We start from the raw sequence: 60532 nt of genomic DNA on the forward strand, positions 1-60532 counted from the left end.
CTTAACACGAAAAGTAAACCGTATACCTAGATATAGTAGGAGAGTAAAGATCTATAGATCTCACAATCATGCCCTACAAATCACTAATAAATAAATATTTAGAACATTATACATGTTGTATATATGTTGTTTTTTTTTTAAACATTCTATCTCTTAAATCACTACATGAGTTATACGAACGAAACCAGACCAAATCACTAAGCAGCCAAGACACGTGTTTCGTCCCTATTTGGACTTCTCAACAAGGACGAAACACGTGTCTTGGGCTGCTTAGTGAGTTTGGTCTGGTATTTCGTTGTATAACTCATGTAGTGACTTTAAAGGATAAAAAAAAAAAAAAAAAAACATATAGGTATACATATTGTTACACTCCTACAAAGTTCATAAAAAACTTTCAACATTATAATTATTTAAGTATCTACTCAGATTCTCTTATCTACCTAATCTTAGGTATAGTGTGCTATGTGTGTAGCTGCCAATTCTACCAATTATGTGAGATTGCCAAATAATCGACCTTTTTTTTATTATATTTATTTACATTTTTTCTCTCTCAACCCTAAATAAATAAATAAATTTATAAATAATAATTAAACAAGAACACTTTAATTTAAACAACATGCACCCTCACTTGTAGTTCTAGAAAAAAGTGTAGTGTGTGGTGCGACTCATTTTTACATTGCCTACAGGACACTTGGAAAAGAAATCGGTGAAACTTTAAATTGGGGACGGGGTCTAAGTTGGGGTAGTAATAATGGACCATAGGGGTAACCATAGGGGTGGCCTTTTTGATGACAAATCGTAACATTAAATTAAAAGCGTAGGAACTAAAACTAAGACTAATACCCTGTCACCAATATAATGTACTATTCCTTAACCGAAAAGTAACCTATACCTAGATATAGTAGAGAGTAAAGATCTATAGATCCACAATCATGCCTACAAAATCACTAATAAATAAAATATTTAGACATTATAATTTGTATATATCTCGTGCGGTAGACCCAAGGAGTCGTATGGGAAACGCAAGGGGTTCTGCGGAAGTCATGATCGTATGGATCATCAAGAACATCAAGACAACCATGGGTTCAGATGTGAAGATCTTTGCTCAAAGTAAGTACATATTGTTGAAGGGAATGTCACAAAAGGTCTAACCAGGTCGCAGTGACCAAGGGCGTTTATTAAAGCAGATGGCCTTACTTATAATAATACCAAAGTACATATTGTTAATAGGTACGGATTACAGTCCATTCACACTGCAAGAAACGAATTTTTCTTCGTCACGAATATAATTCTGTGGCGTATACAAATGAAATAGTGTGTTCACATTGCCAACGAAGAAAAATTGTCGTGCGGTAGACCCAAGGAGTCGTATGGGAAACGCAAGGGGTTGTGCGGAAGTCATGATCGTATGGATCATCAAGAACATCAAGACAACCATGGGTTCAGATGTGAAGATCTTTGCTCAAAGTAAGTACATATTGTTGAAGGGAATGTCACAAAAGGTCTAACCAGGTCGCAGTGACCAAGGGCGTTTATTAAAGCAGATGGCCTTACTTATAATAATAATACCAAAGTACATATTGTTAATAGGTACGGATTACAGTCCATTCACACTACAAGAAACGAATTTTTCTTCGTCACGAATATAATTCTGTGGCGTATACAAATGAAATAGTGTGTTCACATTGCCAACGAAGAAAAATTCGTGCAGTGTTAACAAGGTCAGTGAATTTTTCATCCAAAACTGTAGCTTTAAAACAGCGCCACCATGGTTTTCTAACATCATCTCTTCTAGAGTCTTTTGGTCTACCTTGACTTTTATAGCTACCTTTATGCCTATAATATACACGAGACCTTGTTTAGACTGCGGGGGTAAAGAGAATTTTAGTCTCATTCGAGTAGGATAAACAAGGTATATTCTAATTCTGTTCCTTCACAGATGTGCCCAAGAACTGAACTGTGACGACACCGGCGACCTTCATCACTCTTCCTCGCACAGTTCCCAAGGTCACCACCAGAGCTCCTCTCACTCCGGCTGCTCGCGGAAGACTGGCAGCGTGTGCGACTCGAAACCGAAAGGATCGCACTCGAGTCTTTCCGGCCATCATCGGGGATGCTCGGGGTCACGGCATAGACTTAGCGCATGCCCATCGGACATTTCTATCGATGAGAACTGCCCGATTCACGGCAAGCTGTCCCGGTCGCATCACGGAGAGGACTCTCCTTCTTCTGCCGGGAGCGAGTGTAAGGCCACCGCCTGTCAGCAGAAACCCCAGGTACATCATCAGCAAATTACCACAAGTTTTAGGCGAAAACCACGGCGACCATAAACCATGGACCCTCGCCGAGACCATCGACCATCGCAGAAAAAATACTCAGCTAATTTGATTTTCTGCGAGGGTCGGTACTATGGTCAAGGCTCCGATGAGGCCGCTTCTATTCATTAGCATGGTTTGTTTATTTTCTTTTGGGTTTGTACTTACTAGGTTACGGTCGATGATCTAAAGATTCTAAAGGGATTTTTCAGACCTATGAGAGCAATATAAACAAGCACTATGATCATTATTTTTTCTCAGCATACCATATTATCATATCATACATATTAAGTCAATCGTTCTCAGAAAGAAGGGGCCACGTTAGTTTAGTAGCAAAGATAGCATAGGCCCCTCTTCCTAGGAACAATTCAAGTATTGATCGCTGACAAATCAAAAATATCTTTTCATTCCCAGGTCCGCTTTTCCGACTGCGACACAACGGGACCAGACGGTCTAGCCGAAGAAGAGGCCACGTTAGTTTAGTAGCAAAGATAGCATAGGCCCCTCTTCCTAGGAACAATTCCAGTATTGATCGCTGACAAATCAAAAATATCTTTTCATTCCCAGGTCCGCTTTTCCGACTGCGACACAACGGGACCAGACGGTCTAGCCGCGCGTGAGCGGTCGCCTAGTGAGTCCCGGTCTCATTCGCGGCACCGCACCGAACCCCCAGCCCGGTCCCGAAGTGGCCAACCCGGGCGAGATGTAGGGAAAACGCCCAGTGGCAAGGATTTCCCGCAGAAGGGCCAGACCTCGTGTGAACCCCAGGTAAGAAATTAATTCAACTTGTGGGTACGTACATATGTCTTTAGGAAACCCCAGGTAAGAAATTGATTCTATTTGAAGCTTGGAAGGTAGCGCGTCTGCCTTGTAAGCGCTAGGCCGCGGGTTGGGAAAACGCCCAGTGCCAAGGATTGCCCGCAGAAGGGCCAGACCCCGTGCGAACCCCAGGTAAGAAATTAATTCTACTTGTGGGCATAGTTTGTAAAAGATAATCGAGAAAAATTAGCACAATAGCACCAAAACAAAGGATAAATATAGCAAAAAAGGATAAACAAGTTAGATGGATATTGACTATCTTTTAAAAAGAGAATCGAGGTAACAATAACAGATTTGATGAAGTTGGATAGTAATAGAACAAATGTACCTAATAAGTACTTAATAGGTACCTATAGGTCATAAATCAAACGTCGAGAAAAAATAGCACAATAGCACCAAAACAAAGGATAAATATAGCAAAAAAAGGATAAACAAGTTAGATGGATATTGACTATCTTTTAAAAAGAGAATCGAGATAGCAATAACAGATTTGATGAAGTTGGATAGTAATAGAACAAATGTACCTAATAAGTACTTAATAGGTACCTATAGGTCATAAATCAAACGTCAGCTAAAGAATCATCAACAAACCATAAAAAAAAAAAAAAAAAAAAAAAAAAAAAAAAAAATTTAAAATTTAGTAAACAATCATCAACAAACCATATAAAAAAAAATCAATTTAAAATTTAGCATTCATTAGGTCTGAATCAATATTCTGAAGCGACATCGACATTTGTGTGAACATAAACATCCTTTTTTCACGTTACCTAGGTACATTTTATTGCAAACTTTACACTAAACGCTTCTTCTTTTCCTCCGCCTTTTCAGAAGGGGTCTGGGTTTTTCGTCAACCCTCAATCAGCCCTTGGGTGATCGCTTTTGGGTTGACATTAGGTTTTGGCTACACATTTTACGAGTTCTTTGTCATTCCTTTAGCAAGGGAAATTCAGGCGGGTATACTCCCTGTTCAAAGTCCCCCAGCCAGGCAGTATAAACGAGGTATATTCTATTCTATCCCTCCCCAGATCACCCTTTCTGTGCACCGGTCCAAATCCCACTCTTCCCGGCGCTCATCCAAACCGCGCGCTAAAGTCCCCCAGCCAGGCAGTATATTCTATTCTATCCCTCCCCAGATCACCCTTTCTGTGCACCGGTCCAAATCCCACTCTTCCCGGCGCTCATCCAAACCGCGCGCCACCGACTCACCCGCATGTTCCGCGCGCAACTTCAACGAAAGCAAAATGAAGTTCGACCTTGTCTTTGAAAACATCTGCGAGAATTTGAGCGACGAAATGTACCGTATCCAGAAGGACGAGTGCATCACTTGCTGTGTGCCTTCGTATATTACCAAGGGGAAATCCAAAATGGGAGGTCGACAGAGCAAGTGTGATGTATCTGCGAGAATTTGAGCGACGAAATGTACCGTATACAGAAGGACGAGTGCATCACTTGCTGTGTGCCTTCGTATATTACCAAGGGGAAATCCAAAATGGGAGGTCGACAGAGCAAGTGTGATGTAGCAGCTGGTTGTTGAGCTTGTTAAGCAGCTGGTTGTTGAGCTTGTTCAGCAGCTGGTTGTTGAGCTGGTTCAGCAGATGGCTGAACTGTCCCAGCAGCTGGTCGTTGAGCTGGTTCAGTAGCTGGTTGGATGTTCTTCTTCTTCTTACTTCTTCTTCGTTTGCTTCTTCTTCTTCCTCCTCCTCCTCTTCTTCTTCTTCCAATTGCCTATAAGTAGGTATTGTAAACTGTTTGTTTAATGTTTTCAAGTTATCTGGTACCTTATATTTGAAGGTAGAGAGCGTTTCATAAATACTTTGCGTAAAAATTGTACTGCCAAGCTCACAACATGATTTTCTTGAATTTTTGGACAAGAAATTCACCCCAGACAAAAAGAACTTGATCACTACACCACCGATATACCTACTTTGATAGAAGGAACTGTAACAACGGAGGTCTTATCATCCCGAAATCGAAGAAAGAATTAAGGAGGGCAGGAAAAAGCCAGCCGTTCCGAGTAGGATAAAGTTCGCCCCGTACGTGAATCGAACCAGCGACAAAGAGCTTACAAATCTAACGAGGCTCGAATAATAAATAGGTACCTTTAAAATTCAACTTCAATTCATTGCCTGCAAATGTTACCTTTCTTTCGTGTTGTTCGCTTTTTTTCGGCCTCAGCACGTGATAACAATGAAATTTTATCTGCTTGAAAATCTGCTCTATTTTTGGCCCAATGCAGACCGCGGGACAAAGGGATTTTTTAAGCGCACAAAGTTCTATATTTGATACCCGTAAAATTCTATACTTACCTACCCTATCCCCAAGTTATACACCGTACATATACAATATACCTACGTATGATTATGTGATATTCTATTCCCAAAGTTCTATATTTGACATTCGTGTAACCATGCGAGCTAATTGCATTGTTCGCCTCACATTCTAATCAATTTCCAAAAAAGGCTTTTTCGAAAAACTCAAAAATAGGGCAGTGGTGGTTTTATGAAAGGGTCGACGAGTTTAATACCTATTAATAATAGGGTATGACCCCCAGCCCAGAATGTACCTTGGTAGGTACATACTATGTATATTGTAATTTAGGAAATTAGATGAAAATATTTGTTACATAGATATTAATAGGGCATAAATTTGTGCTTGAAAGTTAGTGGAATCTTTATAGGTAGGTATACGAGATCCAGTTGTGTCCGACAGTGGTATAGGTTCACTGTTTTCTATTATTCCATTTTCAGGAGCAACAACATAAAGTTATGACTGGAACAAATATTGCTTAGGCCAGCCACTCACTATCAAAAAAAAAAACTTATCGTAAAGTACTTATTGAGTAAGTTGAGGTGCATGAGTTGCTAAAACTTGATATCTTGTGCATCGTTTCCACCACTAGGCAATATCTATAGATTCTATGGTGTACCTATAGAGAATTCCAGCTTGGGTGTAGAGAAGTGTTTGACTGCTGAGTCATGAGACTCATGAGCATTGAGCAGTATTGATTGGCATCACATTTGTGATATCCATTGGTATCAAATACAATACCTCTCTCTAGTTTTCTCTTCTAGTAGATAGAGATACTTTGATACTCACCTATTCAAGCTACCATCATAATAATCTCACAGTGATATTGTCTGTTGCTGGTACTTATTATGGTCATATCCGTGCACTGTACATTAGGTAAAGGCTTACAACCTTAAAGAGATAAGGTGCGTTTTCGGAATAGTTGGTATTCTCCTATCCTGGCCTCCTTCGATTTCGGGACGATAAGACCTGCGTTGTAACAGTTCCCTCTATAAAACCTCAGAAGACCTGACGTTAGGTATACCTGATCAGGTCTGCCTGATAGTGTGTGCTCATCAGGTGTCAGGTCGACCTGATAGTGAGTGGCTGGCCAGAAAATCGCCATATGTCTGATGGCAAGTAGGTTTAATAGGCATATTTCGCCCATTTTTGAAAAGCGCAAAATATGATATATTTATTTTATTCACCCATCAATCCATCCTTAGGAGCAGCAACATTCTTGACTCATGACTGGAACAAATTTAAAATTTCTTATGAACCTTAAGTATCCCTTTTTTCAAATAGGCGTTCCGTGAGGAAAATAATCACCCTTATGTCTAATGCACGTGGGCGGACGATATAATAATCAAGGCTCGTCATAGAATTTTCCTAGAACCCAACATTCAGGTGCCTGTGGTACTTCTAGCAGTTCTAGCTAATGTTTTTCCTGAAGATGAAAAGCTTCTCTGAGCAGTCTGAGCTAGTATTTCCCTGAACCTTTCTAAAGTCTTCAAAATACACACCTGAAGTTTCATTAGGTATCTTGAAGAAATACAAAATACCTACTTACTCACCTGGTAATCAGGAGGGCGTGGGTTCAATCCCAGCCGAAGTGGAATAGAATAGAATTTTATTCTCATAAAAAAAGTACTTAGTAGTCTACTGCAGGGGTAAAGAGACCCTTCAGCCTTCAATCATATTCCTGACCAAAATTTACAATGGTAGTTAAGTACTGAGTTTATCCCCGACTTTGTTACAGGTAGGTACCTACTACCTACTTTGCTTTCGTCAGTACAATTTCAGTTTTCGAGTAGGTACTTAGGTACTTTTGTATGAAGTGTATTGTAGATATAAGTATCTAAAGTTTTACATTTAAATTATTGAACTTACTCTTACCCGAAGTGTACCATTGAACCTCAAAACCACTGACATCATCTGTGAGATCAACAACCAACTCCACGAAGCATTCAACATTCGGTTCCCTCTACCTCGAATGGCAATTACAGCGTTGCCATATGTTACCCCGGTTATGTAGGCCACGTTGCCAGAGCGTCATTTCGTGTAGAATGTTGCAACCTGCTGCTAAAAATAAAAATCCTGAAGACATAGGTACACATCTCTCACATGACTTGCTCGGAATTTTATGGAGATTCCCCAAAAATATGATAGAGAGAACTGAAACACTGATGGTGGATTTCACCAACCTTCTTTTCAGCCCCTAACTACCAGTTAACTTAACAACCTTGTTGGGCCTATACAAATCAAATGGAATTTAACAGGCCGTTAGCTTAACAGGCCTTCTACGGACTGAAAAATTATAGGTGAAACTCCATATCAAGACCTCATCGTCTCGAAATTGAAGAGCGAGAAGGACAGTATGGGAGAAAGATAGGCGTTCCGAGAACAAACTGTATCTGTTCAGAATAAAGTTCCCGGGCGAGGATCAACAACCACCCATGGGAATCGAACCAGCAAACTATCGCTAAGAAGGCAGGCGCGGTACCTTCCGAGCTAACTGGGCTTTCTTCGGAGTAAATTTGAGGGTTGTAATGCGAAGTGATGCCTTCTTCCCGAAGTTGTTGACTCTCTTTTCTTGTACCTAAAAGCTCTCAACCTGTTCAACCTTATACGTCTATAACTTAGCGGTATCCGCGCGAACGACCTACTGCCCGTAGTGTAAACTACTAAAGCGCCTAAAAAGGAAAAAAAAGTTGTTGTTGTTGTTGTTGTTGTAGCGGCTTTAGCTTTCGCCGAATGGCGATAGCAGAATAAAGAAAAGATGTCTTTTTGTATCTGCTATACACCGGGGTGATGGTCTCTAGCTCTAGCCATGTTAAATTGGCTGGCTCGTCCTGAACCGCAGTCAACCATCGTGAGGACTTGTGCTTGGTCTTTAAAGCAGAGTAAAAGCACATGCTAAATAGTTACGCCACTCTGTGATATTTAGGCACCTTAAGACGCCCAAGGAACGTAACGCAACACTAATTCTTTAAAAAAAAAAGTGATAAAGGGAACAACTAGTGTTGGGTCGTGGGTAAATACCCACTGGGTGGGTAAATAAAAATTGGGTATTTACCCGGGTATTTATCCACCCCCAGGGTGGGTAAATACCCGGGTATTTTCAAAAAAAGAAGAAAAATAAACAAATAACATTGTCCCTTGATTTTTTTTTTTTTTAATTTCCCAAGCACAATTCGACTGAGGCGCTTCTTGAAAGTACACGGGTATTTATAAAAATTGGGTATTTACCCGGGTAAATACCCAGGATATTTACCCCAAAAATAAGTACCCGGGTATTTACCCATCACTAGGAACAACAGAGGATAAATCCTGAAATATGTAGAAGAGAGCAGGGCAGGATAGTAGAAAGCCAACCGTTCCGAGAAGCCGAGAACGAACCATATTTGTTTAGGACAAAGTTCGCCCCGGACGGGAATCGAACCTCCGACCTATCGTCACAACCTAACTAGGCTGGTGTAGTTATTAATTTTCCATACCAAATATATAAGTAGGTATGGACTATGGAACTTGTACCTTTAAATATTTCAGTATAAACTCCTTTTGGACAGATAAACTCTGCTAGATAAAAAAAGGTTTGGTAGAACGCAAAATAAATATTGACCGAGAAATAATTTGGAAGTGTTCTTTCTTGACTCGAATTCAGAACAAAAGAACCAAGATATCGAAGAATCACGAATCAAAACCTCTGTTGCAAGAAGACCTTGACTCAAGAAGTTGGGCACCTTAAGACAACCAAGAAACTCTGGCGTAGCTCAATAGGAAGAATTGAAGGAGCGTAAATCACATGCTAAATGTTGTTGTTGTAGCGGCTTTAGCTTTCGCCGAATGGCGATAGCAGAATAAAGAAAACATATCTTTTTGTATCTGCTATACACCGGGGTGATGGTCTCTAGCTCTAGCCATGTTAAATTGGCTGGCTCGTCCTGAACCGGGCACCTTAAGACAACCAAGAAACTTTGGCGTAGCTCAATAGGAAGAATTGAAGGAGCGTAAATCACATGCTAAATGTTGTTGTTGTTGTAGCGGCTTTAGCTTTCGCCGAATGGCGATAGCAGAACAAAGAAAACATATCTTTTTGTATCTGCTATACACCGGGGTGATGGTCTCTAGCTCTAGCCATGTTAAATTGGCTGGCTCGTCCTGAACCGCAGTCAACCATCGTGAGGACTTGTGCTTGGTCTTTAAAGCAGAGTAAAAGCACATGCTAAATAGTTACGCCACTCTGTGATATTTAGGCACCTTAAGACGCCCAAGGAACGTAACGCAACACTAATTCTTTAAAAAAAAAAGTGATAAAGGGAACAACTAGTGTTGGGTCGTGGGTAAATACCCACTGGGTGGGTAAATAAAAATTGGGTATTTACCCGGGTATTTATCCACCCCCAGGGTGGGTAAATACCCGGGTATTTACAAAAAAAGAAGAAAAATAAACAAATAACATTGTCACTTGATTTTTTTTTTTTTTAATTTCCCAAGCACAATTCGACTGAGGCGCTTCTTGAAAGTACACGGGTATTTATAAAAATTGGGTATTTACCCGGGTAAATACCCAGGATATTTACCCCAAAAATAAGTACCCGGGTATTTACCCATCACTAGGAACAACAGAGGATAAATCCTGAAATATGTAGAAGAAAGGAGGGCAGGATAGTAGAAAGCCAACCGTTCCGAGAAGCCGAGAACGAACCATATTTGTTTAGGACAAAGTTCGCCCCGGACGGGAATCGGCAGAGTAAAAGCACATGCTAAATAGTTACGCCACTCTGTGATATTTAGGCACCTTAAGACGCCCAAGGAACGTAACGCAAAGAAAAAAAAAAGTGATAGAGGGAACTATAACAACAGAGGATAAATCCTGAAATATGTAGAAGAGAGCAGGGCAGGATAGTAGAAAGCCAACCGTTCCGAGAAGCCGAGAACGAACCATATTTGTTTAGGACAAAGTTCGCCCCGGACGGGAATCGAACCTCCGACCTATCGTCACAACCTAACTAGGCTGGTGTAGTTATTAATTTTCCATACCAAATACATAAGTAGGTATGGAACTTGTACCTTTAAATATTTCAGTATAAACTCCTTTTAGACAGATAAACTCTGCTAGATAAAAAATAATAGAAAGTAAAAAGTTTGGTAGGTAGAACGCAAAATAAATATTGACCGAGAAATAATTTGGAAGTGTTCTTCCTTGACTCGAATTCAGAACAAAAGAACCAAGATATCGAAGAATCACGAATCAAAACCTCTGTTGCAAGAAGACCTTGACTCAAGAAGTACTTGGTAGATTCAATCCTAACTACTTACCTCTCTAGAAGTTGTTCAGAATAGTTCACATCTAGATTTTAGAGTTCTAGATCTAATATTCAGTTTTATTTCCCCTGGATTACCTTCACACTTCACACCTTCACCAATAAAGTGAAATAACCAAATAATTATCTAGGTAAGTAAGTACCAGCCTAAAGCCTAGTTAGCTTGGTTGGTAGCGCGGCTGTCTTGTAAGCGCTAGGCCGATTCCCGCCCGTGGCGCATTTTATCCTGAACGGATAAGATTCGGTCTCGGAACGGCTGGCTTTCTCCTATCCTGTCTTCCTTCTTTCTTCGCTTTCGGAACGATAAGACCTTAGCAGTTACAGTTCCCTCTATCAAACCTAAAAAAAAAACTGGTACTTCTAGCTAATGTTTTCCCTGAAGATGAAAAGCTTCTCTGAGCAGTCTGAGCTAGTATTTCCCTGAAGGCCCTGAACCTTTCTAAAGTCTTCAAAATACACACCTGAAGTTTCATTAGGGCTCTCGACGCCCTACATGGCTTTATTTCTTCAAGATACCTACTTACGTACTCACCTGGTAATCAGGAGAGCGTGGGTTCAATCCCAGCCGAAGTGGAATAGAATAGAATTTTATTCTCATAAAAAAGTAGTAGTCTACTGCAGGGGTAAAGAGACCCTTCACTCCCTTCAGCCTTCAATTCTATTCCTCACCACAATAATGGTAGTTACTGAGTTTATCCCCGACTTTGTTACCTACTTTGCTTTCGTCAGTACAATTTCAGATTTCGAGTAGGTACTTTTGTATGAAGTGTATTGTAGATATAAGTATCTAAAGTTTTATATTTAAATTATTGAACTTACTCTTACCCGAAGTGTACCATTGAACCTCAAAACCACTGACATCATCAGTGAGATCAACAACCAACTCCACGAAGCATTCAACATTCGGTTCCCTCTACCTCGAATGGCAATTACAGGGTTGCCATATGTTACCCCGGTTATGTAGGCCACGTTGCCAGAGCGTCATTTCGTGTAGAATGTTGCAACCTGCTGCTAAAAATAAAAAATACCAAAGTACATATTGTTAATAGGTACGGATTACAGTCCATTCACACTACAAGAAACGAATTTTTCTTCGTCACGAATATAATTCTGTGGCGTATACAAATGAAATAGTGTGTTCACATTGCCAACGAAGAAAAATTCGTGCAGTGTTAACAAGGTCAGTGAATTTTTCATCCAAAACTGTAGCTTTAAAACAGCGCCACCATGGTTTTCTAACATCATCTCTTCTAGAGTCTTTTGGTCTACCTTGACTTTTATAGCTACCTTTATGCCTATAATATACACGAGACCTTGTTTAGACTGCGGGGGTAAAGAGAATTTTAGTCTCATTCGAGTAGGATAAACAAGGTATATTCTAATTCTGTTCCTTCACAGATGTGCCCAAGAACTGAACTGTGACGACACCGGCGACCTTCATCACTCTTCCTCGCACAGTTCCCAAGGTCACCACCAGAGCTCCTCTCACTCCGGCTGCTCGCGGAAGACTGGCAGCGTGTGCGACTCGAAACCGAAAGGATCGCACTCGAGTCTTTCCGGCCATCATCGGGGATGCTCGGGGTCACGGCATAGACTTAGCGCATGCCCATCGGACATTTCTATCGATGAGAACTGCCCGATTCACGGCAAGCTGTCCCGGTCGCATCACGGAGAGGACTCTCCTTCTTCTGCCGGGAGCGAGTGTAAGGCCACCGCCTGTCAGCAGAAACCCCAGGTACATCATCAGCAAATTACCACAAGTTTTAGGCGAAAACCACGGCGACCATAGACCATGGACCCTCGCCGAGACCATCGACCATCGCAGAAAAAATACTCAGCTAATTTGATTTTCTGCAAGGGTAGGTACTATGGTCAAGGCTCCGATGAGGCCGCTTCTATTCATTAGCATGGTTTGTTTATTTTCTTTTGGGTTTGTACTTACTAGGTTACCCAAGGTCAGTGAGTTTTTCATTCAAAACTGTAGCTTTAAAACAGCGCCACCATGGTTTTCTAACATCATCTCTTCTAGAGTCTTTTGGTCTACCTTGGCTTTTATAGCTATGTACCTTTATGCCTATAATATACACGAGACCTTGTTTAGACTGCGGGGGTAAAGAGAATTTAGTCTCATTCGAGCAGGATAAACAAGGTATATTCTAATTCTGTTCCTTCACAGATGTGCCCAAGAACTGAACTGTGACGACACCGGCGACCTTCACCACTCTCATATGATAGATGAAACGATCTAACAGTTCTCTCATTGTCTAGTGAAAAATGGGTATTGATGTCAAACGGAACACTGTAATTTGGGCACACCTTTAGAGAGGAAGGGAAGCTGATCTCCCGTAGGTCCCATGTAGGATCCGCCTCTGATTTTCATTTCCTACAATAATCATATCAATTTTGTTCCATCTCAAGATTTTCCCCCTAGGTCTATCAGACATGAAAAAATACTAAAATCTCAATTTTTTTAGCGCAATTCTGTCCGGGAACGGAAAATGTTAAGTCGGGATTCGAACCGCAATTGTCTAAAAAATGTCTTGATAACCCCAGTAGCTTGCTAGATTCCGAAAGGTGGTACTCGGTTAGTATGACCGAAAATGTCCTACGCTCTACCCATCGCCATCAACAGGGGCCAAGAATTTAAACCATCCTCAACACAAATCCGTGAAATTTTCGGCCACTCTCAATTCAAACTCTCAGTTCACTCTCAAGCACAAAATTCACAACACACAGAAAAATTTCACCGCTCTCTTCAACAGAACACAAGAACAATCACAGCATTTAAGTTTTTTTCCCCAAACAGAACACAAAAGAACTTCCTAACAGAGCACCCAACACCAACAATACAACTACATCCATAACATCCCAAATCACACGTTCACCCGTCAAAAAGCTTACGAAGACAGATCAAGTACCGAGTCTCAGATAGTCTGTCCATCCTACAAAACCGCAGAAGTGAAAACTCAAGAAGAAGACCTCAGCTATTCGTTCGATAAGGTAGCCAAAACCTTCTACCCTGTCAAGATCCCCCTGTCGGGTTAAACCCGCCCCTTTGGAGGAGCACCAACCATCTTGCGCGCAGCTCCTGCTTTCCCTATCGGTCCCAAACAGAACACAAAAGAAGTTCCTAACAGAACACCCAACAACACAACTACATCCATAACATCCCAAATCACACGTTCACCCGTCAAAAAGCTACGAAGACAGATCAAGTACCGAGTCTCAGATAGTCTGTCCATCCTACAAAACCGCAGAAGAGAAAACTCAAGAAGAAGACCTCTGCTATTCGTTCGATAGGGTAGCCAAAACCTTCAACCCTGTCAAGATCCCCCTGTCGGGTTAAACCCGCCCCTTTGGAGGAGCACCAACCATCTTGCGCGCAGCTCCTGCTTTCCCTATCGGGTTTGTTAACCCGCTCTGCTCCAAATTTGTTCTCCGCCCTCACAAGACCTTTCACAATGTCGCACTACAACAGCGAGGAAGATATGTGCCACTGCGACGAACACCATACTCTCTCATATGAGCGCGGAAGGGGCTGTGGGAAGCACCGCAGTGATTCGTGCCACTCGGGGTCAAGCCACCACAGCGACAAGTGCAGCGGCGGAAGACACCACAGCAAAAAACGCCATTCAAGCCACGACAGCGGAAAATGCCATTCAAGTCGCGATAAGTGCGGAGGCGGTTCAAGTCACCACAGCGCAAATTTCGGATCCCACGATAAGTGTGGAGGCAGCTCGAGTCATGACAAGTGTGGCGGCTCTAAACACCACGGGAAAAGTGACGCATGCGACAAATACTCCACGGACCGTTCCTCCCGACACGACAAGTGTCACGACCGTCAATGTGACGATAAGCACGACCGGTGTAACGAGTGCGGGAAACGCGAGAGCAAATGCGATTGCGAAGCGGAAGTGTGCGACCAATGCGGGAAAACGAAAAACGGCAAAAAAGACAAGTGTGGCAAAGCGGACAAGGGACACGACAAACACGGATGCGGCAAACACCACCGCAAACACGGCTCGCACCACGGCGAATGTGACGCATGCGGCAAACCCAAACACAAGTGCAAGTGCGATGAAGGTCACGACAGGTGCCATCGGTGCGGCAAATCCCACGACAAATCCGGTAAATCGCACGATAAATGCGGTAAATCGCACGATAAATGCGGTAAATCCCACGACAGTTGCGGTTCGCACGACAAATCCGGCGGCGGATCGCATGACAAGTGTGACGCGTGCGGCAAACGCGAGGACAAATGTCAGTGCGATTCCGAACACAGTGGATCGCACGGGAAATTGTCGCACGACAAATGTGGACACGACAAGAAGCACGGAAAATGTGACCGCTGCGGTAAAACGCATAAGGGGGGCAAACACAAGGCGTGCGACGTGTGCGGACAGAGGAAGAACAAATGTGAATGCGACGGCCAGGCGGATCACCACAAGGACTCGTGCGGTAAGTGTGATGGGAATACCGATGATTCGTGCTGCCAGGGGAGCGCTGACGTGTGTAAGAAACAATGTGGACCCATGTGAGAAAATACAAGAAAGCCTAAACCATGTATGAAATCCTGTCCAGGGTAAGAAAACAAGAGATCTTGAGCCATGTCAGAAATCCTGTTAAATAAAATACAAGAAATAAACTTGTGAAATAAACTGACCCTTACAAGAAATAAAGTAAATAAAATACCTTGCAAAATACTGACGTGTTTTTCCCAGAGGTTTCATCCAGGGAACTGTAACTGCTAAGGTTAATTTCCAGAAAGTGAAGAGAGAAAGAAATTAAGAATAACCCAACCTAGGTGGGAATCGAACCCATGACCTAGCACTTACAAGGCAGATGCGCTACCAACCAAGCTTGGAAATCCTACAAATTGAGATTACTGTACTGCAAGAAATGTGCCAGGTACCTGAGGTACTTCTTTTTTTTTTTAATGCATAAAGATATACTCATACACAAGACCTTGTTTAGACTGCAAGAGTAAAGATACTTTTCAGTCTCAGTCCAGCAGGATAAACAAGATAAGGATAGGTAGGTACGAGTATTTTAACTCTCCTTATTTTTTTTTATTATTATTATTATTATTATTATTTTTAATGCATAAAGATATACTCATACACAAGAACTTGTTTAGACTGCAAGAGTAAAGATACTTTTCAGTCTCAGTCCAGCAGGATAAACAAGATAAGGATAGGTAGGTACGAGTATTTTAAGTATACTCACCCAGCCAGCCTTGGATAGGTTTCGCCTCCTCAATCATAATCAGCACACTGTAGATCAGAAGAAAAGAGTGACCCGAGATGTCAAACCCTGACCATCGGGCTCCGGCCTCCAAACATTTGGACCGCCTCGAGAACCTTGGCTCTGTACATCGCCCGTAAATGCTTTCAATGTACTGGAACATGTTCGTCCAGAACATCCAGAAAAATGTGGCCACACCTGAAAATGACAAAATATAAATAGATAAAAAAGAATTATAAAAAAAAAAAATAGTTGTACAACCATATTTAATTATTAACACTTTACAGATAGGTAAAATGTTTTTATAAAATTCTTGGGATGAAGAGAGTACACTCCCAGTAGTCAGACTATTGTCACTAAAAACTGACCATCAAAAATTAGACCCGATTTCCCGATTACATTACTTTCCTTCCTATAGGATAAGAAAAGTAAAAAACTATCAATTTTTGTTCTTACCCAGCCTCAGCAGGTGGAATGCCACTTGTTTTCTGTCACTGCAGCAGTAGGTATAGCTTGTCATGACAACAAACGGTATGGTACAGATCAATGTCCATCCCCAACCTGGAAAGCAATAAGAAACAGGTAGGTATTGAATCAAAAGTAGAACACAATTTTCAAGATAGGTAAGTAGGTACTTACAAATTTTACTTCGCACTTACACTTACCCTGGCACTGTTTGTCTTTCAGATAAGGTTTCATGATAAAAAAAAAAAAACTTGTCCATTAGGTACTTAAGTCTCTGATAACAAAGGAGTCTACACCTTAATTAACAAAATTCTTGTTCTCAAGTCAGACTGAAGTCAATTTTGGCCAGATGTTTAGAATTTTATTGATGTTTCAATGAAACTTTAGAGCCAGTATTTTTTATTAGTAAAATATGGGTGTGAGAGACAGTACTGTCTTCCCATACGTATGGGAATCAGTAAATGGAAGTATTAAGTTGGTACTCACCTAATTTGACAAAATACTGATTCAAAAAGTGACTAGATTGTGAAAAGTATGACTTTGGATACGGCAAGACATCACCAATGATGGAGACAGCAAACAGTATTCCGAGATAGGTTGCTATCCGATATTTGATCTCAAGCATCAGATATTTATTCCCCAGACCAAGCACTACACGAATCAACTCATCAACAAGTGTCTCTTTAGCTGGTGTTGGTTTTGTTCCTTTGGTCTTTGACTGTTCAAAGTTACCCGAGCTGAAGTTCTGGTGCTTGATGCTGTCTCGTCTGATGGGATTTCTACGTCCGGCCATCATTGACATGGGTACAAGTTAACACTAGAGAATAAAATCACTACACATGAACCTCTATCTCTGGGCATAAAACGCTGCAATGGTTTATTGTTTTGAGCAAAATGATCCAGGACTCTGGTCTAGATCTTGTTCTACACTCCAGACACTAGGAAAACAGGAAATCCTCTATGTAGAACAGAGTTCAAAGTTGGTAAATATTTCTGAAGTTTAGCAAAACCACAACTGCCCTGAATTTACATTGAGCTCCGTTATCTAATCTGAAACTTCCAACTTATCTTGATGAAGAAATAACTTTCAGATTGCCTAATTTTCCGACAAAAAGTGAAAATTTAACATGAAAATTACAAAAATTCAACTTTTCCCACTACAGTCATTTTCAAAATAGCTGGGCATTCCACGAACAAAAAGAGGGAAGGGAAAGCGAGGGACAAGAGAGAAAACCTTTTTCTCTCTCCCTCCCTCTCTCTTCCTTTTCCACGGGGGGGGGCGAATGTAGGGGAAATTTCATCCTGAAAAAAATATCTCCCACCGATCAATACGCAACTTCCCCTCGATTTTTTCCCTCAGGTAAAAAGTCCCACGAGAGAAGAGAAAAAAATCCCTTTGATATTTTGCACGAAACGTTCGTTTCTTTACATTTCCCTGGCACTTTCTTCATATGGTGTAGGTATTATGATTAATCTCGATCTCTCTCGTCCTTTATTATTTATTCTTTCTCTCTGTCTCTCCCTTTCTCCTTTTGTTTATCTTTTTCTCGTACTTTCTCTTTTTTCTCTCCCTCTCTCTCTTTCTACTCTGAATAATTCTCAGATACCTACTTTGGATGTAAAGTCTTTTCATCCCCTAAACTCCCTAAAGATAACTTGCTGACTTGTGAAATGACAGGATAGAATAGAATATACTCCATTTATCCTTCTAGAACTGAGATATTTATACTTTATACTTTGTTTATCCTTCTAGGACTGAGATAGGGAAAAGAGGGACTTGAACAAAGCTAATGCCTCAGGCAAACAATAAAAGGGAAGACGAAAAGGAATATGAAGAGGATAGGTATATCTTTTGTTCTTTTCAAAGGATTTTTCAAGGTGTCTTTAAAGTCACTGTATAACAACTACTCTAAGGTGAAATGTGACCAAGTCATACCTACTACCTATTAATAAACTATGGAAAACACAACAACAACATGTTAATAGTACCCATTTCCATATTCGCCAATCGAAAATCGACGGACGAATTGGAGTTCTATGGGCTCTCAAAAATTACCGTGATAATAATCACGGAATAAAAACTCGGGTAAAATTGTGGTTGATCAGGGGTTACTTACAAAAGTATGGTAAAAATCTAGAAAAGTGAGAAGTTTTATATGAATAGATATTGACATTAAACTTGGTAAACTTGGAGTATGTTTTTTACTTTTTTTTTTTTTAATTAAATTGTTATTTTTATTATTATTATTATTATTATTTTATTTTGTTATTATTTTTTAAAGAGTCTGAAACTTCCAACTTATCTTGATAAAGAAATAACTTTCAGATTGCCTAATTTTCCGACAAAAAGTGAAAATTTAACATGAAAATTACAAAAATTCAACTTTTCCCACTACAGAAAATATGCAAAAAATGACATGCGTCAATGCAGGTCATTAGGTCAAAAATCACCCAATCAGAGCTCGACTTTTTGATGGGAAAAAGTTCTAATCACTTTTGTCCTGCTAGGTATTTTTATTTTATTTATTCGGATTTTTTTTTTACTTTAAATTAAAATAAAAAATCCTTCAGAAAATTAATCTTTTATTAAATCAAATTAATACGACTAGATTAATGGAATCTATTTTTTCAAAGCATATAGCAGCATAATTTATGAAAACTAAAAACTTTTATTAATCCCGTGCGCATTAAATTTTTCCTGCCAAACAGCTGAGCTGAGGCGCGTTAAAATCTTATCAGCTGATTGGCCGGACAAATCGATTTGAGAAACAGTGCCGCTTTCTAGCAGATTTTTTGAAAATCATCAATGTTCGTTACAAAGTCGTTGATTACAAAAAAATTCGAGCATTTTCAGCATTTTTGATTTTTACTTTTTCTTTGTCAAGGCAGGGCCGGATTAGCCCCCCGCGGGGCCCGGGGCAGTTTCAAAGGCGCGGGGCCCCCAGTTTGGGCTGATCGAACTTAAAATTTTCAGCGCCGCAGGCGAAATTTTTCAAAAAGTAGGTAGATACCTATGTGCCTCATGCTTTGTCACAAGTAGGGTTTCCAGACGTCCGGGTTTTCCCGGACATGTCCGGGTTTTTACATGTTTGTCCGGCGTCCGGGGGGATTTTTGAAAATTTGGGAAATGTCCGGGTTTTTGATGATAAGACTCCAATAATATTAAAAAGCGTTTTTAATTCTTCTGAGAAAAGATTTGAAAAAAAAAAGATCAATTCGTCATGTGTATTTTACATGACTAGATTGTCTTTACATTATGGACATTCATGTCTTTACATTATGGACATTCAACAAAACCAGTAAACATGTTTGCTTTCATCGGAATGTGAAGAAGAACGATCGTGTGTAACTTAAGTAAGACAAATGCAGTGTTCTCTGCACCCTGGGCACTGGTGCAAACTATACATTTTGAAATTTGGGAAATGTCCGGGTTTTCGATGGAATGTCCGGGTTTTTGGAACCAAATGTCCTACTTTTTAAAAATTTGATCTGGAACCCTAGTCACAAGTTAATTTTTCACGTACCTAATTCGTAGATATTTTCTTATCCTAATTTTCGCTGAACGCTAAAGTGAGCAAAATAAAATAGAGTGCCGCAGGCGAAATTTTTGAAAATTTTGCTAGATATTTTCTTATCCTAATTTTAGCTGAACGCTAAAGTGAGCAAAATAAATTAGAGCACCGCAGGCGAAATTTTTGAAAATTTTGGTCCACAATCTTGAGAAATCCAGGCTCACCAAAAGTAAATTTTTCAGCGCCGCAGGCGATTTTTTTTTTCCCTGTGTCAAGGTCGCGTTCTTGGACCAAGGTCGTAGATGGAAATGTTTGTAATGATTGTGATCCCTATGCTCTAGGTATGTACCTACTCATTTACCTACCTAGTGCCTATTTATAGAAATTCTTTTGCAGGTTTCTCTTTCTTAAAAGCAATTTTTTTTTTTCTTAGGTTTGCTAGAAGGAGCTGTAACTGCCAAGGTCTTATCGTCCGAAATCGAAAGGAGAAGGAACACAGGATAGGAGAAAGCCAGCCGCTCTGAGAACGAACCTTATCCGGTCAGGATAAAATCCGTCCCGGGTGGGAAAATCTAACCCGCGGCCTAGCACTTACAAGGCAGACGCGCTACCAACCAAGCTAACTAGGCTGGCAGAAGCAGTCTTGGCCATTTGAAAAAGGTAAATTAGCCATGAACTTACACTGAGAAAAAAGATGGTGACAGGGTGCCACAAGTTTAGGGTGGAAGAACTCTATTATCCGGTTACTTCCCCTGATTTAGGTTGATGGAATGCTTTCTATGTAGGTATTATAGTGTCGAACTTCCCGATATAGAGTTCAATATTAGTGTGCCGGAACCCACAGTCACCCGATTGGGCTGCCGGCACCCTAGTTTTTTCTCAGTGCAGTTTTGGGAGGTGGATTGATGGCGAAGATAAAGCTAGAGAGAGAGAGCTATTTTTAGTTTTCTACTAATCCCACATCCATGTTGTTGAATATTTAATTTTCTTGCTCATAAAATCATCTCTCTCTCTCTCTCTCTCTTTCTCTCTCTCTCTCTCTCTCTCTTTTTCCCTCTCTCTCCTTTCTTCCACAATAGGAGAGACAGGAATAAGAATTATTCAGAATTATTCCTGTCTAGAAAGAAAATAAGAGAGACAGGAATAAGAATTATTCCTGTCTCTCTTATTTTCTTTCTAATCCATTTCTTCTTTCTTCTTCTAAAACTCTCGTTTCCTTTCTTTTTCCTCTTCTTCTTCTTCTTCTTCTTCTTCTTCTTCTTCTTCTTCTTCTCCTCCTGCTCCTCCTCATCTTTCTTTCTCTCTCACTCGTTGTCTGTCATATAATTCACTTATCTCTGCGACACATGATTACCCTTAGAATTCCAAAACGGTAAATTATCTCTCTCTCTCTCTCCTCTGTCTCTCTCTCTCTCTATCCTCGACCTTTTTTGTCTCTTTTTTTCCTTTTCCTCCGGTCTTTCCCCTCTCTCTCTTTGCCTCCTCCATCTCTCTCTCTCTCATCTATAAGTTATAATCTGTTTGCGATAAAATCTTCACCGGGCGGGAACCGACCCCGCGACATAGTGCTTACAAGTTCTTACAAGTTAACTAGGCTGGCCCCTAGCCCCTACCCCTACATCCTACAGGAATCATCAGAAGTTAGGATCGCGGGTTCGGGTTCGGGCAGCTGACATAGGTACTGCCAATTGCCGAAGCCTAAGTGCCATATATGGCAATAAATTAACACCCATTTCCATTGTATTCGCCTATCGGATATCAGCGAAATGGAGTTCCATGGGCTTCCAAAAATTCTCGACCCTATTAATAATTTAGTAGATACAACAACAACAACAACAACAACAACAACAACAACAACAACAACAACAACAACAACAACAACAACAACAACAACAACAAGACGAACAACACCACGAACAACACCACCAACAACAACACCAACAACAACACCACCAACACCACCACCACCACCACCACCAACAACAACAACAACAACAACAACAACAACAACAACAACAACAACAACAACAACAACAACACCAACACCAACAACAACAACATTGTTAGAGGGAACTGTTCCAATGGAGATCTTATCACCACGAAATCGAATAGAAGAATGAGGACAGGATAGGAGAAATCCAGCCGTTCCGAGAACGAACCTTATCTGTAGGATAAAGTTCACTCTGTGCAGGAATCTTCACTCCAAGTGGCAAATTTTATTTTAACCCCACAACTTTTCCTTCTGTTACTTTGTTCCACAACTGTCAAAAGGTTCGTTTGAGTGAAATTTTTGAGGCTCGTCTAGTATATTTTGGGATCGACTCAGACCTTTAGGCTCCGTCCTTTTTCTAAGTTCTAGAGGTTACTGAACCATTAGCGTAATCGTTTTTAAAGGCCGATCACCTCTGGGGTCAAACAATGTCCATCATCAATAATACCCATTTCCATATTCGCCAATCGAAATCGACGGACGAACTGGAGTTCTATGGGCTCTCAAAAATTACCGTGAAAATAATCACGGGGTAAAAACTGCAACACTCGGGTAAAATTGCGGTTGTTCAGGGGTTACTTACAACAGTATGGTAAAAATCTAGAAAAGTGAGAAGTTTTATATGAATAGATATTGACATTAAACTTGGTAAACTGGAGAACAAATTTGTGCTACTCCACGAATCTAGAGTCAGCAGTTCCGAGAACGAACTTTACCTATATCTGATGTTTGCGATAAAATCTTCACCGGGCGGGGACCGACCCGGCGACACAGTGCTTACAAGTTAACTAGGCTGACCCCTACATCCTACAGGACAGGAATCATCAGAAGTTAGGATCGCGGGTTCGGGAAGCTGACATATGACATACTGACAAAGCCTAAGTGCCATAAATGGCAATAAGAATAAATTAACAGTATTAACACCCATTTCCATAATATTCGCCTATCGGAGTCGGCGAAATGGAGTTCCAAGACTTCCAAGGGCATCCAAAAACTCTAAACACTATGCTTAACTTTGAAGAGACCGAACTGAGGTTGGTTACAACTGTATAGTCATCTACATAGAAAAGTGAGAAGTTTTATATGAATAGAAAAGTAACTCGCAGCTCATTTTTACTTTCCTTATCCTATAGGAAGGAAAGTAATGTAATCGGGTCAAAATTTCGATGGTCACTTGGTCAGTTTTTAGTGCCAAAACACGTTTTGAGGTCCCTAGAGCCTAAATACAAAGTTTCAGCCATTGGTCCGTGTGTGTGTGTGTCTTCCTCATCCATAAGTTATAAGTTCTATCTTTTTCCCTCCTTCTTCCTTTTTCTCTGGCCTTTGCTCTCTTCCTCTCTCTCTCTCTCTCTCTCTCTCTCTCTCTCTCTCTATCCTCGACCTTTTTGTCTCTTTTTTTCCTTTTCCTCCGGTCTTTCCCCTCTCTCTCTTTGCCTCCTCCATCTCTCTCTCTCTCATCTATAAGTTCTATCTTTTTCGCTCCTTCTTCCTTTTTCTCTGGCCTTTGCTCTCTTCCTCTCTCTCTCTCTCTCTATTCTATCTTTTTCCCTAATTCTTTCTTTTTCTCTTTCGTTCTCTCTCTCTCTCTCTCTCTCTCTCTCTCTCTCTCTCTCTCTCTCTCTTTCTCTCTCTCTCTCCTCTTCTATCTTTTTCCCTTTTCTCCGGTTTTCTCTCTCTCATATCGTTTTCCAATCAAGAAAGATACTAGTAGAGATGCAAGGCCTGATAACACTGGCACTACGGTACATCGCGGCATAGTATAGGACAGTGTTTCTCAAACTGTGTGTCGCGAGATTTGGATTTTTTCTTAAATAAAAATCAGAAAACTAATGAAACCAAAGAAAGACCACAGGCAAAATTAAAAAAAAAGGCCTGCGGCGCTATTAAAAGAACATTTATGTTAACTCATATTACAGCATTCATGTGCCGCGGAAAGATAGGAGTCTTGAAAAGTGGCAACAACTTTGAAAAGCACTAGCACAGGGCTTTATGTATAGGTTTTGCTACTCAGGTATTCAGCTAAGAACAATGTGCTCCAGCATAGGAATAGTATTCAGGTGACTTAACGGTACCCAGGTGAATATGGTGACGTCACAACCGGTCTGTTGAGGTGAATGTGACGTCACTAATAATGCGGTGAATGCATGTTGCAGGGGACGGAATCAAATCAAATCAAATCATCAAATCAAATATTTATTTAATGTATATCAATATAGGTTATTGTTTACACAGGTCAAGATAAAAATAAACAAAATATATGGAAATACAAATATACAAAATGGTTTAAAATTATAAAAGTAAGACATATTCATACTGTGTTGGCAAGGCGAACCAGTGGAAACGTTAGAAAAGGATATAATATTGTGTCTAGGAGAAACTAAGTCAACTTTTGAGTCAAGCTTTCATGATCAAAATTATAGTCAAAAACAAAAACCTGGGTTGATCATTTCAAGCTCATATATCCGTAAATCATTCTTGAAGGGTCGCGCTAAAAGGTCTTTCATTTGTTCCAGTTCCTCCTCCACTTGTATTATTCTAGTTTTTTTAAGAGGTCTGATAGAGGGAACTGTAACTGCTGAGGTCTTTTGTCCCGAATCGAAAAGAGAAGGAAGACGAACATTATCCGTTCAGGATAAAATTCATCCGTTCTAAGCAACGTACAGCAGAACCGGTCTAACGTCCTTGTGGGAGTGAACCTGTGACCTAATGCCCAGTGCTGTGCATCTATGTACCTCAACATCTACATCTTGAATGAGGAACTCGTACATACTTTAGTAGGGCATGCTGAGGTAAGGCGGAAATACAGGTTCCTGACACTTCAGCCCAGTTTTTACCAGGGTTCTGTTCTTCAGAGTTCCCAAAGAATGCAATTTGTTTTGAATAATCGTAGAATATAAATTCAGGAGTCTTGAGCTTGGTCCGTTTCTCGAAAATTGCAAAGAAAGTACCTACTTGTATGAATGTAACTAGGGGACTTTTACAAATTTGGAGAGTGGTTTCCTTTGGGATGAGGGATCAAAGATTTTAGTTTTCTTAAATACTTGAATGTTTATTCCCACTTACGCCATCTAAAACTGTATAATGGAACACGACCCAAGCATACCAAAGCATCTAACAGTTCTAACATGTAAGGAACTGGAGAAGTACACACCAGAGTATCAGCTGATAGCATACACAACCTATAGTTTGAACTGACCGGGTCATATAGTCACGTACGAGAGAGTACCTTGCCGTGTACCTACCTAACTTTCACCTCATATGTGTTCCGAGTCCCATTTATGACTTAGAAATGGTCAGTACTCATTGGTAGAATATCTCATTTATGACTTAGAAATGGTCAGTACTCATTGGTAGAAGACCCCATTACCCATTTACGCCAACTGCGATATTGCGATATTGTGTTCCACTAAGTCAACCACGGAAGTTACGTTGAGCATGGTTGGTATCCGGATGGGATGGGTGACCATCTGACCAATCGCGTGCTGCTGGCTTTCCCCACTCAGGCTGGGTGAGGTTCATGTGAGGAGGTGGGTAGCTTGTCTCCGTATGGAGGGTAGAACCCCCCCTTACCTTCCAGTTACTAAAATCCTTAGCAGTGATAATGTGACGTAAAACTTCATTGATAGAACATCCCTTTCACAAGTACTACTTTAGGAGATCTATTTTTTGCTCTAACGAAGTGTCCATTTTCTCCTTGTTTAAAAAAACGCACTAATGGCCTGCTGCATATTTGCTGATGCTCGAGCATTTTCATTGTATATTTTTGTGTATGATGTTTTTGTAAATAAATACATACATAACTCCAATATCAGATCCAATCACCTTTCCTATAGCGCCATGAAATTGATTCCATGCTGGTAACATGGTCTGGGAATATACCTAGTTCCAACCAGAGTACTCAGAGTAGGTAGAGCAAAGAATTCAATGCAACTAATTTATTCAGATCAGACTAATGAACAGAATGTCAAAGAAGAGGAAGAAGAAAAGAAACAAAATGAAAATATTAACAATCGGTTGAAAAGTAAAGTTGAAGAAGAATTGATGAAAAATACAGAAGTAAGTACATGTAGCATGGTAGACTGAATATCTATTGATGAAAATAACAATGAACATCATAATAACCTTCCTGTAGATATATTTAGAATAGGTATCTATGTAGAATAATCTAGCTGGGGACCGTCTGGCTGAGGGACGTTAAACAGGAAGTAGACCAGCTTAGTCTGGCTGGGAGACTTTGAACAGAGAGTATAACATACTACTGATACCAGCCTGAATTTCCCTTGCCAAAGAAAAGCAAAGGTTGAGTGCGAAGGGCATCCACTTGTGAAATTTGTAGCCAAAACCAAATGTCAGCCCAAAGCAATCACCCTAGTTAGGGCTGATTGAGAGGCTGACGAAAAACGCCGACCCCGTCTGTACCTACACGAGAAAAGGCGAAGAAGAAGAAGAAGAAAGGAGATTGAACTTCTTCTGACCCGACTATTTATAACGCTACCTACTGGGATTCGAACTGCCAGTCCCTTCACAAATCCAACACCTTTGCAAGTGCACTACTGAGAATGGTTTTCTAAAGTACTGAGACCGAGAGCCGAGAGCACTAGTACACTACACATGGGTACAATTATCAGTGTATAACCGTATTGTAGACGTAAGGAGATTGAACTTCTTCTGACCCGACTATTTTATAACGCTACTGGGATTCGAACTGCCAGTCTCTTCGTAAATCCAACACCTTTGCAAGTGCACTACTGAGAATGATTTTCTAAAGTACTGAGACCGAGAGCCGAGAGCACTAGTACACTACACATGGGTACAATTATCAGTGTATAACCGTATTGTAGACGTATTATCAGTGGAATTACTAGTAGTAAATTCACCTACATTGCACAAACCTCTGATTATCACCCACTTGATGGCAAATGTAACTGGAGTAGACGATTGTGAATAATACTGGGTGACCTATGGGGAGAAAGTCACCCATTCGTCTCCATTTCTGATTAGACACCCTGAAATTTCTAGAAGAAGAAGAAGAAGAAGAAGAAGAAGAAGAGAAGAAAATAAAAACAGCTCAGTTAGCTCGATAGCTTGGAAGGTACGGCTGATGTCTGTCTAGTAAAGGTGTCTCCACACATAGTCGATGCCGTCGATCGACGTCGGCTGAAGCCCTACACTGCCTCGACAAACGTGGAGAGAAAGTCACCCATTCGTCTCCATTTCTGATTATATAGACACCCTGAAATTTCTAGAAGAAAAAGAAAATAAAAACAGCTCAGTTAGCTCGATAGCTTGGAAGGTATGGCTGATGTCTGTCTAGTAAAGGTGTCTCCACACATAGTCGATGCCGTCGATCGACGTCGGCTGAAGCCCTACACTGCCTCGACAAACTCTTCACCTCGTCGATTGATCATCGATCGACGTCGTCTGAAGCCCTACACTGCCTCGACAAAGTCTTCACCTCGTCGATTGATCATCGATCGACGTCGGCTGAAGCCCTACACTGCCTCGACAAACTCTTCACCTCGTCGATTGATCACCGATCGACGGCATCGACTAGGTATGTATATGGACAGTTGGACACAGCTGAAGCACTCTTCATGGGTTAAATCCTCACCCTGACCAACTTTATCCTAAACAGATAAGGTTCGTTCTTGGAACGTCTGGTTTCCTCCTATCCTGTCCTCCTTCTCTCTTCCATTTCGGGACAATTAGACCTCCATTGAGAAAAATCTAGAAAGCATACATTCTGGGCCACCCTGTCTACAGGATTCAACTCGATTAATTTCCACTCGAGTTACAACTCGAGTTGGAAAATAATCGAGTAGAAAATAATCGAGTTGAATGTAAATAGTAAATACACATGTACGTATACTCGTATGTCACTCAAGTTAGTACTTATAATAGATATATACAGGTATGTCATTATAATTCTAATTAAGTTTGATACAAATATGTATTTATAGGCATATTATGTCACTAACTGTCACTACAGTGACCTGGAATGCAACAAATGGGATTGACAGAGAATGACGAATCAGTGAATAATGACGAAATGACAGAATGGCAGAGCAAAGAATGGCAGAATGACGGATGACAGAGCAAAGAATGACAGATGACAGAATGGCAACATCCCGGATATGAGTCTTGGTGGAATAGAAACACAAACACACAACTATCACGTCAAATCAAAGTTGCTGATTGTCTGGCTAGAGGACGTTAAACAGAGAGAAGACTAGCGTCTGGCTGTGGGACTATAAACAGGAAGGAGAACAGCTAACCCTAACCAGCCTAGCTAGCTGGCAGCTTTCAAAGGGTTTTCTCTGCTTTTAAAGACCAAGCACAAGTCCTCACGATGGTTGACTGCGGTTCAGTGACAGAACAAAGAATGACAGATGAAAGAATGGCAGAATAACGGACAATAGACAAGAGAAATGACAGATGGTTTGAGGTGAATGAGATTTTGACTACCGGGTTCTAATTTGACGACTATGGTGAATAAGAATAAATGAGATGCTGTGTGTTGTAAATCTCTTCCATATGTATATTTGTTGTAAATTTGTATATGAATATGTATCGGGAAGTTTTATGAGATGGGTTTACAAAGAGTACTTAACCTAAGTCTCTCTTGGAGGGTTTCAACAGTCATCTCCATAAGAAATACACAGGAAGCAGTTATATATAAGTTCTGTGGGTCAACTTGATAAGGAGAACCAAAAAGGCAGATATATTTTGCAGAACTTCCTGTTTCCTGTAGCCCTGATGATGGAGGGAGTGCCTCCGAAACATGTCGGCTTTTAACAAATAAACTGTAATAATTCTTTGAAGTTCTGCAAAATATATCTGCCTTTTTGGTTCTCCTTATCAAGTTAACCCAAGTCTGTCAGACAGTCGGAAAGTGTGTGGTGGAAATAGCTTCCAACTTGTAGGTCTCTGATAGCCGAGGTCACAATGTGAGTTTACTCCGTTTAAGATTGGATGAACCAGTGAAACCAATCTGATTGGTTGTTTTCAAACAAGCTGGGCCCGTCCCTCCGGGAATTTTTCAGCCCGTAGTTTATTCGATCGTGATTAGAGAAAATCAGTACCTATGTATGTACAAACAAAATATCTCGAGAACTGTAAGAGCTAGAGACTTGAAATTTGGCATGGAGATGACAAATGTGACAAGGATGCGACACGAAACTTTTGGTTAAGATCGGTGCAACGGTTGGCGACATTTTACCGCTTTTTGGCCGGTGTAATTTAACAATATCTCGGGAACGGTATAAGCTAGAGACTTGAAATTTGGTTGGCGGCATTTTACCGCTTTTGGGCGGTTTTTGGTGTAATTTAACAATATCTCGGGAACGGTATAAGCTAGAGACTTGAAATTTGGTATGTAGCCGCTTTTTAGCGGTTTTTGGTGTATTTTAACAATATCTCGGGAACGGTATGAGCTAGAGACTTGAAATTTGGTATGTAGTTCACAAAGTTTCGGTGTAATTTAACAATATCTCGGGAACGGTATAAGCTAGAGACTTGAAATTTGGTATGTAGTTCACAAATGTGACAAGGATGCAACACAACACGTTTGGTTGAGATGGTTGCTGCGCTTGGCGGTATTTTGACCGCTTTTGGACAGATTTCGACCGTTTTTTGGCGGTTTTCAGCTTAGCTACAAAACGGTTAGAGATATTGTAAAAATTAGGGTAAAAGAACACTCAAATAAGAATCATTCAATAGGATAAGGAAAGTCGTGTGTTGTACAAGAACACTCAAATAACCATCATTCAATAGGATAAGGAAAGTCGTGTGATGTTCACACCAGATTTTTTTCAATCACTTTTACTTCCCCGATTCACATGAAACTTGGTACACTGGTGAATCTTGGATGACAGTAGGTACATACGAGATTCTATCAGAATTTTTTCTAGAAGTTGTTACAACCGCTTACGCATCCTATGGCAATAGCGCGTTGAATTCATTTATATTTTGTGTTTCTAATTGTATTATGTACCTATAAACATTGATACTATCATGTATTTGGACAATAAAAATAATTGAATTGAATTGAATAAATTGAATTCTAGCTCCCAGTGATACTATCATTTATTTGGACAATAAAAATAATTGAATTGAAAAAATTGAATTCTAGCTCCCAGATCACTGATGGTGAGCAACGTTGCGCGTGGTTAGCATCCGAATGGTTAAATTATCTGTTCAATCGCATGCTGCTCGCTTTTTCCGGTCTGTTAGGTTGGTGAGTTGGCGGGTAGCTTGTCGCCGAAAGGAAGGTGAAGGTAATATCACACTATTTGGCAAAATACCAAAAAGTCGGAACCCCAAAAAAGAATTTAGACGAAATTGGAGCTTTTGATGGGCATTCCTAATGTCTGCAGTCAAAGAAGATTATTTGATGCATTCGTGTGTGTACTTAAGTAGGTATTTGTTAAATTTCTGTTGCAGGGTTTATACCTTTTAATGTTTTTTTTTTTCGGCAGATGGTGAAGTGATCCGTTAAAAAAAAAAAAAAAAAAAAAAAAAAGCTCGCTATATTGTAAAATGTAGATAAGTATCTATACATCCCCCACAAAAACACAAATGTGAAAAAAAGGCCAAGTTCCTATCCAAAAATGTCGGCCTATAAAAGTGGTGACATCAGAAAATTAAGGCCAAGTCTGCATTCCCAGTTTTTCGTGCCTGCTGAAAATGCTGAATCTTATTTCCTTCAACCTTATCTCAATTTCCTGTAAAATGTAGATAAGTATCTATACATCCCCCACAAAAACACAAATGTGAAAAAAAGGCCATGTTCCTATCCAAAAATGTCGGCCTATAAAAGTGGTGACATCAGAAAATTAAGGCCAAGTACCTAGTATTCCCAGTTTTTCGTGCCTGCTGAAAATGCTGAATCTTATTTCCTTCAACCTTATCTCAATTTCAACTTGGCTATGTTTTCTACTCAAATAAAGTCCCCCTGATTATGAAACGAAACCGTTAGGTAAGGTTTTTCTCTATTGAAACGAATGTTAGGTAAAACCCTTTGAGAAAGAGAAAATAAACCTAGGAGAATGAGAAAGAGAGAGAGAAAGGGAGGGAGGGAGAGGAGAGATGGTTAGAGAAAGAAAGAGAGAGAATGAAAGGGAGGGAGAGAGAGGTCAAAGAGAAGAAAAAGGAGAGGGAGAAGGGAAAACAGAAGGGAAGAAAAGAGAGTAAAGGGGAAAGAGAAAGAGAGAGAGGGAAAGAGAGAGAGAAAGACCATTGCTAAGTAAGACAACATCAGGAGCAGGGATATATGTACAATGTAAAATAGAACTTCTCACTTTTGTACGTTTCTTGTTAATGTATAGTAGTTTACCATGTGCTGGAAATTTTTTGAAGTATTGTGTCTCGTGCATCGTATGCTTGCCATGCACAGACCTATTTTTTGCAGAGGTCTTCAAGACATCTCTCATTCTCTCTCAAAAAAAAAAAAAAAGATTAATTAAATATTAGTTTCTACTTTCTATTATTTCTCAAGAAGTTTCAGGTTAGGTAGATGGAGATAACTCAGAGAGAAATTGTAATTGCCAAGGTCTTATCAACCCGAACCCCGAAGAGAGAATTAAGACAGAATAGGAGAAAGCCAGTCGCTCCGAAAATCCACTCAGGATAATATCCACCCTGCTCAGAAATCGAACCCGCGGCCTACCACTTGCAAGGCAGAAGACCTTTTTATTGTTCTCACTTATATCAGCACACAGACTCTTTTTCAATCCTATTTGTCACTACATCTCGAGAGTTGACGAAGTGAAAAATTCACTTGAAAGGACGAAGAAAAAGAAGGAGGAAGAAGAAGGAGTAGAAGAAGAAGAAAGAGAAGAAGAAGAAGAAGAAGAAGAAGAAGAAGAAGAAGAAGAAGAAGAAGAAGAAGAAGAAGAAGAAGAAGAAGAAGTAGAAAGTCCTCCGTACACTACATTACATAATACCCTACTTCAACGCATTACGAGTGTGTTCCTTTGGTCCTGGCTAAAGGGTGTGGGAAAAAGGCGGGGGGCGGAAAAAATCCCTTACTTTTATTCCCACCACGATTTTTCCCCCGCACTTTTTTCCCACCCTTTTTTTCGTTGTCGTCGGACGAAGGAAAAATTCCCCACCTATTCGTACGTGTGTATATCTACTTTTATCAGGGACTTTTGGAAAATACCGTCCCCCCTCTTTATTCCTTCTTTTCCATTTCTTTTTTCCCCACCCCTCTCTTTTTCCCTCCCTTTCTACGTTATCTATTTCCCTTTCCGTTCTTTTTTCCCCTCTTCATAATTTCTCTCCCTATTTCTTAACCTTATCCCTCTTCAATAATTCTTCCCCCTTTTGTCTATTCTTTCTTCCTGTCTGTTCAAAGCTTTTTCCCTTTCTTCCCCCTTCTTATGTCCCTTGTTTTCCCTTTACCTTTTTCCTACCTCCTTTGTAACCTTCACCCCTCCTTCACACGTACCTTCCTTATTTTCACATCCTTCTCAATTCCCTTCAACTCTCTCCTTTCCTTTCTTCTTTCCCTCTCCCTTCCTGTTCATACCTTCTTCTCCCTCCTATCTGTAAACTTCACCCTCTTCTTACCTTTCTCTCTCCCTTCTTCCTTTACTCTCCCTCTCATCTTCCTCGTTTACCCTCTCTTCTTTACCCTTTGCATAACATTCCCCACATTTTCTACCTTCTTCTCTTTTATCCCTACCTCTACATTTCCCTTTTCGTCCTCTTTTCTACTCTTCGTTCCCCTTTTATCGCTCCTCCTGCTCTGTGCATAACCTTCTCTCCCTCTTTCATCCCACCTTCTGCAATTTTCGTACACCCCCCCTACATTTTCCCTTTAGTTCCTTTTTCTACTCTTTCCCTCGCCGTCCCTTTTATAACCTTTTCCTTTCCATTTGATCTCTGCCTCCTCGCACTTCTCCCTTTCCTTCCCTTCCTCTTCGTCTTCTCCCTCCTTCGCTCCTGCCCCTTTTGATCCCCCCGTTCCCTGTCTTTTTCTCCCCTTTGCTTCTTCGTCTCTCCTTCGCTGCTCCCTCCCCTTCTCGCAATCATCCCCCTCCCCTCTTTCTCTTCTTTTCCTCCCTTTTATCCGCTTCCCTTCCTACTTCCCATTTCCCCTTCTTTCTCCTCCGAAGAGAGAAAATTCTCCGTCTTCTCCTAATTCCCCTTCTTCTCTCCCTTTCTCCTCCCTACTTCTCTCCCCCTTTGCCCCTCTTCCATTCTACTCTTCCCCTCCCCCCCTCCCCTTCCTCCCTCCCTCCCATTTCGGGTCACCTAGGTTCGGTTGAGGAGAGAGGGATATACGAGCAGGCGTTAATGTTGGGCATTCCAGGATGTGAACGACTCTCCTCCTTTTTACTTTCAGCAAAAGACTGAAAAGCACCTACCTACTTATACTCTCGCAGTTCAAGGTGTGCCCAAACATAGTGAACGCCGTCGATCGATGGTCGATCGACGAGGTGAAGAGGTGAATCTATGTTGTCGAGGCGGTGTACGATTTCAGTCGTTTGGACAAACCTTAAGACTAAAAAAAAGGAACGACGAAAAAAAAGAGACGACTTCAAACCGCATAGAACTGAACCGGGAGAGTCCATTGAGCATTGAGAAGGTCGAGGGAAGTGACGATAGAGTTAAGAGACGACTTCAAACCGCATAGAACTGAACCGGGAGAGTCCATTGAGCATTGAGAAGGTAGAGGGAAGTGACGATGAAGTTAAGAGACGACTTCAAACCGCATAGAACTGAACCGGGAGAGCCCATTGAGCATTGAGAAGGTCGAGGGAAGTGACGATAGAGTTAAGAGACGACTTCAAACCGCATAGAACTGAGAGCAAAAAGCTCTATGCTCTTTGCTTCCATTCCCTATTTTTGGCCTGCTGGGGTAAAGGGACTTTTCAGTCCTATCCGAGCAGGAGAAAAAAGGTCCATTCTATTTTCCCGTTAATAAAATATTCATTAATGTTTCATATTCCTCCCTTTTCCCTTCTTTCAAAACTTCCTAAACCCCCCAACTCCCCTATTTCTATCCCTGAAAGCTCTAGCTCCTGTTTTTCCTACTGAAAATTTCGCGCGAGCTTGGTTTTCGGCAAAAAAACATGCTGTCCCAGATGTGAGGGCTTAAAATGTTGTTTTCGGCGAAAATTACGAACATACTTCACTATACATTGCTTTCGAATGTATGTGTATGTGAGTCGAACGTGGATATTTAGGAACTCGATGGATTCTCTCTCTCTCTCAGGTTACAATCTGGCGATTGGTTGGCAGCAGCAGTTTAGTCCTTCTCCTCTATTCATTCCGATTTTGAGCTAGTCGCTTCAGCTCCATGTAGTACTGGCATCCCATATCAGTCTCCACATCTCTTATGTACTCTTTCCTGGGTCTCCCGCGTTGATTAGTTCCTTGGATTACCTCTTTTTATTTCATTTTATTATTATTTAAAAGAGGTTTGATAGAGGAGACTGTATCTTTCCGAAATCAAAGGGAGAAGACAAGATAGGGAAACCGTTTGTTCCGAGAACAAAGCCCCCTCGGAAAATGTTCGCCCCGAGTGGGAATCGAACCAGGGACCTAGCGATTACAAGGCAGGCACACTACCCTCCAAGCAAACTGAGCTGGCTCACTGTAGTTTTCTCAAAAATCCAGTTAGTAATGAATTTATTCAATTTACCTAGATTATACTTTGTAATTTGTAAATACATACCACTTTACTCAACTCTGATGTCGGGATAATACCTACCTAAGATTTGTAAGTGTCCATTGCTAAGAAAGTAAAAATAACTTGAGTAAAATACCTTGTATAGGTAATACCTTGAGTAGTATAGGTATTTAAAATACCTTTTAAATACCTATTGTCTTTAAAAGTTATTAATTATCCAGGATTGACCGTATAGTTTTGTTTACTATACACAGTTTTCACTCGTTTAATTTGTCATAGGCACATAGTTCATAGGCCCTTGTCACATGGGTTGAAGTGTTTGGTGATTTGTCGACTTTTGGGTTTGAGAATAGACTCTAGGGGACCATTGGACCCTGAAACGGATGGGTGCTTTCACTCATTCCTCAATTTTGATTTCCCCCCCCCCAAGGGTGAGCTCTTTTTTTCAGTGAGCTCTTTCATCCAACCAATTATTCTTCTTCTTCCTAGCTTTTTTAAATAGAGTCGGCGTTTCCACTCAAAACATAATTATTATTGGACCGATTACAACCCATGAGCGAACGGCCTCATAGTTTTCCAGACTTGTAATTTATGATGACACAAAATATGCTGTCAAGTTTCTGTATTCGGCCTCTTTCTCTTTTTCTATCCTCTATTTCCCTCTTTCTCTTCTCTCACTCTCTATTTTCCCATTCATAGTCTCTCTCTCTCTTTCTCTTTCTCTCCTTTTCCCTTTTCTCTCTCTCTCTCCCTCCCTCTCTTTCTCTCTCTCTCTCCTTTTCCCTTTTCTCTCTTTCTCTCTCCCTCCCTCTCTTTCTCTCTCTCTCTCCTTTTCCCTTTTCTCTCTTTCTCCCTCCCTCCCTCTCTCTTTCTCTCTCTCTCCTTTTCCCTTTTCTCGAACTCTACTTGATGGCGGATTTGGGAAATTAATTATTAATTTAGTACGAGGGAAGAACGGAGTGGTTTTTATGTGTGAAAGCTCGAAATTTTGGAAACCCCGAACCCATTAACGTTCTCTTGAAAATGATATGGAAGTCTTTTTTTTTTAAAGAGGTTTGACAGAGGGAACTGTAACTGCTATGGTCTTATCGTCCCGAAATCGAAGAGAGAAGGAAGACAGGATGGGAACCTTTTGCCTCCGTCGATGAGAGAGAGAGAGAGGGAATAACTACATCCTAAGGTCTTATGGTCTCGAAAGCAAAGAGAGAAGGAAGACAGGATAGGAGAAATCCATAATACATAAAAATAGTATAGCTTCACTATAATACTGTAGTAATAGAAAGTAAAAAACCCCACCTAGAGGCTCAAGTGTATCAACCAAGGGTCCCAAATTTGTGCTACTCCACGAATCTAGAGTCAGCAGTTCCGAGAACGAACTTTACCTACAGTCCACGTCAACTGGGAAGTCCGATGGAAGCGCATGGAGGGGAACCGCAACTTCTCAACTGTAAGTCGGACAGTTCTATAGAGTTTTCAAACAATGTGAAGACCGTCGCACGCGCAACGCGATCTTTCTCCCATACGCTCGACATTTTTTTTCTTTCCCCTTAATATATTTTTTTCCACAACTTTTTCTCCCTTTTTCTGTGCGTTTTCACATATAATTTTTTGTACAAATTAATTAATCTTTACCGTGTTTTGTTTTCTAAAAATCGTGCAGAAATGTAAATAGAAATGTGGTGCCTCAAGATCCTCGTTTTTCGTGTCTAACCACAAAACGCAAAGAGATGTAAAAAAATCTATTTTTATATACGCGCACACCAGTTTTTTCCGTGAGTTTCGTCTAGAAGTTGCCTTTTTTCCGGGTTTTTTCACTCGTGTGTTCGCCCGTTTGTAGCAGTGGCTCGCTCAAACTGGTGTAATTTTTTACCTATGGTTCACCTTCAACTTACCATTTTATGCTTCTTTACTTAAATATTTACGGTGAGTATAATGGTTAGCATGAAATAACTTCGATGTCAAATAGTCCTATTCGCGCAGGATAAACAAGCAAATAGCATAGAAGAGAATAGAATATACATAGATATGATGTTATCTTGTTTACCCGAAAAGGACTGAAAAATACCCCAGCAGTCTAACACAAGGTCTCGTAGTCTCGTATATTAGATGGGTTAAAGATTAATACATGTACCTATCAGTAACGATTGAATAGAAAAGACCCTGTTTATACTGCCAGAATGAGACTGAAAAGTCCCTTTACTCCCGCAATCTAAACAAGGTCTTGTGTATTTGGTACAGAACAGGTGTAAATTTTATATATAAAAATCTTGCTTAAATCAGGAAAAAAAAACTAACAAACAAAGAGGGGACCTAAAATGGATTTTCCCACCCATATCCCGATTTTGAAAATTCAGATTCAGAAGAAGAAATACAGATTAGTGGAGATGCAGTTCACTCCTAGAAGAAGAAATACATGTTAGTGGAGATGACAAATTCACTTACCTATGTATCAAAGAAATACATATTAGTGGAGATGACAAATTCACTTACCTATGTATCAAAGAAATGCATATTAGTGGAGATGACAAATTCACTTACCTATGTATCAAAGAAATACATATTAGTGGAGATGACAAATTCACTCACCTATGTATCAATCTTATTATTTTCATCTCCTAACCCGGTACTTACCTAACCACAAAGTAAGGGTAACAAAATATTAAGAAGTAGAAGGCTGGAGAATGATAAGACTGATAAGAAAATGGAGTTACCCAGTTGAGCCTTGTAGGTCACGGCCGCGGGTTCGATTCCCGCTCGGGGCGAATTTCATCCTTACGGATAAGGTTCGTTCTCGGAACGGCTGACTTTTTCCTATCCTGTCCTCCTTCTCTATTCAATTTCGGGATGATAAGACCTTAGCAGTTACAGTTCCCTCTATCAAACCTCCTAAAAAGAAAAAAAAGTATACCTACCTAGATTTTTTTTTTAAATAATTATTTCCCTCTTTCGCCGTGACAAAATTTACTCGACAGCTGACAGTCACCCATCCTGTTGACAGCCACGCTCGCATACATCTTAACTCTGACGGATGCAGTAATCCGTCATCTTTTGACAGCTTTCTTCTCATCTCTCTCTCTCCCAAGATTTAGTATAGTATCCATCCTGGAATATTATCTCCTTCGGCAGAAAAGGACGAGTAATCGAAACCAGAAGAGGGAAGCGACTGTGATTGGTACATCCATAATCCATATAAGGATTTTTTTTTTTTTTTTTTTTTACTTTTACTTTCCTTCTCCTATATTTAAAACTATAGGTAAGTATTTTTTCAAGAGGTTTGATAGAGGTACACAAAGGGTTGCCTGGAAGGGACTCACAAGAAACGCCTACCCTGTTTTAAAATAGGAAAAGGCTAGGAAGAAGAAGAATATAGACATAGAGAGAACTACATATTTCTGGACATGGTCTTCACTTGACTGGAGTGGATTACGGACTGTCCCTTATCTAATAGACGTTAACAAACAAGACTACAGATAAAAGGACAGACGAGTTGATATATTTCGACCACTACTATGGCCATCATCAGAACAACTAAATAAAAATTACAAAAATTACCATGTCCAGAAATATGTATGATATAGTACTTGATCATTATCTCAAACTAAACAAAATAGAGAGAACTGTAAGAACTGCCCGGGAATCGAACCCGTGACGTAGCCCTTGTAAGGCAGGCACACTATCAGAAAGAAACAGACGTGTTTCTTAAGAAGGTACCTACATAACATGGCCGAAGTGGAGTTTTTCACCTGCTTAGGTAGGTATAAATTATATGATTTTTTTGTCCATCTTTACACATAATATTGACCCTTGCCTGTTTCGGTATAACTACATAATATATATTAACCCTTGTCTGTTTCCAGTTCAAATGAGCGGGTGACGAAAGGCCGCGCCGGAGATGGGCCGGGGCCAGAGTCCGATGGAGTTCGGCTAGGAGGCGGGCCGGCACGTCACGGCCCCGGCAGTCCTGCCCCCGGCCCCTCAGGGATGGATGCCCCGGATCCGGCCCGGGGACATCGACCTATGGCTTTCGACAAGGTAAGACCTCCGGCCCTGACTTGTTTCCCCTGCCTGGCGCCTTATAGTTATTTTAAATTCAAATAAACCTCCGTTGCCGAGTGGGTATCTCACTATAGTGCCTCACTAGGTTTTCACGCCAGAGGCCCCAGGCCCGGGGACATTGACCTATGGCTTTCGACAAGGTAAGACCTCCGGCCCTGGATCTTTTCCCCCCGCCTTATTATTTTTGAACCCACACGGTTCAACTCCCATGGTGTAGTGGTCACTGCGCTCGCCTTGCACGCGGGAGACCCGGGTTCCATTCCCGGCGGGGTAAAAAAAATTGTTCCATGCAAATGATCGATTCCGTGACTGGCTGTTGCGGGGCCCACTCAGCCTCGTGAGGAAAAGGAGTAGCTATGTAATATAAATGCGCATAGCGACCGGTGCCAGCATGGTAGGTAAACATTGGGAGCTGGATTATTGAGATATTTGGACAATCCTACCATGGTAGCAGTAGAAGCAGCTAAGTATACTTGACATAATTATGTAGGTACCATATGCATATGTCTTGAGAAGGTTCATCAATCTAAAAAACTAAAAATGTACCTAAAGGTTGCATCAAAAGTTGAAAAAAAAAGAAAAAATCCGAAGTGGCCTCTTCCCTTTCCCTATTTGAAACTTCTTACCTTTCGGCCAAGGAGTGGTTGGGTGGAAGAGCTCCTCCAGAACCCTGCCACTACTCCAGAACCCTACCACTACTCCAGAACCCTGCCACTCCTCCAGAACCCTACCACTACTCCAGAACACTACCACTCCTTCAAGAGAACCCTACCACTCCTCCAGAACCCTGCCACTTAAAACAAAGCCATAAAAAAATTAACTTTCTAAAACCCGTCATGTAACTTTCCAAGTTCTTATTTGACCAGTAAGAAAGTTTTGGCAGAGTCCAAAGTCTACCATCCTCTATTTCCCTCTTTCTCTTCTCTCACTCTCTATTTTCCCCTTCATAGTCTCTCCCTCTCTCTCTCTTTCTCTCCTTTTCCCTTTTCTCTCCCTCCCTCTCTTTCTCTCTCCCTCCCTTTCTTTCTCTCTCTCTCTCTCTCCTTTTCTCGAACTCTACTTGATGGCGGATTTGGGAAATTAATTATTAATTTAGTACGAGGGAAGAACGGAGTGGTTTTTATGTGTGAAGAGCGCTAAGTAGAAAACTTTTTCACAAAGGCAAGAAAGAGTTAGTAAGAGCTCCTGCCTTTGATACGGAGTTAGCTGTGGGTTTCAAGTTTGGAGATTTAATAGACTGTAATACTTACCTGGGCACTTACGCAAGGAGAATGGAAAAACTACCTATCAACGTTCTCTTGAAAATGATATGGAAGTCTAGAGCTAGACAACAGCTTGATGGACAAAATCCGTAAAAATGAAAGGCTTTAATCATCATCAGGTTCTACATGATGATGATTAAAGATGGGACCCGTTATCGGCGTAGCCAATCATGTCTGTCTGTTGCTGCTCTCTTCAGTTATTGGTATGAAGAACAGACCATCAGTTGTTGGATATCGTCAAGATAAGATTTCCGAGGTCTTTTCCTTAATACCTTCATCTTGTCCTTCATTCTTGATCACGAGGACTGAAAGTTGAAAGAACTTTCACCCCATTCTTAACAGTTGAAGGTCACAGAAGGTCACATTGGGGTAAGATCATCCTAATGAAGGGAGATTTTCAATTCCCATCGGGAGTTTTTTTGAGTTGTCTCATTGCCCCCCCTTTAATTTTTTTTTCTTTTCTTGAACTCTTTCAAATGCTGGGGTCCCATCTTTAAAAGACTTAGTTTGTCCTATCCTTCCATTTCGAGTCGAATCAAATCATGAATAATTTATTTGTGGCAAAGAAGAGCATTTTCCACAGCGGATATCACAGCATCACCAAGTCCCTTCTTTGCAATCAATTTCCGTATTTCAAACTTTCAATAATATTTTTACATATGGTCATGCTAGCACTGGTCGCTACTCGATTAAGGGTAGCTACTCAATCGTCCTCACGATGCCGAGTGCACCCCGAACTCCAATCACAGAGTGAATATGCGCTATGCACTCCACTCTGGGTTTAATTTTAGAGAGAAAGAGTAGGAGTACCTATTTAGTATACTATAAAAATTGACCGAACTGTATCGTGTTTGGTATCAAAAAAATTGTAAGAATGTCCTCTTTCTAATTCCGTTGAGAAGAAGGAGTAAAAGAAAATGGACGAGGAAGAGAAGAAGGAGAAGACGCAGGAAGTGGAGGAGAAGAAGTTGTAAGGAAAAGAAACGAAGGAAAGAGGTAGAAAATGGAGGAAAAGAAGAAGAAGAAGAAGAAGAAGGAAAAGGAAAAGAAGGAATAGTATTAGACAGACAAGAAAAAGGAGTTTCTTTCTTCACATCCTGTGTGTGTGTGTGTGTTTTTCCCCCTCAAGATTCACCACCGTTTTTTATTTCGTAGCAGTGAAACAACAGCTACTTAAAGTAGACGTTCACAACACAACGGAGACTATTGACTCTAGCCTAGTACCGACCCAAGAGAAAATAAACAAACCATGCTCAACAGAGACTCCGACCATATTTAGTACCGACCCTCGCAGAAAATGCAGAAATTGAGTCCATGGTTTTGTACCTGTACATTTTTGTACAGGGTATCTAAATTTTCAAGCTTATCTAAATAAGCAGGGGGTTCCAGGCTTCGTTATGGATACCCTGAGGGTCCATGGTCTATGGTCGCCTTTGTGGCCGCGCACATAGACTAGTGTGGTCTGGGCTAACCGTGTTTCCCGTTTCTCTGTTTGATCACACCCTGTTTCTATAAGACTCGTGTGGTCTGTGCTAACCATGTTTCATTCTGCCTCTTTCTCTTTGTATTCACACCCTGTTTCTTTTTTTCTCCTCTATCTCACCACACCCTGTTTCTATCAGACTCATATGGTCTGTGATAATCCTGTTTCTTTTTTTCTGTTTCATTGCAGATGGAGGGGCTGGTACAGGAGATGCAAGACCCGAATTCCAAGCGAGGGGTTCCGGTCAAAAGTCAAAAACAATACTTCACACCTTCCTATCCTTCCGTCTTCACAGGTAAGTTTTTACTTTCCATTACCCATTATTAGAATGGAATAGGTAGAACATACTTTACCTACCTGCTTATAGGTACCGTAGTATATCCTGCCCGAATAGGACTTCTTCTCTTTCTCCTCCATTATTTCCTCCTCCTCCTTCTTCTTCTTCTTTTTCCTTATCTTACCCGAATAGGACTGAAAAGTCCCTTTCTTCTTCTTTTTCTCCTTCTTCTTTTCGTCTTTCTTCTTCTTTAACTCCTTTTCCTCTTTCTTATCTTGCCCGAATAGGACTTAAAAGTCCTTTTCTTCTTTTTTTTCTCCTTCTTCTTTTCCTCTTTCTTATTCCACCCTTTTCTTTTATTCTTTCTTCTTGGTCTTCCTGATCCAAGATTCCTCGTTCTTCTTTTCCTTCTCCTCCTCCTTCTTTTGTTTTTCCTTCTTATTCCTCTCTCTCTTTCTCTTCCGTCTTTTCTTCATTTTTCGTCTTTTTCTCTCCCTGCCTCTCTTCTCAATTTTTCTCCTCATCCTTTTGCTCCTCTTGTTTTCCTTCTTCAACTCTTCCTCTTCTTTTTTTTTCCACCACTTTACAAGAATAATAATTATTCAGAACCACCGTGTTGTGTTTTACACTCGGAAGACATTCATTGTCGTGGTGTCCTGAATTTAATTTAATTCGGAAACTGGGACGAAATTAATTAAAAAAGAAGAACTTTTAAGCGAAGAGGAGGAGGTAAATAAAAAAAGTGTAAAAGAAGAAGAAGAAGAAGAAGAAGAAGAAGAGGAGGAGTAAAAGAAAAACAGTTACTCATGGTTTTTGTAGATAGAACAAAGAAAGAAAGAGGAGGAGGAGGAGGAGGAAGAGGAGATGAAGACAATGTATGTGAATGAGGTGCAGAAGAAGAAGAAGAAGGTAGACGAAGACAAAAAAAAGGTGAAGAGAGAAGAAAAGAAAAAAAAAATGTTCGTCCCTTACCCTTATTTTAATCAGTTCTCAATTTTGAAGGAAATATTGTCGGAAAATTTGAAATTTCCCAACCCAGAGAAAGAGAGAGAGAGAGAGAGAAAGAGAGACAGAGAGCAGAGGGAGAGAAAGCAATAAAATAAAAATCTCACCCTATTTGTGACGTCATTAAAATTTCATCGTTCTCTTTCTTTTTTAACACCCTCTTTCCCTCTCTCTCTCTCTCTCTCTCTCTCTCTCCTTTTTTATCCTTTTCTTTGTCCTTGTCATTGTGATCTTATTATTCTATTGTTCTCTCACTCATTCCTTTCTCTATCTCTCTCTCTCTCTCTCTTAATCTCCTTTTCTCTCTCCTCTTCTTTCTCCTTCTTTTCCTTGTGATAAAATTGTTTTCTACTCAACTTTAAACTCTTTCTCTTTTCTTTTCAGTTTTTATACATTTTTCTCTGCCCTTTCCTCTCTCTCTCTCTTCCCTTCCCTCTATTTCTCTGCCCTTTCCTCTCTCTCTCTTCCCTTCCCTCTATTTCTCTGCCCTTTCCTTTCCCCTCTCTCTCTCTCTCTTCCCTTCCCTCTTTTTCTCTGCCCTTTCCTCGCTCTCTTCCTTTCCCTTCCCTCTATTTCTCTGCCCTTTCCTCTCTCTCTCCCTCTCCCTGTCTTTCTTCCATTCTTTCTCTTCCCTTCCCAGTCTCTCGCTCTTTTCTCTCTCTCTGACAAGCAGAATAGCAGATACACACTCTGTTTTTCTCTCTCCTGTCCTCTCCCTCTCTCTCTTACTCCTTGTCTCCCTTGTGTTCTCTTTCTCTCTCTCCCTCTCCCTTACTCTTTTATTAATAAGTTTGAAGAGGCACCCGAGCTCAAGAGATTCAAGTTCTTCTGAAGAGGAGGTTAGAGAGAGAGAGAGAGAGAGAGGGAGAGAGAAAGATAGAGAGGGAGCTAGAAAGAGAGAGAGAGAGAGAAGAAGTAAGAGGATGTAGTTTTGATTCCAACCTAGAGGATGGACGCTTATTATACAAGAAGAAGAGAAAAACTCTCTCTCTCCCTACCTCCCCCTCCATCTCTCTCTCTCTCTCTCTCTCTCTCTCTCTCTCTCTCTCTCTATCCCCTCATATTTATCAAACTAAAAACATAAACGAAACTCAAATATTAGGCGAGCGAGGAAAAGTTTTCTCTCCCGCAGTCTCTGCAGCTGCACTCTGTGTATTTATGGTGATTTTAGCGATCAAAAATTGATCATATCTCAGGATCGGTTTAGATTTTCGCAAAATCCTTTCTTATTGCACACCTAGACCATAAAAGGAATATTCCTACCAAATTTCAGCTTTCTAGGTGTTGTGGTTCTAGAGATAGAGCGATCAGTGTGTGAACTATGAAATGTGAACTGTGAATGGATCTCGTTCTTATAATATAAGATCAATGTACCTATTTTTCTTCTATTACCGTCATCTGAGGTGACTTTGCACCTGCCCGGGTGACTTTGCACCAACTCAGTAAAATGTTTTGAATGCTGACTGAATGCTTCTGGAGGAAGTAAAAAAATATTTAAAAATATGATAAAATAGCTGATATCTTTGTGAATAAATATATGAGCACTTTGAGGTTATGTTTACTTTCATTTTAGAGTTATCAGTCGTTGAAGCAGGACCCCTTGAAAGCAGTGTGAAAAAGCTCCGGAAAATTAAAAGCTGCAGCAGTCCCATGGTGTGATAGGCTAAGTGTAAATATATGATTAACTTCTAAATTTAGTCTGCAAGCTGTTTAAAAAGGTTTTATAGTGCTATCTTCCACTAAAATCAAGTAATTTGCCTTAATCTGACATAATGTCATTTCCTCGTGTTTCTGGGGTGAGATTGCACCATGGTGCAATGTCACCACCTATGAAAACCACTTGTTACTAATCTGATATTTTCTTGGTGAAAAGTCACCCCGCAATATAGTTATTTGTCTTGGTATTTTGAAAAAATTAGGTCTTAAGCAAGAGAATAACATGTGTAATAAGAATTTTGAAAAGAAACGGTAGGTAGGAATTTTTTTTTTTTTTTGAAAAAAATACTAGGTATAACAATTGACCGAACTGTATCGTGTTTGGTATCGAAAAAATTGTAAGAATGTCCTCTTTCTAATTCCGTTGAGAACATTGCACCAGGTATTGTGTGAAAGCCACAGTAGATGGTTGAAATTTTTGGTGCAATGTCAACCCGTCCTATGGGAGACTTTGCACCAAACTTTGACAAAAAAAATAAAATAGAAGGACAAACTAAATTTATAATCAAATTAATTAAAAATAAAGCTAAACTCTTTGGCTACCTTTCCATAGCATTTTTAACGCTGAAAAATATTTGGTTGCAAAGTTATAACAAGGTATCCAAAAAATTGAGTAAAAGTGGTGCAAAGTCACCTCAGTTTACGGTATTGAATTACGAATTCGTACGACGTCGTGCGAATTCGTCCGATGAGTGTAACAGTTACCGGCTTCATGAAATGCCCAGGCAAGTCGTATATCATATATTACTATCGATTTCATGATACACTTTGCCCAAAAACGCTAGGTACTCTATAGAATACCTTGGTATGCCGGGTTTATATAGTAATGCCGGTAACATAACCACTATCATAAGAATCAATGGTTTAGATTTTTCGCACTAATTCGTACGGTGAAAATTCGCACGCATCGCAGTACTGGTATAACCACCTCAGAATAGCTCGTCCCTTAAGCAGGTTGCATATTTGATCGTCTGTAGCGCCCTGCAAAATTACCCGAGTTATTAGAAAAGCAAAATAAGGGACGATAAAGGATAAGGGATCAAAAGGAACTGAAATTGTCATCTCAGTCAAGAGTGTGATGGTGGGTGGGGACGTTAAAAAACAAAAACAACAAAAAGGTCGACGAAACTCTGCGTGGAAACTTTTTGAGGTCGAAACTTCGCCAACATCAAAGGAAAAGTACATTTCCAATTTCCAATACGCCTAAGTAGGTAGGTAGGTATACATATGTATAGGCAGGAAGGGAGGTATTATGAAGAAAGAAGAATGTAGCTGGGTACTACATTATTAATTATAGGAAGGTTAAACTTTGTGTTGGAAATTAGGAGTATTTTTTACTTTCTATTTTTTAAGAGGTTTGACAGAGGGAACTGTAACTGCTATGGTCTTATCGTCCCGAAATCGAAGAGAGAAGGAAGACAGGTTAGGAAAAAACCTCTTAAAAAAGAAAAAAAAAATCTTTAGTTATTGCTATGAAGAACAGCCCATCAGTTGTTGGATGTCGTCAAGATAAGATTTCCGAGGTCTTTTCCTTAATCTAAAATATATACAGCCCCTTGTGTAACTGACTGACTGACTGACTGACTGACTGACTGACTCACGTATACAAATTCCCACTTCTAGGGGGGAGTTGTAACCCTCCCAAAGCCTCCCCTTTTATTCACTCCCATGACTGTTGCCTACCTCCCTTTTCACCTCCCTTCAACCTACACCTTTCTCCCCCTTTTCTCTTCTGTTACCCTTTGAGACTAGCTAGTGGGGGTATGAGCTAGACTTAATTCTTTTCCTCTTTCTTCGGGGTTTTCTTCTTCTTCTTCTTCTTCCTCTACTTCTTCTTCGTTTTTCTTCTTCTTCTCCTTCTGCTTCTCCTTCTCCTTCTGCTTCTCCTTCTTCTTCTCCTTCTCCTTCTTCTTCTCCTTCTTCTTCTTCTCCTTCTCCTTCTGTGGGAGGTATAGAAACACATGACCAAAGGAGGGAGAGACGATTTCCAAAGAATTTATGTTATTACGATTTTACTTGGATTAAAATCACCAAGTTACAGATCCACTTACCAACCTAGGTATACTTCTTTGAAAACAAATAAATAAGTTGGTTTATGATAAAGAAATAAAAATTAAAATCCGAAATCCACCGCGCTAACCAGTAAACCAAAATTTTCGGAGCATATGTTTAGGTATAGGTAGGTAAAGAACAGAAAAGAAAAACAGAGGAAAAATAATCCACTCAGTTAAAGTATCTAAATATGAAAATAACTTTTACTCTATATTTTGATACTTAAAATGAACCTTCACAAAGTTACTAAGTCTACCATCAATACACTCAGTTAAAACTCAGAACTCACTTCTTTTGTTCAATACCAGTACGAGGGGTAGGTACACCACTACAATTCTCCCAAGTGACTGTTTAGCATGACAATGTTGTCAAAGTTCTATCGATATACTCAGATACAATGTTGCCAAAGTTCTATCGATATATATTCCGATAGGGGTTTGAGAAACTTTCCTCTCAAACTTTCGTCTCGGATGGTAAAACAAAAGTTCTTCCCACCGAAGTAGGAACGGTGGGGGAAAAGTGAAACTTGTCAAAAAATGATAAATATCTCAGTCCTGAGTATACACTATACACATAGGCAGTGATATGTGCCCAATATACATTAATACTTGTACATCAGTGCAAAAAATGCATAGCTTAAAAAAAAAAAAAAAAAAAAAAAAAAAAAAAAAAAAAAAAAAAAAAAAAAAAAAAAGATCGAGAAACGAATGGTAAAACAAAAGCTCTTCACGATGGGAGGAAAAGTGAAACTTGTCAAAAAGTGACAATTATGTCCTGGGTATAGGTAGGTATGTTTCTCAGGTACCACAAGTATAGGTATATTTGTTTATGAAGGCATAACCTGTCTAACCACAGAGCTGTGGAAAAAGGGGTAAAAATCGAACAAAAGTTCTCATAGTCGAAATAGGCAAGATGGGAGAAAAGTGACACTTGTCAAAAAAAAAAAAAAAAAAAAAAAAAAAAAAAAAAAAATATGAAGGGAAAAAAGGGAAAAAAAGAACCCTTTTAAAAAAAAAAAAAAAAAAAAAAAAAAATACAAATACAAATATGTAGGTACTTTCAATAAAATATGAAAGTTGTTTTTCTCAAAACACAAATTTTCCTCTTACGCCCTTCATTAAAAAAGAGGGGAAAAAAAGAGACCCCTTTTGTTGCAAAAGGTTTGGTGCTAAATAGGTATCTAGGTACCTATTCGCTTTTATTACTCGTACCTACCTAACCTAAAATAATAATAATAATAAAATCAAATCTCAAATTCTTTGTGGTAAAGCACAGCTTTTTCACAACTTTTGTGGATATCACAATATTACTAAGTGTTGGAGCCTGTGGGGTAGCTTTCAGGACACAAATTTACCACAAAACTGAGTTTAGATAAGATGGAAGTTTAAATAAAATGATAGAACAACTCACGATAACTTTCAGAACAGGTGTCTCTCATGGCGGTTGATAAAGACTGAACGCGATCTGCGTTGTTGTGATGGCGCATGATCTGATAGGCCCTTTTGATACGATGCACGTTAGGCTCTTTTAATACGATGCACGATAGGCCCTGTTAACACGATGCGCGGCGCGGTAGTCGCGATTATTTGCGGTGGGTAACAGTCAAGATTAGACATACCCCCCACTACAAAATAACAAATTTTGTTCTAAGCAGGTGTAGGGTCTCTCATACTAAGAAAAGAATGAAGATGAAATGATGATGAAACCCTATCATTTGTTAAAAATAGTAAAAAGGCTATTTACAATCAAGTAATCATCTCATGTATGAAAGTATTATTTGGACAAAAGAATAGTTGCATACATGACATGATAACATCAGATAATTATTAGTAGGAAGAAAAAAAAACTAATAATAAAGAACATGAGCTTGTGATTCCCAAATGCATGATAAATTGAAATTTGAATTTGGCAAACACAAGAACCAACTAGATAAAAATGTAAAAGATAATAAACCAAAAATAAAAACTTCAAAATAATACCAAAGGTATGGATAATAATAAAAAAAATCAAACTTTTAACTAAATAATACCAAAGGTAGAGAAAGAATACCAAAGGTATCAAAGAACATTATTTACATAATTTGATACATAACTTGGAGTTATGACACAGGAAGGGGAACCAGCTTGGATACTGGTCGAATGAGTTCACCTTGCTGAGTCCTGACTCCGACCACTCTCACAACTTGGTCCTTTCCAGGAAGCAAGGAGATAATTCTTCCCAAAGGCCATGCTTGAGGCGGCGTTGCCTGAGCCTGAATGAGTACAACATCACCCACTTGCAGTTGATGAGATGATTTCGTCCATTTTGAACGTTGCATTTGAGTGTTGATGTAATCACGACTCCATTTCTTCCAGAAGCAATTAGATGCTTGAGAGATTAATTTCCATCTCTGATGGACCGTCAGAGGACTACCAACATCTTCATGGTCAGGTCGCGCCAGGAGTGGAGCTCCGGTGAGAAAATGTCCGGGGGACAAGTAATCAATTCCATCCGTAGGACTAGAGCTGAGACGGCACAAAGGGCGCGAGTTGAGAATCGCTTCGATTCGTACCAATAGAGTTGTGAACTCTTCAAAGTTGAGAGCTTGTTCATGAAGAACGTGCTTCAGATGATGTTTGGCTGATTTTATGCCTGCTTCCCAAAGACCGCCAAAATTCGGTGCACTTGGAGGAATGAATGACCATGTCACTCCTTGAGTGAGTAGATGCTTGGTAATTTCCGGGTGTGATTCGCGTAAGAATCGTTGAATATTTTCCAGATAAGATGATGCACCTCGAAAGTTAGTGCCATTATCAGAAAAGATGCAGTGTGGCAATCCACGTCGTCCGACAAACCGATCAAGGGCCGCGATAAAGGCAGCTGTTGATAATGAGCTGACTAACTCCAGATGAATGCATTTTGTTGCCATACAGATGAAGAGCGCCATGTAACACTTGTCGATGGGAGAATTCCGTCGAGGACCTGTTTTATAGGAAAATGGACCTCCAAAATCGATACCTACATTTAAGAAAGGTCTCCCTTGAGTGACACGCGAAACGGGCAAATCCGCCATGATAGGTTGGATGGTATGTGCTTTTAGCTTGGTACAAGCAACACATTTAGATAAAACCAAACGGATAACATTCCGAGAGTTGATGATCCAATATTTCCTATGGATCAAGGATTGGACAAGTTTCGGACCTCCATGGAGAGTTAGAAGGTGATACCATTGAATGATTAAATAAGTTAAGTGGCATTGTTTGGACAAAACAATTGGATGTTTTGCATCCTCAGGAATAGCTGCATTAGCCAATCTACCCCCCACTACTAGCAATCCACGGGAGTTGATAAGAGGAGATAAAGAGCGTAGTGTTGGAGAGCATTGACGACCTTTAGCCACTAAGTTGAGATCTTCCGCTAGATAAACACTTTGAGATAATTTGATACAAACATCAAGCGAATTGTCCAATTCCTTGACTGTTAAAGTCTTACCTTGAACCCTTTGGTTCGGATGTTTCAAATTGAAGATAAATCGAAGAACGAACCCTACAACTCTTTGTAGCGTGCAGAGCGAAGAATATTTGTTGATGACATCGATAAAGTCTGTTGGTGTTTGTACAGTGAGAACAACTGGATCAGTCGACTTCAATTCCGGGAGTGAATCTGCAGGAAGTGCAGACCAAGTTAACTTCCAATGCTCCGGTTCCAAGAGCAAGAAAGGTGGACCATGAAACCAAAGCTGATTTTCCAACAGTTGAGATGGTGTGAGACCACGACTGGCTGAATCAGCGCTATTATTCTCAGATGAGACATGATGCCAATGAGCGGGATCTGGGTTGAACGAAACTGTTCTTCACAGAACCGGTCATCCTCGTTAATGATGGGTGATGGCGAGCCAACCTCTTCCAGAAACCAAAACTTCTGCAGCTGAGTTGAAATATCCTCGTCTATGGATGAGATGAACAATGATGTACATTCTTCTGGTGCAGTGTATTGCATTTCTGCTTTGCCAAAGAGCAAATATCCGAAGATGGATGGGACTGCTGAAGGCATACCTTTGATGATTGGTACAGAATGCAGGATAATATCAGGGTAATATTCTGCTCCAAGAAGTAAGTCAATGTCCACGAGTTCCGGAGAACGCTGAGAATAAGTTGAATCTGCCAGACAGATGTTCTCAAAACGTTCCAATACAGATGATGATAATTGGTTTGGAAGGGTGGATGTGATCTTTTTCATGATTACAGCCTCAATGTACAAAGTGGGTTCTGGATTTAATCCCTGAGATGAACTCAAGTGGCAGGTAATTTTGCCTAAAGTTCGTGAACCACCAACTGACCCAATGCCAGTTATTTGGAACGAGCATGGCTTACGGTTTAAGCCAAGACGCTGTACTAGGCTTTCCGAGATGATAGAAACCTGTGAACCAGGGTCTACCACACACCTGGCTGGTATCCACTGTCCATGTTTAGATTTGATTAAGACCACTGCCGTCCCCAGCAAAATCGTGTGTACTGACTTTTGCTGATTATTTCCAAGATTGCACGATTCAACAACTCCGTTGAATTTTACATTATTGTTGACCGATGATGGTGATGATACCGATGAAGTTGCTGGCATCTCCTCATGAGAAGATGTCGTTGACTGACCTGATGATGAATGCAAGAGAGAATGATGCCGTGCACTTCCACAAGTGCGACATCTATAGATAGATTTGCATTCCGATGAAGCATGAGTTGTACTAAAACAAGAAAAGCACAACTTCATTTCCTTGACAATAGTGAACCGCTTGCTAGTAAGATTATAAGAACTGATAAGGTAGTTCAGAAATGATAATCTTATATTATAAGAACGATAAAGATTATAAGAACTGATAAGGTAGTTCAAATAATTAAATTAAATATGATAAACCAGAATTGAACTGATAAGGTAGTTCAAGATTACAAATGCCAAATAAAATTCAAGGTAAAAGTCACAAAATATTGAAAATATTTGAAAAGGGTTTTTTGAAAAGTACAAACTTTGGTTATGTTTACAAGCCAACAAAATGAAAGAAAATTTGATTCTAGGTTGACAAGTTAAATTTGGTTCTAGATGCAGATTAACAAGTTTGCTTGTGCAGAGTCACAAAATATTGAAAATATTTGAAAAGGGTTTTTGAAAAGTACAAACTTGGTTATGTTTACAAGCCAACAAAATGAAAGAAAATTTGGCTCTAGGATGACAAGTTAAATTTGGTTCTAGATGCAGATTAACAAGTTTGCTTGTGCCTGATACCTAATGCTTAAAGCTAGAAATTTCTATGTGCTTACCTACCATACCTAGGGTTGAACAATGAAATAAGCAAAAGCACAATGACTAGGCCTAAAATTTGACACTTCTCAAATGATGAAAAAACACACTTTTCGTGACCTACCAAGAAAGAAGATGAATGATAAATGTATAAGAGACACCACACTTACTGATTTTAGATACCTAATGCTTAAAGCTAGAAATTTCTATGTGCTTACCTATACCTAGGGTTGAACAATGAAATAAGCAAAAGCACAGTGACTAGGCCTAAAATTTGACACTTTTCAAATGATGAAAAAACACACTTTTCGTGACCTACCAAGAAAGAAGATGAATGATAAATGTATAAGAGACACCACACTTACTGATTTTGCTGACCACAGAGAGGAAAATTACTCCTTTTCAGCAAAAAATGAGAAACTGAAAACTTACAGACCCCAGAATACTTGACTGCTACTTAGCAAGATAATTTCACGATAAACGGATACTTATCCGGGCGAACCGAAGGACCACTATGTTGGAGCCTGTGGGGTAGCTTTCAGGACACAAATTTACCACAAAACTGAGTTTAAATAAGATGGAAGTTTAAATAAAATGATAGAACAACTCACGATAACTTTCAGAACAGGTGTCTCTCATGGCGGTTGATAAAGACTGAACGCGATCTGCGTTGTTGTGATGGCGCATGATCTGATAGGCCCTTTTGATACGATGCACGTTAGGCTCTTTTAATACGATGCACGATAGGCCCTGTTAACACGATGCGCGGCGCGGTAGTCGCGATTATTTGCGGTGGGTAACAGTCAAGATTAGACACTCACTCTTTAACCTCTTTCCGAGAACGGAATAAAATTGATCAGAAATGTTCGTCCTGGTTGAGGATTGGGGGTTCGAACCCAGGACCTCCTGAGTGAGAGTCAGTGCACTCGACTACTCGGCCACAGAAGTGGACAATGTTGTTTGCTGTTGATTCAATGAATATTTTTCGTATATTTCATTTCCTTACGATTATTTCTATTATTATTTATTTATTTTTTCTTTCATGCTATTAGAAATGTGTTCTACTGACCTGCATCACAGTTGCACCACTTGGTCGGGTCGATACAAGTACCCAGGATACCACACTCACACTTCCTCGTCCCAAACACAGAGCCACCCCAGTAGTCCATCTTGTGATTGTTACGGGACACCCACCATGCAAACGGATGAAAATCATTCTCCACAGCTGAGGAAATTAACATAGTAACACAAGATTAATAAATTATTGCATTATAAATTATAATAAATACATGAACATAGGAGAAACTTTGATTCATGAAATTTAATTAATAGATACGCTTGAATAAGTTTTCATTAAATATTGTAAAATCGAAAGTCACGTGTCTTTTTCATTCAATTTCAAATTTAATTGTACTTCATGGAAACTTTTTTGTGGTTCAGTGGACTGTAAAACTCGGAAAAAGTGCTCCTACCTGGCCTTCATAGGCTTTTCAAGAAAAATTATTGAAAAGATTCAAAATAACATGATTATGATTATTTAAAAATAAAATCAGATAAAGTATTTATTTTAATTCACTGAACCAGATAATTTCAGATAAATTTGATAATTAAATAATCTCAGATAAATTTGAGAGAAAAATAAACCAAAAGCCTGAATATATGCCGGTACCTACTACCTACCTATATGGATAAAAATTGATAAACCAAAAAACAAACTTTTTCCAAAAAAAGAAAATGAGTTTTACTAAGAAAGCAGATAAATGAGCTTTGATAATTGACCAAGATAATGCAACACAAAAGCTATGATAAGATAGCAAGGGTTTGACTTTTTCCTAAAAAAAGAAAATAAGTTTTACTAAGAAAGCAGATAAATGAGCTTTGATAATTGACCAAGATAATGCAACACAAAAGCTATGATAAGATAGCAAGGGTTTGAGATTACACAGTTAAAGCCTCGGCTTGTCTACGGAGCAACCAAGTTCCATCGACAAAAGTTAAGAAATGATAAAAGGATAATTAATTCCAAGTTAAAGATTATTCCACACCAGATTACATAAAAAGTTTAACAGTTAAGTTTTTGTCTCAAGATAAGTGATAAAAAACAAACTAAAACTTTTTACACCAGATGATTTGATATAAAGATTATAAGAACTGATAAGGTAGTTCAGAAATGATAATAAAGATTATAAGAACTGATAAGGTAGTTCACAAGATAATAAAACACAAAAGCTATGATAAGGTAGCAATGTTTTGAGATTACACAGTTAAAGCCTCGGCTTGTCTACGGAACAACCAAGTTCCCTCGACAAAAGTTAAGAAATGATAAAAGGATAATTAATTCCAAGAAAAAAGATTATTCCCCACTAGATTACATAAAAAGCTTAACAGTTAAGTTTTTGTCTCAAGATAAGTGATAAAAAACAAACTAAAACTTTTTACACAAGATAATTTGATAAAGATTATAAGAACTGATAAGGTAGTTCAGAAAACAAACTAAAACTTTTTACACCAGATGATTTGATAAAGATTATAAGAACTGATAAGGTAGTTCAAATAATTAGATTAAATATGATAAACCAGAATTGAACTGATAAGGTAGTTCAAGATTACAAATGCCAAATAAAATTCAAGGTAAAAGTCACAAAATATTGAAAATATTTGAAAAGGGTTTTTTGAAAAGTACAAACTTTGGTTATGTTTACAAGCCAAAAATTGAAAGAAAATTTGGTTCTAGGATGACAAGTTAAATTTGGTTCTAGATGCATAAATGATAGAAAAACTCACGATAACTTTCAGAACAGGTGTCTCTCATGGCGGTTGATAAAGACTGAACGCGATCTGCGTTGTTGTGATCCTTTATTTTGAGCTAAAAATCAAGTAATTAAATAGCTCGTTAAACGTAACAAACAAACAAAAAAGTCCGAATTTTGTTCCCCATTCCTCTTATTTCACCTCTTTTTATTAGCCAGACCCAGCAATCAGCCATTAACAGAATATTGAATACACCTTCACCCGATGGATCACTTGAGTTAAGCTACATTGCATGTGGTTGGTAATCTGCAACCTCTTCCCATAAGCAACTATCGGGTAAGTATTTATTGAGTAATATGCATAATTAGACAAAAATAATAAAATAAAATAAAAAATAAACAGACAAAAGGTTGCATAATGTCTGATGTGAGTCATGTGAGTCTGAGTTAGCTTGATGCTTCATTTTCAGTGGTATTTTCAGAATAAAATTACATCTTTTTATTTTAAATGTACCAGTCCCCCAGCTTTGACAGGGAACTTATGTAGGTAGGTACCTAATTAATTGTTTTTTTTTTTTTTTTTTTTTTTTTTTTTTTTTTTTTTTTAATTTTTTTGTCCCAACACCCCAACCCCCCGTTTATTTTTTTTTTTTTTTTTTTTTTTTTTTTTTTCCTTTATGCTTATAACTACTTGGACTCAATCCACCAACCCTCAGTTCCAAAGTCTATAGCTATATCCTAGGAAATAGTTGCCTACATGATTTTTATTGTATACCTAAGTCTATAAGTAGTGCTTTATTTAGATTGTCAGCTTAGAACAAACAGTTTAATAAATAGAGCACCTCTTCAATGAATGGGTAAGAGGCAGAGCAGACCAAAAAATCGACTTTTGGGGTACCTATTCTACGTCGTTGAAAAGAGCACAAAAGGTCTATTTTTTTCTTTTTAATTGGTTGCTAACTTCACTTTATTAGCGTTGTATTGAAATGAGAGCAAAACCAAAATGGCTATCTCTTTTTAAACTTTGACTAGTCCTAAAATTTGACTCCATCTCAAAACGTTTTTGGACTTGGTTCGGTCTGCCTCTTAGCCATTCTTATTTTATCACTTTCTAAAGGTCTCCTTTTTCTCTTCTCCCTACAGTTACAGTTACGACATTACTCACTCTTTACAAATCAACATGGCACCCCCGAGACACATCACACAGCTTGCCCCTGATAAATACACAAGCCGTGTGGACTATTCTGCCCTCCCGTCCAATTCCTCCTCACATACCAGCCCTGAACAGTCCCTATTCCCATCTGAGCCTGCCCCCACCACTAAACCGACCCTGTATGGGATTCGAACTGAGCCTAACTATCGGTTCGTGTGGAACTCTCATCTGCTGTCTAAAGTGGAGAAGGAACTTCATCCTGATTGGCTACTCTTCATTACGCACGGATTCATCAGCCAATCAAATGTGAGTTGATTTTTTCCACAAACTTATCAGACAATTTTTTTTTCTTTCTATTCTTGCCCATTTGATTACAAGGGACACTGTGGGGCATGCTACGACACAGACTCGTAAATCTAATGTAGTATCTAGTAGGTATCCTAAATGTTTTGCGGTAGGACTTTTTTATTGTGGGGTGGAACTTTTTATGAACACTCTTCACTGAAATGTTGTTAACTGGCTTTTATACTCCCTTTTTTTCAAAGACTTATACCTGAACATATTTGCAAATGGCCTTGTTGTTGCTAAATTATATCAAACTAAAATGAAAATAAATACCGGAACATATCTCTCTACCCTCAGGTATCGATATTCGGTCGCTCCGTGTACGTAACACTGGTAGCGCGTCGCTCCAACAAGTACGCGGGCACGCGGTTCCTCAAGCGCGGCGCTAACTTCTACGGCGATGTCGCTAATGAAGTAGAAACAGAGCAGATAGTAGAAGATCTCGAACGAGCATGGCTTACGGTTTAAGCCAAGACGCTGTACTAGGCTTTCTGAGATGATAGAAACCTGTGAACCAGGGTCTACCACACACAAGTCATAGCATTAGCTCGTTTGTGCAGATGCGGGGGTCAATCCCGGCACACTGGAGTCAGGATATGACTAAGATGGTGGCCAAACCTGCAATCACTTTGGATCTGAGTGATCCGTTTTACACTGCGGCAGGTAGGTAGGTAGGTACCGACCCATCTTGGGGTCAATTTGAACTGTGAAAATTGGCCTAGAGATGAATTCAGGTCCTGAGGAAGTACTGGCTATGAAACCTCTACTTTTGTTTCCAAGAGTTTTGATAGAGGGAACTGTAACTGTTAAGGTCTTATCATCCCGAAATCGAAGATAGGAAGACAGGATAGGAGAAAGCCCGCCGTTCCGAGAACGAACCTCATCCGTTCAGGATAAAATCCGCCCTGGACGGGAGTCGAACCTGTGACCTAGCGCTTACAAGGCCGATATTAACAAGGCTGGCACATAAGTTTTGAACTGTGGAAAATGGACTGGAGATGAATTCAGATCCAGAGGAAGTACTTTGCAGACCCAAGGGGTAAAAAGTTAGTTAGGTGTTGAAATCGACACTTTAAAATTAAAACTCGGAACTCACTCAAATAAGTAGAAACACATTAAGTATATACTTTTTAACCCTTTCTTCCCCACTGTCCCTCAGGCGCTCACTTCAACAGTTTACTCCGAAGGTACGGGGCTCCCACCATTATACTGAACCTGGTTAAGAAGAGAGAAAAGAAGAAGCATGAGTCACAGCTCAGTGTAGAGCTTCACTCTGCAGTGCAATATTTGAACCAGTTCCTACCTCCTGAGTTTGCCATTCAGTATTTGACCTTCGATATGGCGCGGATGAACAAAGGGTGAGGAGATTTCTTATCCTAGAATCTTATTTCTTGCCTGTATTGGCACTTCTTAAGGCGCGTTCCCACTTTTCGTTATTTTTATCCAAATTTTTTTCTTCCGATTGTGTCGTATCTCGTAGGCAATGCAATTTAAAAAATGAAATCCAGCAGGCGAGATTTTTCAGACCTTCCTGTGTAGCCTGTAGCCCTTCAAGGTTGCATACTTTTTGAAATGATCTATACAGGTCCTAGTATGACACAATTTCCCCAATAAAACATATTCGATTCCTACATTTATCCTTTCACTATACATATCAGTTCTTCTTCACATATAAAATACACAATAGTATGGACACACCATATAAAATACACAATAGTATGGACACACTTTTACATTTTTGTTGTCAATTTATTCCGTTTTCTTTTGCCACTATTTTCCGCCTATCCCGTGAATGTCGACTTTTGTTTGTTGCTCTAATGGTAAAATTCTCATTTATTGAACTCTTCCATCCAACTTATCGTGAGTTGTCTGTATTGGAATTGCAGGAAGGATGCCAATGTGATGTGGAAGCTGGCGGACATAGCCCAGGGTGCTATTGGCAAGACAGGACTGTTCTGTGTGTCCCAAGGTGAAGCTATGAGTTACCAGACGGGGATTGTAAGGGTTAATTGTGTGGATTGTTTGGATCGGACTAACACAGCGCAGTTTGCAGTGGGCAAGTGCGCCTTGGCTCTGCAGGTGAGTTTTTTTCCCAAGGATTTTGATAGAGGGACCACTTACCTATAACAGCGGAGATCTTATTGTCCCGAAATCTAAGAGAGAAGGACAAGATAGATATTTGAACATACCTGTCAGAAGAATTGATAAGCTCAAACTTTATTAGCCAAAAGAATTGAGTTCTTTTTTTTCTGTCATGGTGTCCGTTTGTTCTTCTAAAACTCGCTAATACTGTGTCCGACATTGATGAAATTTGACAATCCGATTCTAAAACAAAATGAAGATAAAATTTCAAATCATGATCCGTGTCCTTCTGTTTACCAGACGTCTTTCTATAACTTTGTTGTTGTAGTAGCCAAAGTCCCATCAGGTTCTTCCATCCCCATCTGTTACTGGTAGGCCCAGGTGTTCAGCCACTTCAATTGGTTTCAGCCACATATCACCCACTCTTCTATAACTTTCACTTTATTTGCCTGTTTAAACCGAATTGACTTATATTTCAGCTCGTATCACTTGGTCTGTTACCCAAACCGTCTCTGGACTTCGACTCGGACTGTGTACGTCTACTGGAAGTCCTATACGAGGACCATGGTGATACTTTGGCTCTACAGTACGGGGGGTCACAGCTGGTGCACCGAATCAAAACCTACAGGAAGACCGCACCGTGGACTTCACAGGGGAATGATATCATGCAAACACTGAGTCGATATTATAGCAATACGTTTAGTGGTGAGTTTCATTTCATTAATTAATTCTATCTTGGACCAACCTCAGTGGTGCAGTGGTTAGCGTGGTGGACTTCGGATCTGGAGGCTGGTGGTTCGAGTCCAAGTCAAGTCATAAAATTTAGTGTAGTGCATTAAGCGGGGAACGACATTTGTGACAAGCATTTATGCTTAACACAATTAAAATTCCTAATTCTATCTTGGTTGACGAATGAAAAGAATTCCAAGTTTTAACTCGACTTGTAAGAACTTCATCCTAAACCAGGGGTTCCCAAACTTTCTCAAGCCACGGACCACTTTTGAATTTCATGATTTCTCGCGGACCACCTAGCCGCTCTTCCGATCTCCCCCCCCGAGTTATCATGACATTCAAATTTTCAGTAATTTGGAACGGCTGCACAATAGTCAGAATTTTTACTGATTTTTAATATACGAAAAAACTTTGATTTTTTTATGGAAATAAAACACTTTATTTTAATTTTTAAAATGTTTTTGATGAAGATTGTTTCATCAACATACAATGCATAATAATAGACAATTTTCAATGGGATGGATGGGCTTGCATTTCTTTCACAATTTTTACAATGCGAGGTTTGATGCTCTTCGACAAGCAAACCCGCATGTCAATGCTTGGGTCCAGCTCTTTGCTTGGACTTAATGTTGACAAGTGCAGAGAATCCCTGCTCACATAAGTATGTTGTACTAAATACCATCAGGAAGCGTAGGGCCATTTTCCTTATGGTTGGAAAAGATAAAGCCATCAATCCATACATCCTTGGTTCGAATCCCAGTTGGAGCTTTTTTTTATCACTATTAAATTAATAATAATAATAAAATTAAATACATGATAACTAAAAAAAATATTTATTATATTTTAAACAAAAGGTTGACTCGCGGACCACCTGAAACCTTCTCACGGACCATAGTTTGGGAATCCCTGTCCTAAACAGATAAGGTTCGTTCTCGGAACGGCTAGCTTTCTCCTATCCTGTTCTTCTCGTCTTCGATCTCGGGATGATAAGACCTTAACACTTACAGTTCCTATCAAACCTCTTTAACCCTTTCGGTTCTCAGATGCAGAGAAGCAACATGCAATGAACGTGTTTCTAGGATTATTCATTCCCGAAGAGAATGCCCCTCCAATATGGGAACTGCCAAATGATTACTATCTACATCATCCGCAGGCAGTGGGTATTGCCCCTACAGTATACAGGTAATTGTGACTAGAATCGAACCACCTATTATTTATTTATTTTTCTTTAATTATTTTAGTGTTTAACCACCTCCTGTAAAACGCTAATGCTCCTAAGGATTTTGTGGTACCCAACTGAGGTTTCACTACCATCGGAGACTAGGCTACTTGCCCTTCACATTGACATCACCACCAGCCTGAGTGGGACTTGCCTCGCGGGAAAAGCCAGCACGCCCACGCGTAATGCTCAGAATGGTCACCCATGGCCCGGCATCAGCTGAGCCACGCCAACGTTGCTTACTTCAGTGACCAGGGAACTTCGGCACTCAACCGGCGGCGCCTCCTGCGCTTTCACATAGTAAGCGGAGTGAATGATATATAACGCATTGCCAGGTTTTTACGCAACTTCAGGGTGCAGTCGGTAACGCGTTAGACTCAAGGACTTTGAATCTGGAGGTTGGTGGGTTCCGAGTCAGTCCACATCCATACACCACCTCACTCTCACCCACACACCAAGAGCGAGCAAAAAGCGCCGCCAATTTCCAATTGTGTTAACCGCGGCATAAACTCCTGCACAAATGTCATTCCC

General features: G+C 39.9%; 4 protein-coding genes and 2 long non-coding RNA genes across 6 annotated transcripts in view; 4 read left to right on the forward strand and 2 right to left on the reverse strand.

The window, feature by feature from the left end:
- The first annotated feature begins 993 nt into the window (after positions 1-993).
- Positions 994-12996, forward strand: LOC108252728. Its single transcript, XM_026825560.1, has 9 exons — positions 994-1110; positions 1940-2276; positions 2883-3083; positions 4268-4531; positions 4682-4770; positions 7323-7451; positions 11579-11707; positions 12146-12493; positions 12924-12996. Exons 1-9 carry the CDS (start codon positions 1052-1054, stop codon positions 12994-12996), a joined length of 1629 nt encoding a protein of 542 aa, XP_026681361.1. The 5' UTR covers positions 994-1051.
- Positions 12997-14208: 1212 nt separating this feature from the next.
- LOC103511950 (keratin-associated protein 5-1-like) lies at positions 14209-15285 on the forward strand. Its single transcript, XM_026825562.1, has one exon. It carries the CDS (start codon positions 14209-14211, stop codon positions 15283-15285), a length of 1077 nt encoding a protein of 358 aa, XP_026681363.1.
- Positions 15286-15944: 659 nt separating this feature from the next.
- LOC103511951 (FIT family protein CG10671) lies at positions 15945-17622 on the reverse strand. The gene is made up of 3 exons (XM_008476703.2): positions 16943-17622; positions 16448-16552; positions 15945-16189 (listed from the first exon to the last, which is right to left on the reverse strand). The coding sequence occupies exons 1-3, from the start codon at positions 17256-17258 to the stop codon at positions 15960-15962; spliced, it is 651 nt and encodes a 216-aa protein (XP_008474925.1). The 5' UTR covers positions 17259-17622; the 3' UTR covers positions 15945-15959.
- Positions 17623-30573: 12951 nt separating this feature from the next.
- LOC113468561 lies at positions 30574-30905 on the reverse strand. The gene is made up of 2 exons (XR_003392270.1): positions 30863-30905; positions 30574-30667 (listed from the first exon to the last, which is right to left on the reverse strand). It is a non-coding gene; the product is annotated as an uncharacterized LOC113468561 (long non-coding RNA).
- A 5175-nt stretch (positions 30906-36080) lies between these two features.
- LOC113468560 lies at positions 36081-41650 on the forward strand. Its single transcript, XR_003392269.1, has 3 exons — positions 36081-36521; positions 38456-38630; positions 41589-41650. It is a non-coding gene; the product is annotated as an uncharacterized LOC113468560 (long non-coding RNA).
- A 13966-nt stretch (positions 41651-55616) lies between these two features.
- Positions 55617-60532, forward strand: part of LOC103511952 (polyphosphoinositide phosphatase-like) — an 11211-nt gene continuing 6295 nt past the window's right edge. Inside the window, exons 1-7 of the mRNA XM_026825563.1 lie at positions 55617-55929; positions 56266-56423; positions 56504-56631; positions 57128-57326; positions 57855-58047; positions 58530-58755; positions 59826-59956. Of these exons, the coding sequence (XP_026681364.1) occupies positions 55651-55929; positions 56266-56423; positions 56504-56631; positions 57128-57326; positions 57855-58047; positions 58530-58755; positions 59826-59956 (1314 nt within the window). The 5' untranslated portion in view covers positions 55617-55650. The remainder of the gene's footprint in view (positions 55930-56265; positions 56424-56503; positions 56632-57127; positions 57327-57854; positions 58048-58529; positions 58756-59825; positions 59957-60532) is intronic.

Source organism: Diaphorina citri, unplaced genomic scaffold, assembly GCF_000475195.1.
Source record: "Diaphorina citri unplaced genomic scaffold, Diaci psyllid genome assembly version 1.1 scaffold773, whole genome shotgun sequence".
Classification (NCBI taxonomy): domain Eukaryota; kingdom Metazoa; phylum Arthropoda; class Insecta; order Hemiptera; family Psyllidae; genus Diaphorina; species Diaphorina citri.

Excerpts from the sequence above, each read along its gene's own strand:
- LOC103511951 (XM_008476703.2), bottom strand. The coding sequence starts at position 17,258 with ATGTCAATGATGGCCGGACGTAGAAATCCCATCAGACGAGACAGCATC. Across the intron at positions 16,553-16,942 it reads TCAGTATTTTGTCAAATTAG|GTTGGGGATGGACATTGATC; the intron begins GTGAGTACCAAC and ends ATTGCTTTCCAG. Across the intron at positions 16,190-16,447 it reads ATTCCACCTGCTGAGGCTGG|GTGTGGCCACATTTTTCTGG; the intron begins GTAAGAACAAAA and ends TGTCATTTTCAG.
- LOC108252728 (XM_026825560.1), top strand. The coding sequence starts at position 1,052 with ATGGATCATCAAGAACATCAAGACAACCATGGGTTCAGATGTGAAGAT. Across the intron at positions 4,771-7,322 it reads CTGGTCGTTGAGCTGGTTCA|TGTACCATTGAACCTCAAAA; the intron begins GTAGCTGGTTGG and ends TCTTACCCGAAG. Across the intron at positions 7,452-11,578 it reads CCATATGTTACCCCGGTTAT|TGTACCATTGAACCTCAAAA; the intron begins GTAGGCCACGTT and ends TCTTACCCGAAG.
- LOC103511950 (XM_026825562.1), top strand. The coding sequence starts at position 14,209 with ATGTCGCACTACAACAGCGAGGAAGATATGTGCCACTGCGACGAACAC.